Source organism: Pelobates fuscus, chromosome 6 (genome assembly GCF_036172605.1).
Source record: "Pelobates fuscus isolate aPelFus1 chromosome 6, aPelFus1.pri, whole genome shotgun sequence".
Lineage (NCBI taxonomy): Eukaryota > Metazoa > Chordata > Amphibia > Anura > Pelobatidae > Pelobates > Pelobates fuscus.
This window is the reverse complement of record NC_086322.1, coordinates 10,425,165-10,497,253: the sequence shown is the minus strand read 5'-3', so window position 1 is coordinate 10,497,253 and position 72,089 is coordinate 10,425,165.

Sequence of the window (72,089 nt, the reverse complement as noted above, 5' to 3'; positions counted from 1 at the left end):
CATTTTGTTTATTGGCACCCAAAGGGCTTTCTTTTATGCAGGTTTCCCTTAGATAGGACCACCCACAGGGTTTTACAGAACAGCCAATCATGCACGTACATTACAGAAAACACTCCCAGCAATTACACACAAAATCCTCCCCCTCTGCCTGTGATATAATTATGGTACACAATACTTAACATAATTATCACAGTCAGGAAAAATACAGTTTTTACACACACACACTGTAACTTTAAAACCATACATCCAATCTCTTTATAAAAAGAATCAGCATACTTTAAATATAAACATAACCAAAAATCCGACAAATCCATCCAGTAGATCAAAAGTTAGACGGAAGTCCTTTATGACCAACCACAAGCACATTTTCATGCCCAAAACAGTTCCATAGATTTGGGCTGTGTGGTCGGTCTATTTTATGCAGAAAAATGATTAAGTCCCATTCGATCGTGCGTTCGCATCTTCGAATAGGACTTAGTCTCTGCAGCTGAAAGTTCAGTGTAGGAGAAGGTAAGGGTCAGCGGTGTTCAGTGAAATGTGTAGCTGATTTCAGTTCCATGGATTTGGCTACCCATACCGCTGACCTCGTTCGAATGAACAAAGATGTTCGTTTGCATGAACTGCGGCCACCCAGCGGTCGGCAATTTACCTACAGCAGCCTCCCAGCCTGGGAGGTAAATTGCCTGCACGCTTTAACTTCTGGGTGGTCCGTCTGTGTGGTACTTGGTTCAGTAAGCCCCATTTACTAAACCAAGTGGGAGAAAGCCATGAACACAGTATATTAAAGGTTTGGGGACATAGTCTTAAAGGGGCATTGTTCAACAAAGTCACAATATGTCCCCAGACGGTTCTTAAAAGGCCATACACATCCAATAAAAGTCCATAAGATTTCCGGGGCACAATCTCCCAGGGGCCATAGTCATGAGGAAGGAGGCTGGCAAATAGGCTTCTCCACAATTCAGGGAAGCAGGGCAATTTGTAATTTAAAGGGCCAGTTACAAATGGCAGTTTGTAACACTTACTCTGGCGAGCATTGTGATATAGCAATCCCCGGAGAGTAGGCAATTCTCCAATCCCCCAAACATGAGCCAAGACCTTATGAAGGGGTAAGCAAGTCTGTTTAATGCACATATGTAACAGAGCTCCGTGCACTCCGACCGAGTACCCTCCGTTGATGGACGCTTCCTAGCTTGCGCCGAGGACTACAAGCACCGCACTGGACACCACAACCACCGCAGACTCCACAACCGCCGTAGCTTAACTGGAGCCGCGCCGTCTTCCTTCGACCCTGGATCGGTTTCTGTCATCCAGGACTGTGTGGAGAAGACCTCTCCTCCAGGAGAGCGTATCCGGAACAAGCTCTTAAAAGAGCTAAGTGATTAAGCTCAGGGGAATATGCAGAGCATAGCAATCCCCAGTGTAATACAGCAATTCCCTCCAATAACGAGACGAGGCTACGTTTTGAAGGGTCAAGAAGAACTGAGGACTGGGACACCCAGCCTGCTTTTTATTACAAAAAGGTACACACAGGACACTCCCAGGGGGAGGTTGAAATTAACCAATCACATACATGGTACCACCCCCACGTCTCCTCCCCTCAGATAAACATATAACATAATTATAGCATACAGTAAAAATACAGTTTTCACACATACACTGTAGCTTTAAAACTATACATGCAATCTCCATTAAAATTACATATTCAGACTCAGCATACATCAAACATAAACACTTCCAAAAATCAGGCAAATCCCTCCAGCGGATCAAAAGTTAGCTGGAGGTCCCTTTATGACCGACCGCAATCACAATTTCCTGCCCAAAACAGTTCCATAGATTTGGGCTGTGCGGTTGGTCAATTTCATGCAGAAAAAACGACTAAAGTCCCATTTTCGAACGGGACTTAGTCTCTGGAGCTGCAAGTTCAGTATGGAAGAAGGTAAGGGTCAGCGGTGTTCGGTAAAATGTGTAGCCGATTTCAGTTCCACAGAATCTTTAGCATACACCGCTGACCGCATTCGAATGAACCAAGATGGCCGCCGCCACGTGCAATTAACCTGCAGCAGCCTCACAGCCTGGGAGGTAAATTGCCTGCACACTTCCACTTCTGGGTGGTCCGCCTGTGTGGTACTTGGTTCAGTAAGCCCTATTTACTGAACCAAGTGGGAGAGAGCCAGGGGCAAGTTATTTTACAGGTCTGGGGACATCGTCTTAAAGGGGCATTGTTCAGCAAAGTCACAATATGTCCCCAGACGGTTCTTAAAGGGCCATACACACCCAATAAAAGTTAATAAGTTTTTAGGGGCACAAATCACAATATTCCAGGGGCCATAGTCATGAGGAAGGAGGCTGGCAAATAGGCTTCTCCACAATCCAGGGAAGCAGGGCAATTTTCCATTTAAAGGGCCAGTTACAAATAGCGATTTGTAACAACATAAAAGGACTTTCTTTTATACAAGTTTTCAGGCCAGAGGCACACCCCCTGGACCTGGTGGTAAACTGTGACAAAAGGGACACAAACCAATGGGAACATTAATTAACAAAATAATACTCCCACATACACAGTAAAATCCCTCCCCTCTATCCTGGAGATAATTGGCTGAAGGAACTGCAGTAAACTCAATTATCCCCAAAATATCTCCATTTTACACTAACAGTAAAAATACATAAAATTACATAATCCCACCGGTCACACAATTGATAGTACAGGTCTCGACACTCATGCAGAAATTCCAATATGAGCAATTATGTCACTTCTTGAATGCACAGGATCTATTAAAATGGACCCCACGAGATCAGACCAAATTTGAACAACTTTGCTCAGGAAATAAACCACCTTCTAAACCGACCTCACTGTGTTATAAACTACTATAGACCCAGACATATACACAGCTTCCATACTTAACCAAGACATGGAAGGGACTCTTAGACACTGACTTGGAGGAAGGGGATTGGATGACTATTTTTAAGAAAAAAAATAGAGTGTAGCGTATACTGCGCCTTAAAATTTATACATACATAAACCTTTGAGGAAATGTAGTAAACCTCAGGGAAAAAAGAAGAAAGACAAATAATAGTGCAATACAATATGGTACAATCAAAACAAGATAAGTAATTGCTATAAGAAAACTACTCACATATGCTAGAGCTAATTAGAGCTCTGCTGTATAGCGCATGGACGGTACAATCCCCGTCTAAGGATGTATGGTGGTTGAAGTGTTGATGGTCCTCCAGATGCCAATGAGATATATAGGAGGTAGAAGAACAAAAGAAAACTCCAATGGTGCAGTAAGTACTGGTATATAAAATAAATAACGAGAAGAAATGTACTTACATTCTTTAGAGCAAGACTTGGCTCAGCATGGGTGGTATAATCCCCACCTAAGGATGTAGATGGTATCAGGAATCAAGCCAAAAAAATGAATAAATAAATAAATATTACTATAAAAAAGTTACTATTTATTAGAAAAGGTATATTAACAATAAGGTAAATATAAGATAAAAAAATAAGTCCCAATGGACGCATTTCGCCCGTCCAAAGGGCTTTTTCAAAAGTGTGGGGGATGTCCTCTTCATATTCTGAATATATAGGGTAGGCTTGATTCATAATTACTTCCTGATTCATCCTATTTCCGGTTTTGCGAGCCGCACCGGAAGTGATGGAGTCGGTCAGAGTTCATATATATATATATAAACAGACTTGTGTGCCACTGTGGAACGCACGCGTCACACCAGGAAGTGACGCGGCACGATTAGGTTCCCAGTGGCTGAATGAACTCCATCTCTGAGATCAAAATAAATTAAAATTCTTTTTTAGATAAGGGAAAAGATATGGGCATTGTAACGGATCGCCTCGCACCCCGACTGGGTACCTCCGTTGAAAGATGCTCCTAGCATTTCCTGAGGACTCCAAGAACTGCAGCAGACACCATAACCACCGTAGACTCCTCCAGAGAGCAGAACAGGAACAAGCAGAACAAGAGCTTAGCAGTGATTTAGCAAGGGAATATGACAAGCATAGCAATCCCTTCTAGCAGATTCCCCCAATAAGAGACGGCACTACAAATTGAGGGTAAAGTAGAACTCAGGTTTAATTACACACACACTCTGCTTTTATGCAATTCTCCCATGCAAGGGAGATGCCCACATACAATTATACATTACCCAATCACACAATGGTTACATCCCACAGATTCCCTCCCCTTAGCCTGAGAGGTAACCCAATTATCTGTACAATTTAAAAACATACTTTTTACTCAACTTTCATAACTCTAAAACCATACATCCAATATTAATAAACAGTTACATATTATTAATCAGCACATACCAAATACAAACATACCCAAAAACCATACGAATCCGTTCAGCCGTTTGGGAGATAGTTATAAGTCACTTTTGACAGACCGCAAGCACATTTTCACACCCAAAACAGTTCCATGGATTTGGGCTGTGCGGTCCGTCTATTTCATGCAGAAAAATGACTAAGTCCCTGTAACAGAACTTCACCATCACCAAAGCCCTGTGGAATAAAACAGTGAAATGCCGGATAAAGCATCTGTTCGGTAATTTAATTCGTTACTTTTCGGCAGATTTCTACCGAACACCGGACTGATTTGATCTATTACAAAGCATGTTTTACCTTTCCAGCCTGTTTCCAGCCGTTCGCATCATTTTGCACGAACTCCGTGTATAACATATAGGTGGCCGCCATTTCGGGACTTTTGCACGTGTTCGCGGCCATCTTGCGTGCAAACAGCGGTGTTTGCCTGTGAACGCATGGAACTAAAAACGGATACACAAACAGGCGAACACCGTTGAGACCTCCATGCGCCCAGAAATTCGTGCTGGAACTACCGAACGACGGGACATTCGGTAGTTACACTTAATCAGCTATGGGGAATCCAGCGAACTCGGAGATAGTTGTGGATGATAAGAATTTCGTATAGTTCTAACAGGCGAACGGAGACCGACTGCAGGGCCAAAACTTGTGGAACTCTTTTCGGCTAGCAAATCCGTGCAGTCGGTCAAAACTTCAAACATCCATAACTCCCGAACCCCACAACCGAATGGGCTGAAATTTGGACAGATTGTTCCCCTAACCAAGACCTTTCAGCGGTGCTGGACTTAAAGGTGTACCCCCTGTTTTTGGGGTACATCCAGAACTGGGGTAAAATATTGTACGTTATAATTGTGTTATGTGTTTATCTGAGGGGAGGAGACGTGGGGGTGTTACCCTGTGTATAATTGGTTGTTTTCATCCTCCCCCTGGGAGTGTCCTGTGTGTGCCTTTTCCTAATAAAAAAGCAGGCTGGGTGTTTCAGTCCTCAGTTCATCTTGAACCTTCAAAACGTAGCCTCGTCTCGTTCTTGGAAGGGGATTATTTGGGGATGTTATTCTGCTCCTGTTACAGCTGAACCTGACTCTCGCTCTGGATATCGTGGATGGGATTACATCAGCTTACTTCTCCACAGCAGCTTGCAGGGAAAAAGGACGTCTTCAACGGCAGATACCCTCTCTCTACCTGGGTAGCCGTTACAGTCCCATTCGAACGTGCGTTCGAATCTTCGAACGGGACTTAGTCTCCAACCGTGGTGTCGAAGAAGGTACGTGTCAGCGGTGTTCGTGCATTTGGGTAGCCGCAAACAGTTCCGTAGATTTGGCTGCACCCACCGCTGACCGCGTTCTAGTAAGTTAAAATGGCCGCCACCACGTGTTTGTTTGTCGAATGGCGGCCACTTCGACGACTTCGTCACTTCGACGACTTCAGCACTTCGACTGCTTTCGAAGTGTCAGTTTAAAAGTTGTAACACTGCTCCCAAGTATTTAAAGGACCAGGAACAGCATACACAAATCCATTGTGCCCAAATACACTTCTTAAAGGGTTAATACACCCCAGGGCCATAGTCGCAGGGCAGGAGGCTAGCAACCAGGCTTCTCCAGTTCACAGTGGCGAGGTTGGTTCCGCCACAGGCATATTAGAAGAAAAATAATATAGGTATATCCATATAATACACCCTAAGATACCAGTGAAATACTTTTTACCACAAAAATATCAATAACCCTCCTGGACGCCCTATTGTGTCAGGCATAGGATCACCACTTTCCAATCTTTCTGAGTATATTGACATCATGTTACAGCCTTATGTTATTAAGACTAAATCATATGGATCGTGCGGTCTGGAGGGGGCATGACTGGGTGGGAAGCCTGGTGTCCTATGTCCGCTATATCTCTTGTGTGTCTGTGTATGTGTGTATACAGATCTCTGGTTGTGTGGAAAGGCCCTATCAAGACTTTATATCTCACAAGATATTATATCTTTTCTAAATAACTGTCACGGTGGCGGTCCGGAGACCGGGACCCCTGAGTCTGTCCAGGCCGCGAAGCGAGGACTGAGACCCAGTATGCCTGATGTTCAGAATAGGAGTCACAGTGTGGAGGTGTATTAGCAGGGTAACCGCACGCCCACTGGTGTTGAGCACCAGCGTTTGTGCAGCCACATACCAAGACCCTGATTCAGCTTATGCGGATACCAGGAACTAGGAGCATGGAAATTAGCAGACCTCCCAGGAGCTGAATAGGAAGGCTCTGCAGCAAGATTGTATCCAGTACTAGAAACAAGGCAAGACTAGAGCTAGACACCAAACATGAAAACAAGACAGAACTAGGAGAACCCAGAACCAGAGAAGGATAGTAAGCTAAACCCAGAACATATACACAAGACATGAGGAAAACATGAACATAACTTGGGCAAGACTGGACAGGACTGTAAATGGACTGGGTATACAAACTAAAACAAGACAAGATAACATAGGCAAAACAAGAGGAGAAATAACTAAGTACTACATATGGAAATCATGGGGATTTAGTCACACTATATGATCATACATTGCATAAGCCTGCCAACAACGCCAATGTACCCCATATCTGGCAGGTCCTATACTGCCTAATGTATGCTAAAACAACCACAGATTCAGAACACATATATAGCACTTACCTGCAAGAAAGGGCAGAAGCTTTGAGCAGCTGCCTGCAGGAACTCTGACAAATAATGAAAGCTGGAAACATACGGGTGTGGCAAATAAAACAAACATTTAAAGGAAACCTGGAGACTGGGAAATCCAGGGACGAACTATAGGAATGAACCCAGAAATCCCAGCATAAAGAAAACCAGACATAGAATAAAAAAACAAGAAAACTAAGCAAGAATAGCAAAAGGAGTACTGGATACCAGAAGCCATTGCCAGACATCTCCACAGAACAGAGCAGGACGTGACAATAACAATAATGAAGGCATAGTCTTAACAGTAAATGCTAGTGCCACGATGGTAACCTATTTAGATTTAGACATATACATTAAAGATAGAAAAATACACACAAGAACACACTTTAACCCCTTAAGGACCAAACTTTTGGAATAAAAGGGAATCATGACATGTCACACATGTCATGTGTCCTTAAGGGGTTAAAGACGTGCATGTAAATAACTATATCAACACCAATAGTTGTTACAATAAAGCATGGTTGGAGAGCATACCAAAAAGTCAAATGTTAAGACTAAGAAGGAACTGCTCCGAAACTCCAATTTTTAAAAAACAGGCACAAGAGTTAAAAAACAGATTCATCCAGAAAGGATATAAAACTACTAATGTAGAAAACACTATTAAACAAACTCTATCTCTAAATAGAAAAGACCTAATACAAAAAACAAAAATAGAACATAAACAAGATTTTACATTACCTATTGTGATAGATTTTAATAATACGAATAAACAACTTAGAAGCATTTTTAACCCCTTAACACCGCAGCCAAATGTGCAAGTTGTGAACGAAACAAAACGTAAACAAAACCTGGCATTTGCGCTATATGTCTGTCCAACCGTAATTCACCTCTTTCATATTAAATGCACCCCCCCTTATTATATATCATTTTATTCAGGGGAAACAGGGCTTTCATTTAATATCAAATATTTAGCTATGAAACATAATTTAATATGAAAAAAATGGGACAAAATAAGATTTTTTTTTATTTTTTTCGTTCTACATGACATTTTAACTGTCAATGTCATAATACTGTTTGCTTTTACTGCAATAAAATACACATATTTGTATTCAGAAAAGTCTCACGTGTAAAACAGTACCCCCTATGTACAGGTTTTATGGTGTTTTGGGAAGTTACAGGGTCAAATATAGCGTGTTACATTTGAAATTGAAATTCGCCAGATTGGTTACGTTGCCTTTGAGACTGTATAGTAGCCCAGGAAATAAATTTACACCCATAATGGCATACCATTTGCAATAGTAGACGACCCAAGGTATTGCAAATAAGTGATGTCCAGTCTTTTTTAGTAGCCATTTGGTCACAAACACTGGCCAAAGTTAGCATTCGTCTTTGTTTGTGTGTGAAAAATGCAAAAAACGGCAATTTTGGCCAGTGTTTGTGACTAAGTGGCTACTAAAAAAGACTGGACATACCCCATTTGCAATACCTTTGGTTGTCTACTATTGCAAATGGTATGCCATCATAGGGGTAATTTTCATTCTTGGGCTACCATAGGGTCATAAAGGCAACGTAAGCAATCTGGCGAATTTTAATGTGAAAAAAATTAAACACAAGCCTTATATTTGACGCTGTAATTTTTGAAAACACCATAAAACCTGTACATGAGGGGTACTGTTGTACTCAGGAGACTTCGCTGAACACAAATATTTGTGTTTCAAAACAGTAAAAAGTATTGCAGCAATAATATCGTCCCTGTAAGTGCTGTTTGTGCGTGAAAAATGCAAAAAACGTAACTTTTACTGGCGATATCATGGTTGTAATACATTTTACTGTTTTGAAACGCTAATATTTGTGTTCAGCGAAGTCTCCCTAGTAAAACAGTACCCCCCATGTACAGGTTTTATGGTGTCTTGGAAAGTTATAGGGTTAAATATAGTGCTAGCAAATTAAATTCCCTATACTTTCGGCATGGGTGGTCAGGCAGGTCCCGCTAATTGTAATTAATTAGGATACCTAATTATGTAAAATTATTACATAAATATATGTGTAGAATTAATATATGTATATATATACATATGTGTATATATACGTATATATATATATATATTTTTTTAATATTTTTATTTATATATAGGTATATATATAGTGATATATACGTACGTATATATTTATGTATATAGATATATATATATTATTTCGTTCTACGTGTATTTTGATAGAAATATATATATATATTAATATCACAATACAGTTAGAACGAAATAAAACACATCTATATATTTTTTAATATTTTATTTTTAATTATTTATTTTATTTTATTTTTTTACGTATTTACATATTTTTTTTTTTATATTATTTATAAATATATATATAACAATAATTATATATATTTAATCAGTATCAGTCTACGTGTAATTTTATATTAATATATATATATATAATTATATATATATTAATATTAAAATACACCTAGACGGTGTATGTGTGTGTATGTATATGTGTATATATATACTTAGATCATATATATATAATATATATATATATATGATCTAAGTATAAAAATTTTTTTTTACACTTTTAACATTATTTTTATTTTATTTTCAGCCAGCAGGGGGACCAACTGTCATTACAGTTGGTCCCCCTGCTGGCAATGCCTGAGCCAGCTATACCGGCCATGTGATTGTGAGGTCCTCGCAAGGACCTCACTCTCACATGACCGGGAGGCACCGGAGGAGGAAGATGTGCCGCGGGGGGGCTCCCTGGGAGTCCCCCCAACCGCGATCGCCGGCGTGGGACCGCCGGCGACCGGGTAAGTTACTAAAAACCGGAGGGCGTACTATTACGTCCGGCGGCGTTTAGAGCCGCTTTTAAAAGGACGTAATAGTACGCCCTCCGGACTTAAGGGGTTAATAAACATCTTTTAAAAGAATACAACATATTAGGCAAGCTCATACTAGACAAACCAAAAATAATATTTAGAGGAGCACCCAACTTAAAGATGCATGTTACAAAAAATTACACGAAGGTTATCCCTAATAAACTTGACAATTTCCTAACAAATAAAAAAGTTTTTTTTTTAAATGTAATTGTTGTATGGCATGCAAAAAGACGAAATCAACGTCTAAAGTAACTACTGCTTTTAAATCTAATAATACAGGTAAATCCTATGATATTAAAGATATCATCACATGTAACAGCAAAAAAATTATTTATTTATTGGAATGTCCATGTGGGCTCCAATACATTATCAAAACTATAAGATCATTGAAAGTGAGAATAGATGTACATTGTATGAACATAGAAAAAGGCTATGTTAATCACTGTTTCATCACACTTTTGTATACATGGAATAAATCCAAAACAACTCCTTTTCACGGGTATTGCCATTGTAAAAAAATCATTGGAGAGGAGGAGACATTGTTAAACAGATTGGAAAGACAGAGATGAAATGGGTGTACCATCTAGATACTCTACACCCCAAAGGTCTCAATGTGGATTTTGGTTTATTCATTTTTTTATAATTTGACGTATGCTTTATACATGAATACATTTTTTACTATTTATTATCATGAGGATTTTGTAGCATACGTATATTGTTATTATTATTTTTTATTTATATCCATATATTATCATATTTTATTTTATTCATTTTTTCCGTTGAGTCACAATAAGTATACGTCTCTATTCCCCGTTCTTTTTACTAGCCTCCCCTATCTATGTTTATGCTGTTCTTAGTGCACTGTTAATGCCAATGCACTTTCTATACTATGATATTAATTCACCACAGTTCACTATTAAAATTTTTGTTTTAGGTTTGTATTTATATCTGTTTTTATTTACGATGCTCTTCCTATACTGTTTTTATGTATATAAACCATCCCCCCCTTTTTTTTTTACTTATTTGCTTATTTGCCAGATTTCCAATATATACCGTATATACTCGAGTATAGGCCGACCCGAATATAAGGCCGAGGCCCCTTATTTTACCCCAAAAAACTGAGAAAACTTATTGACTTGACTATAAGACTAGGATGGGAAATGCAGCAGCTACTGGTAAATTTCTAAATAAAATTAGATCCTAAAAAAAATATATTAATTGAATATTTATTTACAGTGTGTGTATATAATGAATGCAGTGTGTATATGAGTGCAGTGTGTGTGTGTATGAATGCAATGTGTGTGTATGAATGCAGTGTGTGTGTGTATGAATGCAGTGTGTGTGTGTGTATGAATGCAGTGTGTGTGTGTGTGATGCAAAGCCTTGGTGGGGGGTGGGCACTTTTATTTTTAAATTCTTTATTTTCTATTTTGTAAGTCAAATAAAAATTAAAGAAAGAAGAAGGGGTTAGTGCACTTTTTGTATGGCAAATAATCATTACAGAAAAATAGGGGGTTGATGTACATTAGTCATGACACAGATTCACAAATCCCTACATAATGTTGATCTGTTCGTTTATGAACAGGGTGTCAATTTTAAAATAGTGATGGGGACACAATGATGTGATGTGTAGTTTTTTTTTTCTTTTTTGAGTTTTACTAGATCGTCTCCTTTCCTCTCCTTTGAGTATTCCATGGTGGGCATGTTTATTATTATTTTTTTAGATTATTATTTTAATATTTTTTTTATTATTATTATTTTTTATTTTATTATTTTTTAAATATTATTATTTATATTTTATTATTAATATTTGTTTTTGTCCCCCCTCCCTGCTTGATATATCGACTATATATGGTATACCTCTTTTGTATATATACACATATACTAATTTTTGTTAACCCCTTTTTGCCATGTTAATATATACTAAATTTTGTTTCTTATATATAAATATATAATATTGACAGGTTCACAATATATATATATCAATTTATCTTTTATTATTGATATTTTTGTATTTATCCATTTTAATGATTAAATTTTTATGGCTTGCCATTATGTTGTATTGGGCAAAGTATTCACTTAATAGTTTCACAAGCCATATATATCTTTTACTTCATATATAGACTTCTACATATGAATGATATTTGAAATGCATGCACGCCATTATTAACGTTACATGCGTTTCATACATATATCCCATGAGTTCATTCGGCTACTGGGAACCTAATCGCGCCGCGTCACATGTAACATGATGTCAATATACTCAGAAAGATTGGAAAGTGGTGATCCTATGCCTGACACAATAGGGCGTCCAGGAGGGTTATTGATATCTTTGTGGATTTTCGGTAAAAAGTATATCACTGGTATCTTAGGGTGTATTATATGGATATACCTATATTCTTTTTCTTCTAATATGCCCATATATTTTCCCTTATCTAAAAAGACTTTTAATTTATTTTGATCTCGGAGATGGAGTTAATTCGGCCAATGGGAACCTAAGCCCACCGCGTCACTTCCTGGTGTGACGCGTGCGTTCCACAGTGGCACACAAGTCTGTTTATATATATATTAACTCTGACCGACTGCATCACTTCCGGTGCGGCTCGCGAAACCGGAAATAGGATGAATCAGAAGTAATTATGAATCAAGCCTACCCTATATATTCAGAATATGAAGAGGACATCCCCCACACTTTTGAAAAAGCCCTTTGGACGGGCGAAACGCGTCAAGTGGGACTTCTTTTTTTATCTTATATTTACTTTATTGTTAATATACCTTTTCTAATAAATAGTTACTTTTTTATAGTTATATTTATTTATTTATTTATTCATTTTTTTGGCTTGATTCCTGATACCATCTGCATCCTTAGGTGGGGATTATACCACCCATGCTGAGCAAGTCTTGCTCTAAAGAATGTAAGTACATTTCTTCTCGTTATTTATTTTATATACCAGTACTTACTGCACCATTGGAGTTTTCTTTTGTTCTTCTACCTCCTATATATCTCATTGGCATCTGGAGGACCATCAACACTTCAACCACCATACATCCTTAGACGGGGATTGTACCGTCCATGCGCTATACAGCAGAGCTCTAATTAGCTCTAGCATATGTGAGTGGTTTTCTTATAGCGATTACTTACTTTTTTTGATTGTACCATATTGTATTGCACTATTATTTGTCTTTTTTTATTTTTTTTCCCTGAGGTTTACTACATTTCCTCGAAGGTTTATGTATGTATACATTTTAAGGTGCAGTATACGCTACACTCTATTTTTGTCTATTCACCACACAAGGTTTTTGGGAATCCTTGCATTGTATACCGCAGCCTGTACTATAATATAGTGAGCGCCTATACCTCTTGTTTTTTAGACTATTTTTAAGACAATCTTCCGTGCACACTCTAGTGTCCCTCTACAGGAAAGTAATTATACATTTGTCTCCAGGTGGTACATTACCCCAGTAGACATCATCAGATTTGATTTTGGTAAGCCCTCTGAATGTTGGAGGTGCAACACGGATAGAGGCACCTTCCATCCTGCTTCTGGAAAGAGGTTTGGAACACAGTCAATTCAGTGACAGGCTTGAACATCCCCTATAACCCAGAGGCCCTACTGCTACTCCACCTCAAACTTCCACACTGTCAATTTAGGTACTCTGTCATATACTTCATGCTGACAGCAGCAAAATGTGTTATAGTGAACAACTGGAAAGACAACACCCTTTAAGAAAGAATGGAATCAGAAAATAGAACATTTTCATGAGATGGAGGAACTAAGATGGGGGTCACAAGATAAATATCATAGATACACAGATATATGGCTACCATAGATACACTTCTCGAAAGGCTCATTGACTAACACTCAGATAGGTGGTTCCACGAGTAAGACGGAGGCATGAGGGAAGATGGAAGATGGAGGGAAACGATAAGTGACTACTGACTACATTTGGGATGGAATCAGGGCCAAACCATCCACCCACAAATATACACATAACAGGTTAAGGACACAATTTTATTCGGAACACATAACCCCGGATATAATTGCAACTACACACAAGAAATAAAGGAACAGGAGGTGTCGGTACCCAACTAAAAGATAAAAATCTCATACGGATTTAGGCCATACCTCAGTGTTACTGATACAATGAATATTCTGTAACAATATGTGAAAGTGCGATGATTTGTTTTTACATTATTGAATTACTATGTTTATATTCTATGTTATTTGATAAGAGAAAATATATGTTAGAAATCAAATGAAAAAACAATAAAAAAAATTAAAAAAAATACATAATTTCTATTATACTACACAGAACCCCCACATTTAACCTATCCCCAGATATCCCGGATCTGAGCGCTAGGTGAACAGCGCTCAGATCCCACAAACAGAGTAAATTTTCCATGGGGTTAAAGTTTTGCAAGGGCTGATGAGAGATTGAGGAGGGACAAAGCAGCCAGTTTAAACTGGTCTGGCAGTGTCCCTGGGACAATGCCCTGCTGGAGAACAATGGGACAGGAAACAGGGGGAGGGGAAAAGGCACATTCTCCCATGGAATCAAATGGGCAGAAAAAGTGTGTTACAATCCCATATTCCCAAATAATGTCTTTAAAGGGCCCTACAACCCAGGGCCATAGTCATGAGGCAGGAGGCTGGCAATAGTGATGTCGCGAACACGAAATTTTCGGTTCGCGAACGGCGAACAGGAACTTCCGCAAACGTTCGCGAACCGGCATTGACTTCAATGGGCAGGCGAATTTTAAAACCCACAGGGACTGTTTCTGGCCACAAAAGTGATGGAAAAGTTGTTTGAAGGGGACTAACACTTTGACTGTGGCAAGCCGGAGGGGATCCATGGCAAAACTACCATGGAAAATTACACAGTTGATGCAGAGTCTGGTTTTAATCCATAAAGGGCAGAAATTACCTAACATTCCTAAATCGCAATGAATATGGATTGACACCTGACATATGGATTGAGACCTGTCCTCGGAGCCCCTGATGCACACGGACACAGAGCAGAATAGGGACTGTTCCCCTTACATAGGGTCACTTGGCAGGTATGGATTAACACCTGTCCTCAAAGCCCCTGATACACACTGACACAGAGCAGAATAGAGACTGTTCCCCCTACATAGGGTCACTTGGCAGGTATGGATTGACACCTGTCCTCAAAGCCCCTGATACACACTGACAAAGAGCAGAATAGAGACTGTTCCCCGTCCTCAGAGACCATGATACACACTGACACAGAGCAGAATAGAGACCGGGAGTCTAGTAGCGTGGACACCCAGCACAGGTCGTTCTCCTTCAGCCTTTTTATACGAGGGTCCCTCAACAGGCACGACAGCATGAAAGACCACATTTGCACAAGGTTGGATGCCGAGCTACTCATTTCCCGTTCCTCCTCCTCACACAGAGTAGAATAGAGACTGTTCCACGTCCTCAGAGACCATGATACACACTGACACAGAGCAGAATAGAGACTGTTCCCCATCCTCAAAGCCCCTGCTACACACTGACAAAGAGCAGAATAGAGACTGTTCCCCCTACATAGGGTCACTTGGCAGATATGGATTGACACCTGTCCTCAAAGCCCTTGATACACACTGACACAGAGTAGAATAGAGACTGTTCCCTGTCCTCAGAGACCATGATACATATTGACACAGAGCAGAATAGAGACTGTTCCCCGTCCTCAAAGCCCCTGATACACACTGACACAGAGCAGAATAGAGACTGTTCACCCTACATAGGGTCACTTGGTAGGTATGGATTGACACCTGCCCTCAAAGCCCCTGATACACACTGACACAGAGCAGAATAGAGACTGTTCCCCCTACATAGGGTCACTTGGGAGATATGGATTGACACCTGTCCTCAAAGTCCCTGTTACACACTGACACAGAGTAGAATAGAGACTGTTCCCCGTCCTCAGAGACCATGATACACACTGACACAGAGCAGAATAGAGACTGTTCCCCGTCCTCAAAGCCCCTGATACACACTGACAAAGAGCAGAATAGAGACTGTTCCCCCTACATAGGGTCACTTGGCAGATATGGATTGACACCTGTCCTCAAAGCCCCTGATAGACACTGACCCAGAGCAGAATAGAGACTGTTCCCCCTACATAGGGTCACTTGGCAGGTATGGATTGACACCTGTCCTCAAAGCCCCTGATACACACTGACACAGAGCAGTATAGAGACTGTTCCCCATCCTCAAGGCCCTGATACACACTGACAAAGAGCAGAATAGAGACTGTTCCCCCTACATAGGGTCACTTGGCAGATATGGATTGACACCTGTCCTCAAAGCCCCTGATACACACTGACAAAGAGCAGACTAGAGACTGTTCCCCCTACATAGGGTCACTTGGCAGATATGGATTGACACCTGTCCTCAAAGCCCCTGATACACACTGACACAGAGCAGAATAGAGTCTGTTCCCCGTCCTCGGAGACCATGATACACACTGACAAAGAGCAGAATAGAGACTGTTCCCCGTCCTCAAAGCCCCTGATACACACTGACACAGAGCAGAATAGAGACTGTTCCCCGTCCTCAAAGCCCCTGATACACACTGACACAGAGCAGCATAGGGACTGTTCCCCCTACATAGGGTCACTTGGCAGATCTGGATTGACACCTGTCCTCAGAGACCCCGATACACACTGACACAGAGCAGAATGGGGAATATTCACTAAATGCCAAACATTGTTATACAGGGGAATATTCAGTAAATAAGGATAACGTGGGGGACCTACTGTCCTACCCCCCGGCCCCCACCCCTGCACGGTGGGTGGGGGGCATAAATCACAATGGGGGGGACCTACTGATAGGAGTGGTGTACTATTCTTATCAGTTTAATACCTGTTGCGTCTCCCATCAGTGGACGTGTATATGGCAGCGATTTTTGGAACAGAGAAATGGAAAAAGATGCTTGGTCGGTCCTCCTACTTCAAATTTGGGGCACTGCGCGTGCAATCTAATGTGCCACCAGATAGGAGTTGTGTGTTAAGTAGTACTATTCTTATCAGTTTAACACCTGTTGCGTCTCCTATCAGTGGACGTGTATATGACAGCGATTTTAGGAACCGCACACCTGGGACCCGAGCAAGGTCACCTCGTTCAACAGGCTACAACATTTGTCCCTGGAAACCTAGCCTGGACATCATGCATAACTTGAATGGAAAACGGGACTAACAGGTCAACCCTGCTTACGGAGACTCTCAGGTCATTGATCGTGTCAAGAGGAGGGGAACAACTTCAAAAAAAGATTACTGGCAAATTCTTAAAAAAAAAAGGGGAAACTGCTACTGCTGAAAATTCCAATACCTGACTAGAACGCTACACATCCCATTACCCAATGCGTACTTGCGACGTCTACAAAGGACTCTCACTAGCTTCGTGTGGGCACACAAAAAAATCAGGGTAGCCACTAGCATACTCACCAAACCCCTAGAGCAGGGAGGGTTAGGACTACCAGAGGTGAGAACCTACTATAGGGCAGCGCTGATGACCACCGCCCTGCAGGCACACACAGCCCACAACACACAACAATGGGTGGACATGGAATCAACGTGGGCTTGCCCCAAGGGCCTTAGGTACTTATTCTGGGTCCCACATAGACATCGCCCTAAACTACCAGACACACCGGCCACTACCGCAATCCTGCTGAAAACCTGGGATACGATTAAACCACAATTAGGTTATACAGATAAATGGGTGCTGGCCACACCACTATACTGCATACACAAGATGAATCCCACATTTGACCATCGACTATGGACCGAGCGACGATGCACGTTGGTTAGACACCTCTATAATCAAGGACAGCTGAGACAATTCCCCGACCTGCAACAGAGTTACGATTTGCCACAAAGAGCGATATTCTCCTACCTACAACTAAAGGGAGCACTGACAAACTCCACTATCCTGACAACCCCGACCCACACGCGTTGTATAGAGAAAGCATGCGAATCTAGAACAATGCCCAAGAAACCGTTTTCACTCATGTATGCAATTCTAAATAATCCTACCCAACAGCCACCACCACAGCTAGACAAATTCAGAGAGGCATGGCATAAGGATTTGAGTACAGTCTTCTCAGAGGAACAATGGAACCAAGCCTTCATAGCCCATAAAGGTAGATCCAGATGCGCATCCCACCTAGAGCTAATGCGCAAGATACAATATAGGTGGTACTTGGTACCGACTAGACTAGCGACCATATATCCCAACACCTCGAGACTTTGCCGGGGATGTTTAATAGAGTAGGGCACAATGCTCCACATCTGGTGGGCCTGCTCGGCCATCAGAGGCAGTTGAGGGGGTGATACAAGGGGCACTGGTCACGAGAACCAACCTGAGACCAGAAAATGCCCTACTCTTCATCTCGATTGACCCATTCCCAAAAGCACATGCCGACCTAACATATCATATTTTGATTGCTGCCAACTTATTAATAGCCAGAGGGTGGAAACAACAACAGCCACCGGAGAGATCTAGCCTTCTCCAACAGATCTCCCTAAACCTAGCATATGAAACAAAAACCTGTCAGCGGCTACACCCCCCACACCACATAGTGGAAGCCAGGAACATATGGGAGGCGTATCTGAGGAAGGAGGAGGAGGGGGTCGTGTTAGAACAATAACATATCACATATATATATATATATATATATATACACGAAGGATGAATAGTACCACTTCTAAGACCTAACTGCTCTGACGCAGAGAGACAACGACTCCAAACACCATGGTACAACAGCCAACATTGAGGTATACCAAGCTGAGGTTAAGCAATCTACAGGGCATAACGGAACAAACACCCACATTGTACATAGTTAAGTAGTTAGATAAGGAATATATGTGTGGATGAATCCCTGATGAAGTATAAGGGAAGGCTGGGATTCAAGCAGTATGTTCCTTCCAAGCGCTCTAGGTATGGTGTAAAGATGTATAAGCTCTGTGATAGCGAGACTGGGTATACTCAGGCCTTCCGGGTGTACGAGGGAAAGGATAGCCACCTTGACCCTCCAGGTTGCCCAGAACATATGGGATGGAGTAGGAGGAGTAGAGGAGGTGGCAGCAGGCCTGCCTGCAAGTCGTGGCGGTGTCACCAACTCCTCTGCAGAGCCACGCATTCCATGCTTGGCAGCCGTCAGCAGGTTTACCCAATGCGCAGTGTAGGTGATATACCTGCCCTGACCATGCTTTGCAGACCAGGTATCAGTGGTCAGATGGACCCTTGCCCCAACACTGTGTGCCAGACATGCCATTACTTCCTTTTGCACAATTGAGTACAGGTTGGGGATTGCCTTTTGTGAAAAGAAATTTCTGCCGGGTACCTTCCACTGCGGTGTCCCAATAGCTACAAATTTTTTGAACGCCTCAGACTCCACCAGCTTGTATGGTAAAAGCTGGCGGACTAATAGTACAGACAAGCCAGCTGTCAGACACCGGGCAAGGGGGTGACTTTCTGACATTGGCTCCTTACGCTCAAACATGTCCTTGACAGACACCTGACTGTGGGCAGATGAGCAGGCCTGACACACAGACGCTTGGAGACAACTAACTGCTATTCAATCTATAACAGTGAAAAACGTTTTTTGGTTTTTAAATGCATACTATTGGGACACCAGATATGAGTGGCAAAGTACACTGGCAGAGGTCTGCAGAGAACACGCTGAAGGCCTGACACACCCGCTTGAAGACAACTAACTGCTATTCAATCTATAACAGTGAAAAAGTTTTTGGGTTTTAAATGCACGCTATTGTGACACCAGATATGAGTGGCAAAGTACACTGGCAGAGGTCTGCAGAGCACACGCTGAAGGCCTGACACACCCGCTTGAAGACAACTAACTGCTATTTAATCTATAACAGTGAAAAAAGTTTTTTGGTTATAAATGCACGCTATTGTGACACCAGATGTGAGTGGCAAAGTACACTGGCAGAGGTCTGCAGAGCACACGCTGAAGGCCTGACACACCCGCTTGAAGACAACTAACTGCTATTCAATCTATAACAGTGAAAAAAGTTTTTGGGTTTTAAATGCACGCTATTGTGACACCAGATATGAGTGGCAAAGTACACTGGCAGAGGTCTGCAGAGCACACGCTGAATGCCTGACACACCCGCTTGAAGACAACTAACTGCTATTCAATCTATAACAGTGAAAAAAGTTTTTTTCTTTGTAAAAGCACGCTATACAGACACCAGATATGAGTGGCAAATTACACTTGCTGAGGTTGGCAGAGCACACGCTGAAGGCCTGACACCCAGACGCTTGCAGACAACTAACTGCTATTAGCTTACAGTGAAACCCTTTTGTTGTTTTTAAAGGCACGCTTTAGTTACACCAGATATGAGTGGTGGCACTGGGCAAATGGGCACAGTATCCACTGAGCCTGACACAGAAGCTGGCAGACAACTAACTGCTCTTCAATCTATTACAGTGAAAAAAGTTTTTTGGTTTTAAATGCACGCACTAGAGACACCAGATATGAGTGGCAAATTACACTTGCTGAGGTTGGCAGAGCACACACTGAAGGCCTGACACCCAGACGCTTGCAGACAACTAACTGCTATTAGCTTACAGTGAAACCCTTTTGTTGTTTTTAAAGGCACGCTTTAGTCACACCAGATATGAGTGGTGGCACTGGGCAAATGGGCACAGTATCCACTGAGCCTGACACAGAAGCTGGCAGACAACTAACTGCTCTTCAATCTATTACAGTGAAAAAAGTTTTTTGGTTTTAAATGCACGCAATAGAGACACCAGATATGAGTGGCAAATTACACTTGCTGAGGTTGGCAGAGCACACGCTGAAGGCCTGACACCCAGACGCTTGCAGACAACTAACTGCTATTAGCTTACAGTGAAACCCTTTTGTTGTTTTTAAAGGCACGCTTTAGTCACACCAGATATGAGTGGTGGCACTGGGCAAATGGGCACAGTATCCACTGAGCCTGACACAGAAGTTGGCAGACAACTAACTGCTCTTCAATCTATTACAGTGAAACAAGTTTTTTGGTTTTAAATGCACGCACTAGAGACACCAGATATGAGTGGCAAATTACACTTGCTGAGGTTGGCAGAGCACACACTGAAGGCCTGACACCCAGACGCTTGCAGACAACTAACTGCTATTAGCTTACAGTGAAACCCTTTTGTTGTTTTTAAAGGCACGCTTTAGTCACACCAGATATGAGTGGTGGCACTGGGCAAATGGGCACAGTATCCACTGAGCCTGACACAGAAGCTGGCAGACAACTAACTGCTCTTCAATCTATTACAGTGAAAAAAGTTTTTTGGTTTTAAATGCACGCAATAGAGACACCAGATATGAGTGGCAAATTACACTTGCTGAGGTTGGCAGAGCACACGCTGAAGGCCTGACACCCAGACGCTTGCAGACAACTAACTGCTATTAGCTTACAGTGAAACCCTTTTGTTGTTTTTAAAGGCACGCTTTAGTCACACCAGATATGAGTGGTGGCACTGGGCAAATGGGCACAGTATCCACTGAGCCTGACACAGAAGTTGGCAGACAACTAACTGCTCTTCAATCTATTACAGTGAAAAAAGTTTTTTGGTTTTAAATGCACGCAATAGAGACACCAAATATGAGTGGCAAATTACACTTGCTGAGGTTGGCAGAGCACACGCTGAAGGCCTGACACCCAGACGCTTGCAGACAACTAACTGCTATTAGCTTACAGTGAAACCCTTTTGTTGTTTTTAAAGGCACGCTTTAGTCACACCAGATATGAGCGGTGGCACTGGGCAAATGGGCACAGTATCCACTGAGCCTGACACAGAAGCTGGCAGACAACTAACTGCTCTTCAATCTATTACAGTGAAAAACGTTTTTTGGTTTTAAATGCACGCAATAGAGACACCAGATATGAGTGGCAAATTACACTTGCTGAGGTTGGCAGAGCACACGCTGAAGGCCTGACACCCAGACGCTTGCAGACAACTAACTGCTATTAGCTTACAGTGAAACCCTTTTGTTGTTTTTCAAGGCACGCTTTAGTCACACCAGATATGAGTGGTGACACTGGGCAAATGGGCACAGTATCCACTGAGCCTGACACAGAAGCTGGCAGGCAACTAACTGCTATTCAATCTATTACAGTGAAAAAAAAAGTTTTCTTTTTAAATGTCAAGCATAAGCTATTGTGAAAACAGATATGAGTGGTGGCACTGGGCAAATGGGCACAGTATCCACTGAGCCTGACACAGAAGCTGGTAGACAACTAACTTCTCTTCTTCAATCTATTACAGTGAAAAAATTGTTTTGGTTTTAAATGCAAGCTTAAGCTATTGTGACACCAGCAGTGAGTGAGTGGTGGCACTGGGCAAATGGGCACAGTATGCACTGTGAGCCTGACACAGAAGCTGGCAGGCAGGCAACTGCAATTACATTACACACAAAAAAAAAGCAGACTGATGTTCTAGCCCTAAAAAGGGCTTTTTGGGGTGCTGTTCCTACAGCAGAGATCAGATGAGTCCTTCAGGATTGTAGTGGACACTGAATACCCTAGCCTAGCTATCAATTTCCCTATCTAATCAGCAGCAGCTACACTTTCCCTCCTCTCATTAAGCATGCAGCTTCAGAATGAATCTAAAATGGATGCTGGGAGGGAGGAGGGAGGGTGTGGAAGGGAGGGTCTGCTGCTGATTTGCTGGAATGTGTCTGCTGACCGTGAGGCACAGGGTCAAAGTTTGCTCAATGATGACGAATAGGGGGCGGATCGAACCGCCCATGTGTTCGCCCGCGGCGGCGAACGCGAACGCGCTATGTTCGCCAGGAACTATTCGCCAGCGAACAATTCGGTACATCACTAGCTGGCAATCAGGCTTCTCCATAAGCCAGAAAACAGGGCAGTTTTTCACATTAAACCCAGTGACCAGGGCCGCCACCAGAAATTTTGGGGTCCCTAACTCAGCTCAGGGTCTGGGCCCCCTGGGGCCCACCTCCAATTCCGCCCACAGGGTCAGCCTCCAAATCCCACCCACAGATACACACACACACAGATACATACTAACAGACACACATACTGAATCAGACATACACGCATATAGGCATACATACTGACACACACATACTGAGACATACACACATATACAGACACACAGGCATACATAGTGACAGACAGACACATACTAACATACATACAGACACACATGCATGAGGACATACAGACACATACATACACACTGACATGCATATAGACTGACATACATACACACAGACATACATTCATAATGACATACAGACATACATACATTCATACTGGCATAACTTTAGAAAACAAATTTGCAAACCACCAGTGTTAAAGTGATCAGTGCAAAAAAAAATATTTTAAACAATTTAGCTTATAGGTACACAGCTTCCCACGGATACCTCCCAGTTAGTAACCATATAACATAGATATATACAGAATAGGGTGTTTAGGGATTTCACTGATGTGCCTAAAATAAAGGACAAAAATACGTAGTGCAATATTGTCTGGAATCAATTATAAAACAAAATATTCCATTACACTCACAAATTCCAAGTGTTAAAAGCGTGTTAGAGGTGCCTCCCCACGATGTAGATGGGGGTAATTGAGAATCCTCCTTCAATGATGATCACAGGGTGCCCCGGTAACTAGGATAATCCAATCATCCAGCCACACCAAACAGCTCCCATAAAACGGTTTAATTGTAAAAAAGAATGGAGGATTACAAAATTACATGAAAACATCAAATAAAACATAAGGTGTCCTGCTTTTCCCTTAACATCTTGCTACGCTCCTGTGGACTCAGCCACTCTCCCAGCTTAACTTCGGCTATGCCACTAGACAACTTTCCGTCCCCCAGCAGGTCTGGGAGAGAAGGTTGTCAAACTCTTCAGAGGGAAGTGCACAAATGGCTGTCACCTCTTCTGAGCATTCCCGGTAGGGCTTCATCATGTTCACATGGAGCATGCGTCGCCCCCCCGAGCCGGTACATGGACCAATTATATAGGTGGTGTCACATCGCTGCTCCAGCACATTATAAGGGCCCTGCCAGGCGGCCTGTAGCTTGTCATGCCGAACGGGTTTTGAAATTAAAACCTTCTGCCCAACCTGAAAGCTACGGTCCCTGGCACTCTGATCATACCAGGTGCGCTGGCGTTTCTGAGTCCCCTGAAGGTTCTCCTGTACCGCTCGGGTTAATTCCTCCAGTCGGTTCCGGAACTCCAGCATATAGGGTATGATGGGAGTACGGGCGGTGCTGTGGTCTCCCTCCCAGTGCTCCTTAATGAGGTCTAGGGGGCCTCGGACCCGCCTCACATACAACAATTCAAACGGGGAGAACCCTGTGGATTCCTGCGGCACCTCCCGATAGGCAAAGAGAAGGTGGGGTAGGTATCATTACCAGTCCCGATGGGTCTCAGCGAAGGTTCGGAGCATCTGTTTTAATGTCCCATTAAACAGTTCACAGAGCCCATTGGTCTGGGGATGATAAGGGGCACTGATGATTGGACTAATGCCACAGAATTTCCAGAGGTGCCGGGTGACTTCCGTGGTGAACTGAGTGCCCTGATCCGAGACAATCTCCTGGGGTAACCCTACCTCAGTCACCGTTTCTGCGTGTATGTTAGTCAGCGCCACCGCCTCTGGATATCTGGTAGCATAGTCCACGATGGTTAATATATATTTCTTGCCAGAGGGGCTAGCCTTCTTTAAGGGACCTACTATGTCCACCGCCATCTGGCTGAATGGTTTCTCCACTATGGGTAAGGAATGTAACTTGGCTTTCCTGCGATCCCCCCGATCCCCCCTTTTTCCCACCCTCTGGCAGGTGTCGCAGGTACTACAGTACCTCCTGACCTCCTGACTTATGCCCGGCCAGAAAAAATTCTGGGTCAATCGATACCGGGTGTGACTGACCTCCAGATGTCCGGATAGTGGAATATCATGCACTATCCGGAGTAACTCTGATCGGTACCGCTAGCGGCTGACGACTGGGTCTGACCCGTCTATCCTTTTCTCTGTTTCCCTGTACAAATGCTTGCCCTCCCATATAAATCTCTCCCCTTCTGCCCCTGCATGCCCTGAGGTGACCTTTTCCCTATACACCTGCAATGTGGGGTCGGTGGCTATCTCCGCTTCAAATTCACTAGGGGGCACCCAGGGGACACACACTATAGATGGGGAAGGGTCTCTTACCCGAACCTACGGGTGTGAGTTGTAGTCCTAGGTGCGGGCCTGCTGGCGTGTGACAACGGGGTGAACCTCTCCAGTAGCGGGTGCCTGAGGTTCATACACTGAGGTTAGTTTTCCCAAGTCATTCCCCAACAAAACTTCAGCAGGTAGTTGCGGCATCAACCCCACCTTCACATTCCCGTGCCCTGCTCCCCAATTCAAATACACTCGAGCTGTGGGCAACCGGTATACTGCTCCCGCGGCTACCCTTACGGCTACAGTTCTGCTGGTTCTTGCTTCTTTGGGAACCAGGTGGCTTTTTACCAAAGTGATGATGGCTCCAGAGTTGCAAAGTCCTTGTACTGCCTTTCCCTTCAGGTAGATTATCTGCCGGTGATGTTGGCGGTTGTCTGTGTTGGCCTGAAGGGGATCAGCCTCACGCAGCACTTCCCACTGTTCAACTGTAGTGGCTGGTACTGCGGTGTCATAGGGTACGGTGGTCTCTGCCTGGTAACAATGGGCTGCTGCTCTGGGTGGTGGTAGTGGACCCGGCCGGATCCAGGTTGTTCGATCCCGAAGTTGTGGACAGCCTCTTTTGTAGTGTCCCCAGCACTGACACTGATGACACTGAATGGTGTTAGGCTGTCTGAACCACTGTTGTGACGTTGCAGGTGGAGGAAGCTGTCGCAGTGGGGCCGTTGGACCTGAAGTGTAGGTGGTAGTTACATTTGGGCGTACCACTGTTTTGCCTGGTGCCGGTTTCTGTTGCCTCCGGGCATCCAGATAGTCGTCCACCCTCCGGGCTGCTTCGGTGAGGGTTGTAGGGTTGCAATCCCTTACCCACTCCTGTATTTCTGGTGCCAGCCCATCGTAGAACTGTTCCAAAAGCACCATCTGTAGTAAATCCTCCATGGATTGTGCTTTATTGGCCTGTATCCAGCCCAGGGCCGCTCGTTGTAGTCGACAGGCCCACTCAGCATGAGAATCTTACCCAGTCTTTTTAAGCTCCTGGAACCGCCTCCGATATGCTTCTGGTGTCATGGCATATCTGGCCAGTATGATTTCCTTAACCCGGTTGTAATCCCTTAATTCCTCATCTGGTACCATGCGGTACGCCTCTGCCGCTCTCCCCGTTAGACGACCTGCTAAAATGGGGACCCAATCCTCGATATTGATCTAATGTAGGTTACCAAGTCTCTCAAAGTCCTCGAAGAATGCATCAATATCTTCCTCTGCTTCCACATAGGTTTTAAATGCCTGATACGGTATCTTTGGCTTGCTCTCCTGTACCATGGGCACTGTCTGGTTCCTCTCTGGAGTTTGCTGGACCCTTTGTCTTAGCACAAACTACTGCACCTCTGTCATAGTTCTGGAGATAATATCCGCTGGTGGAGTTTCCCCATAGAATTATAGCCTGAATTGCAGTGCTCTCTGAAATTCCAACCGCTCCTTTTCCTCAGCTAGGTTGCTCTGTACCAGAGCCGAACTGCCCTCTGCTCTGTATTCAGCCATGACTTCCGCAACCAGAACTGCCCTAGTCTTATTGCTGGCGGAGATACCCCTTGTTTCCTTTAAAGTGGATCGCTTTAATGTGGTGTAATCGATCTCCATCCGTGACCCATTGGTGCTGTTGCCTTACCTGGTACTTGTTCCTCTGTGAGTCTGGATCCCGACGCTGCCAACCAATGTAGCGGAGAGCTAATTTCCCACAGCCTATTTCCGCTGGTATCCTAGAATGGCTCAGGAACAAGTAGTGAATCCAATAGGGTAACACGCACAATCAGCAAGGCAATCCATTAATATCCCACCACCTTTCCCAATAACTGGACGACACACAGTATCAGGAGTAGAACTTAACTAACTTTTAATCACACAACCCCTGCTTTTATGCAATGCTCCCTTGCAAGGGAGCCACCCACAATAATTAGTACATTAACCATTAAAGTACAAGGTACAACCCACACATCTCCTCCCATCAGCTTATCTGTTAACAGAATTCAAATGTACATATTTTTCCCCAAGATCTAGATGTACCCCAAATACATAGGGTACACCCCTAATATCCCCTGATAGCCCTGATCTGTGTGAATAACATATTCAAAATTCACCTAGATCGGAACAGGGGTTCGGGAGTTATGGGGGTTAAAAAGTTAGGTTGAGTTCCCTTTAGGACCACTGAAGTATGGCTTTCCAGCCCAAACTTTCCAGCCCAAACCAGTTCCAACTAGTCTGGCATTGTGCCTGGGACAACGCCCTGCTGGAGAACAATGGGACAGGAAATGGGGGAGGGGTACACCTTCCTATACACAATCTATACACAGTCTAATAGAAGTCCATACTAAAACCTTTTATGCTCAAATAAAAAACTATGAAGGAAATGTGTTGGACAGCCAGAGGGGTTCTGCTACATATATATACATACTGACATATATACTATACATACTGACAGTGACAAACATGCATACTGACATACAGACATACATTTATACTGGCATACATACAGACATTCATACAGGCATACATAATGACATACAGACATACATTTATACAGACAGACACAGCCGGGCCGTGACAACCGTCATGGTTGTCACCCCCTGATGACGGCCCTGCCAGTGACAAAAGGCATTTTGTCACATTCCCTAACACTACAATTTTTTTAACCTTCCTTACATTCTCATCTCCACCTGTACTAAAGGGATGGTTCTCCAGTACAACTACTCCTGAGCTGGTGCTCCAAACATATTCACTAAAATTGATTTATGAGGATACAGCTGTAGATCTACAAAGAATAAAATAAAACAATAGTGCAACACTGTATGATTAAAATATAAATGCGCTAAGTAGAATAGAACTCACAAGATTGTTGAATGGTTTGCGCCCAAGGGTGCCTCCCCTGTTATCATTGGGGGAGTGAACACTGCTCCTGCTCCAAGGAAGGTGAAGCACGACTCAGGAAGTGGAGTAAAACAGTATTTCTTCTTTATTTAAAAAGATTAAAAGTATAAGTATCCAAAATAAGCTGTTATAGTACCAGGTCCTACGCGTTTCGTCCAAATGGACTTCCTCAGGGTCCTCCAGGTATATAGATAGGTAACAGCAATAAAACAAATACAAATGAACAATAAAACCCTCCCCTCTGAGTCCTTTCTTTTATACTGAAGGTTGTTCCTCTTCATTGGTGCTTCACTGGGCGTCTGTGCTTTCATGCAGCTGTCTGTAGTTGAATTTCCCGGGTTTCATTAATTGTGTGATGCCAATTCCGTTTTTTGGCAGTGGCGCAACGTCACTTCCGTTTTTAAGGCAGGTGCGCAACGTCACTTCCGGTCCGGCAATCTTTTTCTTATGATTAAAGTAGAGGTATGTGTTTCACTACAGGGTAACATGCATTCCACCTGTAGCTTTCTGTGTTGGAAATATTAAGGATGGGAGCCCTTAGGGCTCAAAAAGTAAAAGAAATAAAAAATGCAAGCAAATAGAAAAATGAAACAATTATTTACAAAATGCAGGGTCTTTCTGCAGACCAAAAGAAACATATGTAGAGATCTACTTGTTGAGGTCTATAAGTATACATGGAAGGTTGAATGTTTTGCCTGTATGGCTAATTTATCCGTAGTTGTAATTTTTTAGGCACCTAAATAATTAGTGGCAATATTGCTATGTGTTGGGTGCTAGTCACTTCCATGTCAAAAATTATAGGATCTCTATGTCTTTTGAATGTTTTATGATACATATATTTTTAGTTTGAAATATGGAAATGCCACTTCCCAACATCTGAACTAATGAAGTAGAAAGAATATGAAAACATTTACTAAAAAAAATTAAAAAATAAATATATATATAGAAAAAATAATAAAAAAAATTCACTAAAATTGTCAAATCTGTTAGGTTGCACAAAGTCAGGACTAGCTAAACCTTTCCTCTTTCCTCCCCCCTGCTACTCCGCCCAACTATGTGACTGTTCCCCAGCTGTCTTATCTCCTCCTACTTAACTACCTGCCCCCAGGTTAAACAAAAAAATTGACCATACCAGAATTCGTGCTAGCTTTTGGGTTTTTAGAGATGTAATTTACCCTATTTTTGTTTTGCATTTGTACATGCACAAGTTGGTTAACCTAGGGCACAAATAAGGTGTGTTTGCATCACAAGTGTTTTTTAGCCAAAGTAGTGGCTATGCTGGTCCAGTTCAACATTAAAACCAATTGGAGCCAATTAGATACAGGGTTTTTCGTATACATTTTGCCAGGTTCAAGGTTCCAGCTTGTGCAATTTGTACTTCCTCTACCTATTTAACTAACCTATGCCCTAATGAAGCCAAAAGTCATACTCCAAAACATTCACCTCAACCCAGTTAGAGTTAAAGGATAAATAAGGCAGACTCATTTTTCTGCAGGTAAGCACAGTTGTGCAATAACTTCAATGCAGGGGTGTGGGTTCAGTGCCTGCAGACTAGTGTATGCTTTCTATTTATGTTTTAGAGCTCAGGCCAAAACTATGTGTCCTAAAGGCTTATTCCTGAAATAATGACTATCTAAAATAGAGATTGATGCTGTGACAAGACCAATCTCGCCACATTGCATTGGAGGAGCCTGGTTGCCCGCCTGCTGCCTTTGGACTATGGACCAGACTTTATGGGAATGTGATACCCCAGATAGCTATACCATGGAGCCTATTCATATAATGAAAGACTATGGGAAAGACTTTAGCTCCATGGCAATTGTACTGTGTGAATAGGATCTGCGCGCTATTCGGTAGTTTTGTGCGCTCAGATCCCAGCTATCTGGGGATATGTGAAATATCTGTGTGTTATGGATAAAAAGTAACTTTCTGTATTTTAAAGTGTTTTATGTCTTTCTGTAACCATGTGGTTAATGGAGTCTGCTTCTAGCCCTGGATAATTGGATTACTTTCCTCTTTGTCTCCAGGATAGAGGCCTATGTAAAACCTCTCTAAACTGGTTTGCCATGCGGCTAGTAAGGGACAAAAGATACTTTTAGTAACTTTTGAACCCCTGGTCGGATTCATGCCATTTTTTAATATGTTGTTCCCCTGAATGGATTGGTTGTGGATATGTATTTTTATGTGAATGTGATGTATGGTTTTAGAGTTATGAAAGTTGTGTAAAAGTATATTTTAAACTGTATGCATAATGGGATTATGTGTCACACTAAGGGGAGGGGATGTGTGGGAGGTAACATCTATGTCATTGGTTATTTTATGCCTCCCCCTGGGTGTGGCCTGTATGTGTACTCATATAATAAAAACCAGGCTGGGTGCCCCAGCACCTCAGACCACTGCTTGACCTTCAACACGGAGCCTTGTCTCGTTCTTGGGGGGATTCACTGTATGCTGTTGGAGATTGATTGCTAGGAGTGTAAGCTGATGTCTGCTTTTCCTGTTCGTCTGCTAGCAGCTATTTGTGAGGTTCCAGCTTAGAGTGCTATCTTATTCCCTGGTATACAGTTCGGGAGTTTGATGTATTCGCCTATATCCAATTCGTGAGTTTTGATGTTCTGCAGTAGCTGTGCCTTTCTGTAAAAAGGGGATTATCGCCTAAACTGATTTTATTCCCTTTTATGCTGAAACGGTCCGTTACAGATGCATTAAATCTTTGTTTGACAAATCATCCATCACCTCGCTTGGTGCAGTTTATAATTTCTGGGTTTTCATGTGGGTTTTACACATGCCCAATACCACTCACCAAAACCTCTTCAGCTTAGAACAAACACTCACTCTCTTAAATAGTTAAGGTTACCAATGTCAAAAGACAAAACAGAAGGTCCACATATTAGCATAATTTTCCAAGGTAGTTACATAGTTACATAGGCTGAAATAAGATATGTCCATCAAGCAGGGCCGGACTGGGAAAAAAATTAGGCCCGGGCATTTTTCAATCAGAGCGGCCCCCTAAGAAGGGGGTGGAGCCAGAGAGGGTGTGTTTTGTCATCACTAATGACAAGCACGCCCCCTCTCAAAGTGAGCATGTTGGTTCAATGTGCAGAGCCCCGCTGAAGAGCTCTGGCATTAGAAAAAGGCCCTGTATTTGTTCTGCGCAGCGCAAGCAAATTTATTAACATGCTTGCGCTGTGTTTGCTTTTAAATTGTCTCTGGTGTCTCCAGAAGTGGGATACCAGAGGACAAAAGGGCCAGGAAAGTGTTGTGCATGTGTTTGGAGCCTGCTTGTGGGATTGCGTGTGTGTAGAGTGTGGTGTGGTATTGTGTAAATAGGTCAATTTAATTTGTCTTTGTGGTGTAATATGTGTGACTAGGGGCTGTAGAGAGTGTGTATAGGTGATGTAGTGTGTGTAAGGGTTGTAGAGAGGGTGTGTTTAGAGAATGTTGTATGTGTTTGCTGACAATGAATGCAGTGTTTGTGTGTAGGTGGTACAGTGTGTGTGTGTAGGAGATCTATTGTGTAAAGGACCCAGAGTGTGTATATGAGATTGTATGTGTGTGTGTGTGTGTGTAGAGGATTAAGAGTGCATATAGGGTAAGGGATCTAGCGTGTATCTGGAGCGTAATGTGTGTAGTGGTGCAGTGTGAGGGGTGCTGTAGTGTGTGTGTATATATATATTTGGATGTCTTGTATGTGTGAGGGGCGCAGTGTGTGTGTATGTAAGAGGGGTGCTGTGTGTGAGGGTGTTTTTATCTGCCGTCACATTCAAGGTTTCTAATTTTCTTTGTCTGTTAACTCACTGAGGGTTATTTTATATATCATATATATATATATATATATATATATATATATATATATATATGTGTGTGTGTGTGTGCTGTATATGTGTGGGAGTGTGCTGTGTGTGTGAACGAGGGTGCTGTGTGTCTGTGGGTGCTCTGTGTGTCTGGGGGTGCTGTGTGTGTCTGGGGGTGCTGTGTGTGTCTGGGTGCGCTGTGTGACTGGGTGCTGTGTGTGTTTTGGTGCTGTGTGTGTTTTGGTGCTGTGTGTGTCTGGGTGCTGTGTGTGTCTGGGGGTGCTGTGTGTGTCTGGGGGTGCTGTGTGTGTCTGGGGGGTGCTGTGTGTGAGGGTACTGTGTGTGTCTAGGGGTGCTGTGTGTGTCTGAGGGTGCTGTGTGTGAGGGTGCTGTGTGTGTGTGAGGGTGCTGTGTGTGAGGGTGCTGTGTGTGAGGGTGCTGTGTGTCTGACGGTGCTGTGTGTGTCTGGGTGCGCTGTGTGTCTGGGGGTGCTGTGTGTGTGAGGGGGCTGTTAGTGTGAGTGTGAATGTATTTTTTATTTAAATGTAAATATTTTTTTTATTAATAAATAAAAAAAAAAGTTATATCCCCCCTCCCTTCTTACCTTTAGCCTGGGAGGGGGGGATATATCCTGTGATTTCCCCTGCCGGCCTCGGCCCACAGCTATTGCGGCCCACCGGGCATTTGCCCAGTATGCCCGATGGCTAGTCCGGACCTGCCATCAATTTAAGCTTTCTTCACATTTGTTTTTTGCTGTTGATCCAAAAGAAGGCAAAAAAAACCAGTTTGAAGCACTTCCAATTTTGCAACAAACTAGGAAAAAAGTTCCCTCTTGATGCCAGAATGGCAGTCAGATTTATCCTTGGATCAAGCAGTTATTACCCTACATTGAAAAATTACATCCTTGAATATTCTGTTTTTGTAAATATGCATCTAGTAGCTGTTTGAACATCTGCATGGACTCTGATAAAACTACTTCTTCAGGCAGTGAATTCCATATCCTTATTGTTCTTATGGTAAAAAAAAACCCTTTCCTTTGCCGTAGACTAATTCTTCTTTCTTTCAGTCTAAATGCATGACCTTGTGTCCTATGTAAAGTCCGGTTTGTGAATAGATTTCCACACAATGGTTTGTATATGAATATATTTGTATAATGTTATCAAATCCCCTCTCAGGCGACGTTTTTCTAAACTAAAGAGGTTTAAATTTGTTAACCTTTCTTCATAGCTAAAATGTTCAATTCCTTTTATTAATTTTGGTAGTCAATTGTAGTTATACAAACTTTAGTGTAACTATAATCTTAATTTTAATAATGACAGGAGGCAAATGTTTGCTTTAGTCTCTCTTAACTAGAACTCCACAGCAGCACATTAACACATCAATCAAAAAAAACCAATCAATCAGAAAAAAATAAGGAAACTATAAAAGGCCCCTCCTACCCAACTATTTCCTCTTTCAAGCTGCGACAAAACAAAGTATATGAGCAAAAGCACAATAGTATCATCATAAGAATTCAAACAAAGTCAGCTGACAGTCCTCCAACTCGAAATGAACGTGGGACAGTAGATAAATCATTGACCTCCATCCTGAAGAAAGTCTTGAACCTGGATCTGTAGACGACCATAAAACTGAAATGAGATAAGCAGAGTCAATCACCGATAAGCGAATGAAATGTACTGTGAAAAACATGAATACCCATAATTGATTACAGACAGTAAGGCTAAATTGACTTACCTAAACACAGTCCTGGAGAACAGACTATCAACTAGAGCTGGTCAAGTAAACCAACAAGAAAACCAAGGTAGGGTGAAACTGGGAGGGAAATATTCGCCTCCTGTCATTAATAAAATTAAGATAATAGTTTCACTAAAGCTAGTATAATCTAAATTTTTATATCATGACAGGAGGCTTCATATTTGCTGTTTTAATGCTCAGACCGCAAAGCAGAAGAAACATGATCCGCCGAAATAAAATAAATTGCTCGGAACCAAATGGCTGAACACATGATGTCCTGAAAAGATATGTCCGCCTAGAAGGCATCCGAGGTCACCGTGCCCCTAACCAAATGCGTAACGAAGGTCGAAAACCACCTCCACTAGCGCCAACAACCATCGCATCCATCGTGTCCGAGAATGAGACGAGACTGGTATGTGAGGTCTGACCGAAAAAAACAAAACAGCCCGGAATGAGAAAGGCGAAGAGGAGGGGAACCGCCGCATAACAAGACCGTGCCGTCGCTACACAGAGTAAGGCGATTCGCGTAAATAGGGGAACCTACAGCCAAACTCCGACTAGTATGTCTAGACCCCTAAATGGAACCCCGTCCGGAGAGAAGGAAAACATTTCTACGTCGAAACCGTACGTCTGACACACGTCTAAATTAAATATATAGGGAATAGCAAGAGGGAAAGTAAGCCAAAGGTTGACCTAGGAAGGATCATGACAATCCGGTCAATCCTGGAGACCACGACAAAGACCGTGTGTATGCCCCTGAGTGAGGAATACCAGGTATCGAAGGTCGTAACCTCCTATTCCTTAGAGAAAAGTCAGCAAAACCGCGGGCCCAGATCGGTGGGAAGACATCTAAGCGGTACATGCGCCACGGAGGTAGCCGATCTAACTACCTGAACCGAACGGTACAAGTGTCCCCAGCCAATCATGCTTGACAGAAATTCCGTACGCTGGTCCCGGGACCGATCCAGGAGCTCCGGGAGTCAGGTTGGACCCTGCCATAGCATACACCCCGGCTCCCCGTGATTGTCACACTGGCAGAAAAACATCCACCGCCAAGCGAGCCGGATCCAGGAACCATCTGAAGTAGGTCGGGGATTGAAAGTTCGTCCAGGAAGTGAAAACATCCATCGTAAACGGAACCTTCTGGACTTTAACTCGAGGACGACGGGATGAAAGAGCCCCCAATCTCTGGCATCCACTGAATGCGTGGAGAAGACAATCCGCCGTCCTGTTCGACTCCTCTGGTAGATACTCCGCCTGGATGGTGATGTTGCATTGGAAACCGAAGCTGTTCGTCACTACTGAGAAGCTCCATGAGCTGGTCTTCCCCGACGGCCAACGTCTAACACCGTTGGGACACCAACTGAAGGGGATGTAACAATCTGAATGATCCTCACGTCAGCAGAGAGAGGAAATCACCTGGCCATAGGGAGGTCTCCTGCGTATAAATTGGGCTTTCGTACACTGCATGGCCCCGAAAAGAAGGGGTCCGGGCAGCTTGTCTGGATCGAGGCAGACGGGAGACCCAAGCATGAGCCAACCTGTAGTGGGAACTGTTCTTGAAGTAGAATCCCCATTTTCGAATGGTCGCTGTAACAGAGCTCCTCGTACTGGACGCTTCCTAGCTTGTGCCGAGGACCACAAGCACCGCACCAGACACCACAACCACCGCAGACTCCGCAACCGCCGTAGCTTGACTGGCGTCTCGCCGTCTTCCTTTCACCCTGGATCAGCTTCTGTCCTCCAGGACCGTGTGGGAAAGACCTCTTCCTTCCACCCTGTATGAACCTCCAGCATCCAGGACTGTGGGGGGAAGACCTCTCCTCCAAAGAGAGGGTAACAGGAACAGCTCTTAAAAGAGCTAATGCCTCGTTTCCACTGAGCGGATCGGTTCGGTTTGGTACGGTTTGCTATTTTGGGTGTTTCCATTATGAAAGTGGTCCATACAAGCGAACCGTACCGATCCATTCAGGGTCCTGCTTCAGATGTAGGGCCATAGGAAATGGAACGGTTTGGTTAGGGCGGACCTACTATACAATACATTTATTGGTGGACAGGAAGAGCATTTTTTCAAAACCCAGCATGGCCCTGAAGGTCTGACTTGCAGTGGAAACGCTCACCAGTATGGGCCGGTCCATTCTAACCCTTCCAAACTGTACCGACCCGAACCGATCCGCTCAGTGGAAACGAGGCATAAGTGATTCAAACTCAGGGGAGTATGCAGAGCATAGCAATCCCCAGTGTGATTGTAACAGCTCTCTCCAATAACAAGACAAGGCTATGTTTTGAGGGATCAAGAAGAACTGTCTAAAACTTTATTTTACTTGGGACTAGCCCATAAGGTCATTACATTAACATTACTGTGAAAACTCAATAAAATTACCAACAGTCAAATCATAGCAGGCAACAGACAGTGACTTATTATAACACAATGGCATATTTTTTTAAAGTGGTGGGGGATACAATATTTAACAGAAAATATCTCACGTGCCTGCAGAATTAGCAATATGCAAATCTACCCGAATATGCAAATGTACCAGTCTTGCTATTCAGGTAGTGCGTATTGCTGTTGCTACCAACAGAGGGCACTAGACAAGCTCTATAGCCAAATCCACCTAGTTGGTAGCAAACCTCAGCAGTACAAGAGAGCAGGCAATACATTTCACAGTACTCACACACACACTATAAACAATTACATTACACACACCCTGCACCTATAATGGGTACAGGGTGACTAAAACATAAGAGAAATAAAGCAACTTACATAAATAGTCTGTCTGAAGGTAGAATAGGGGCTTTAAAGCCAAATACATTGAAGAGTCATAGTCACAGGGGAGGAGGCTGGCAAGCAGGACTCTCCAGGACCAAGTGGCGAAGGGCACTTCGTCACAGTCACTATCGCAGATAGAGGGAGGCTTAGGACACCTTCCCTCGCTTTCATTTAGAAAAATTAGGAACTCCTCTGCCCGGGAGGGGGAGAGATCCTACTTCAACTAGTTGACCTCGCAACCCCAGAACTCGAACCAGGGAATCGTAGATACCTTTGACACTTCTGTCTGAAGATCCGCAGATTGTCCCGGCAGATGATACCACCGACTCCCTCTGACCAGGGTTGTGCAATCACTGATATCCATAGCATGGTGACGCATCACGGAGCCGGGCTGAGGCCGAATGGGAGACAGCTTAACTGGCAAGGCCTGCCTTTCCAGAGGAAAATGAGGAATCGACGGTACTCGGTGACACGGGACTGAGGAGAAAACATCCTTCAGATCCAAACTTGCACCGAGGGTCAAACAGAGGTACGCTGGTAGTGCCCAGGAAATCGTCCTCATCCACTATGACCGTCGTTGCCCCTGGTGCGGGCATGACCCCAGCCTCCCAGTGCCACCTGGGGACTTCATAATAATCCTCCTCACAATCGACCTCCCTCTCTTAGGGGGACTGGTCCGTCCGTCATATGTCTATGATGGCCATGGGTGGGAGGGGCATGGAAAATCGAGGTCGGTGAGGCCGAGAGTCCCGGACCTCGATGTTACGTCGGAGCCTCACCCTACTGGGAGCATGGTTTAGGGCCTTCACCCTTCCAATAGCGCTTCTGTACCCTTGCCTGCTCTCGTCTAGGAGAGTCTGACTCAGCTGAGTCGTCTGCCATTTTATAAGCCCTCTAGCGCTCCACTCAGATTTAGATTAAAGGGTGGGTACTAGCCAGGGCCTTTTCCCGGAGGTGGCTGCTACCGCATTAAACACTGTCTGTAAATCGCAAACGGTGTGTACTATAGCCTTAATCCAAAATAGGAATAAAGAGTGTGCTATCACCAAGAGTGTACCTCACTCACTCAAAACAGTAGTACCAAAACAAAAATAGCAAATATGGCTGAACAAGCAATATACGCTAAAAAGAGGGATAGCACATCAAAATAGAAGATACTGTCAGGGTACCTGTGGTCTCTACCTCCAAAAGAGGTAGAGACTTAGCTGTTCCACCATCCAGACGGTCTGATGACTCCCTTCCCAGCGGTCTATCCGGTCATGCAAGGCCGGCCGCGAGGGAGTGACTGCCTTTTACACCATCTAGGCAGGAAGTCATCATCAGGACACTCCCCCGGATCGACCTGTCAGTCAATTGCTGCAGGACCAATCAGGACGTCTCGGAGGTGTGGTTACTGCTCTGAACAGGGTATTTAACAGAGCTTCCTTCATTAGCTCATTGCCCTGTCGTGGTTCTAGCTTGTTCTAGTCACTCAGTGCTTGTGTATTCTATTATCCCTTTTGGTTTTGACCCGGCTTGTTTACCTTACTCTGCTTATCTCTGTTACCCTTGATTCGGCTTGTCTCTCGCTTACCTGTCTTCTGTTACCCTCGACCTCGGCTTGTCTTTGACCATTCTATACGGTACTACTTACGTTAGTCCGGCCATTCTAAGGTCCGGTATACGTATCTGGCTACTGTTTGTACTCTGCGTGTTGGATCCCTGTCCCGATCCTGACATTACGACAGGGCCAATGGATCCTGCAAGTACAAACAGTCAGCTGGCTTCTCCTGATCCTAGGTTTGAAGCCATGGATCACAGAATGGATCAGATGGCGCTTGCGCTACAGGCTCTATTATCTCATGCCAATAACCCACCAGAGGAGATACGTAATACCCCTGTTTCTCCTGTCAGTTTAGGTCTAGAGGTAGCCACAGTGGGTGCTTCTTCTCGCATTACCCCCCCAGTACGCTATGGTGGGGCTCCTGAGAAGTGTCGTGGTTTTTTAAACCAAATTAGTATCCACTTTGAATTGCAACCCCGCTCTTATCCTACAGATAGGGCAAAGGTAGGATTTATTATCACCCTACTTATTGAGAAAGCTCTGAGATGGGCCAACCCACTATGGGAGAACGATAACCCATTAGTGTATAACTATAACGCATTTGTAGCTGCTTTTAGAAGAACATTTGATCCTCCAGGTAGAAAGGTTAATGCAGCCAGATTACTGTTGCGCCTGAGACAGGAGAACCGAACACTGGTGGATTATGCACTAGAGTTCAGGTCTCTGGCGTCAGAAGTCAAGTGGAATGAGCAGGCGTATATGGATGTATTTTTGAATGGCCTATCTGAAGTAATCCTTGATGAGGTTGCTACCAGAGAACTCCCTGAGAATTTAGAAGATTTAATTTCGTTCATCTCTCGTATAGATGAACGTTTAAGAGAGAGACAGAACACTCGAGAGAGGAACCGGAGACCTTCTTTTAGGTTAGCCCCAGCTTTTCCAAGTCCTGACTCCACGGTATCTTTGCTTCCTGAACCTATGCAGATAGGTTATACCCGCCTCTCTGAGGAGGAAAGACAGTACAGGAGAAGAGAGGGTTTGTGTATGTATTGTGGAGTCAAGGGTCATTTACTCTCGAACTGTCCTAACCGTCCGGGAAACGCTCGCACCTAAGTCTCTCTAGAGGACAAGCCTTGGGTGTTTCTATTTTGTCCTCTACTCCTAATTATAAAGATCACAGGCTTCTGCTACCAGTTTCCTTTACTTGGGAGAAGGAAGTAGTAAGGGCTATGGCATTGATAGATTCCGGTGCTGCTGAGAATTTTATCGACCAAGCCTTTGCTATTAAGAACAATTTCCCATCCCAGCTAAGGGAGACACCCTTGGCCGTTGAGGCCATAGATGGTAGACCACTACTAGACCCTGTTATCTTTCGTGAAACCATACCCATTAGTTTAAATGTTGGTATCCTACACGTGGAGAATTTATCTCTTTTGCTCATTTCATCCCCTTCCGTTCCCATAGTTCTGGGGTACCCATGGTTGAAGAAACATAACCCTATTATCGATTGGGAGTTAGGGGAGATACTCTCGTGGGGCCAGGGTTGCCAGGATAGGTGTTTATGCAAGGTTTCTCCATTAGCTAATGTTAACATACCTGAGACTCCTATTCAGTCCACAGAAAGACAGATACCAGACCTTTACCTAGACTTAAAGGCAGTATTTGACAAGAAGAATGCCGATTCTTTGCCGCCACACAGGCCATTTGATTGTAAAATTAAGCTTCTACCTGGGACTATGCCTCCGAGGGGCCATGTATATCCTTTGTCTGTTCAGGAAAACTTGGTTCTAGAGGAGTATATTCGGGAGAATTTAGAAAAGGGATTCATTAGGAGGTCTTCTTCCCCGGCCGGGGCTGGGTTCTTTTTCGTTAAGAAAAAGGATGGCACGCTGAGACCTTGTATCGATTACCGAGGCTTGAATAAAATAACTGTCAGAAATGCCTATCCTATTCCACTCATTACCGAGTTATTTGATCGTCTTAAGGGCTCCAAAATCTTCACCAAGTTAGATCTCAGAGGGGCATATAATTTGGTGAGAGTCCAGCAGGGACACGAGTGGATGACGGCGTTCAATACTCGGTACGGTCACTATGAATACACAGTTATGCCGTTTGGACTTTGCAATGCTCCTGCAGTATTTCAGGATCTGATTAATGAGGTACTTAGGGAGTTTCAACATGATTGTGTCATTGTCTACCTAGACGACATACTGATACACTCTAGGGAGATTGAAACTCACCATAGACAGGTCAGAGCGGTATTACAGAAACTTCTGCAACATGGTCTATACTGTAAATTGGAAAAATGCAGCTTTGATCAGTTTCAGATAGATTTTCTTGGTTACGTGATTTCTGGGGAAGGTTTTAAGATGGACCCTGACAAACTCCAGTCTATTTTAGATTGGCCATTACCTAAGGGACTCAAGGCTATTCAGAGGTTTATTGGTTTCTCCAATTATTATAGGCGCTTCATTAAGGGTTACTCGTCTATTATTGCGCCCATAACCAATATGACCAAACAGGGGGCAGAAACTAAGACGTGGTCTCCTGAAGCTCTCGCTGCTTTCAAGAGGCTCAAAGAACTTTTTGCTTCTGCTCCAATATTAGTCCATCCTGATACGACTTTGCCGTTTCTACTCGAGGTCGATGCCTCTGAGACAGGAGTAGGTGCGGTTCTGTCACAAAGATTAGCGGTAGATAAACCATTACACCCGTGTGGTTTTTTTTCCAGGAAACTTTCTGGGGCTGAGAGCAGATATGACATCGGAGACAGGGAACTGTTAGCAGTCATTAAAGCCTTAAAGGAGTGGAGACATTTGTTGGAGGGGACCCTACACCCTATTACGATTTTGACAGACCACAAAAACTTGTCATATATTGGGGAGGCTAAGCGCTTATCCTCTAGACAAGCTCGTTGGTCCTTATTCCTGACTCACTTCAATTATGTACTGACTTACAGACCTGGTTCTAAAAACTCTAAAGCCGATGCATTATCTCGCCAATATGAACCTTCTACTGTACCTGAACCAGTTCTTTCTTCTATAGTTCCGAAGTGCAATATCATTGCTAATACGAATCTCAGGATTCATTCTCCATTACTGGCCGAGATCATTAAGTTGCAACATCTCGCACCTAAACAGACCCCTGCGGGTCGTCATTTCGTTCCTCCTGCTTTTCAACTGGAACTTTTACAGTGTTTACATAATAGCAAGATGGCGGGACATCCTGGTATTCGCAAAACTTACGCCTTGATCTCTAAGGACTTCTGGTGGTCTACTTTACGGAGGGATATTGAGGAGTTCATCGCTGCATGTGAAGTTTGTACTAAAACCAAACAACCCCATACGCTTCCATGTGGACTCCTGCAACCCTTGGAGGTTCCAGAGAAACCATGGTCCTGTTTGGCCATGGACTTTATTGTCGATCTACCTATCTCTAAAAGACAGACTGTTATCCTCACCGTGGTTGACAGGTTTACTAGGATGGCACACTTCATTCCCCTGCCTAAACTTCCGTCTTCTCCCGAATTGGCAGAGATATTCGCCAAGGAGATTTTTCGCCTACATGGGATACCCTCTCAAATTGTATCGGACAGAGGCTCCCAATTTGTTTCCCGCTTTTGGAGGTCCTTCTGCTCTCAACTTGGTATTAAATTAAACTTTTCTTCTGCCTATCATCCTCAGTCTAACGGAGCTGCTGAACGTACCAACCAGAAAATTGAACAATATTTACGATGCTTTGTTTCTGAACACCAGGATGATTGGGTCGGTTTGATTCCTTGGGCGGAGTTTGCACACAACAATCTCGTTTGCGATTCTACTCATTCAAGCCCCTTCTTCATGAATTATGGTTTTCATCCGTCTATTCTTCCTTCGGATTCTCCTTCCCAGGGGGTGCCGTCGGTTGATGTTCATGTTGCCAATTTGAGGAAGTTGTGGGATCAAACTCGACAAATCCTTGTGCACAACTCTATGTTGGTCAAGAAACACGCTGATAAACGTAGAAGGGCGGCTCCGGTCTTTGTTCCAGGTGATAGGGTATGGCTGAGCACGAGGAACATCCGTTTAAAAGTGCCCTCCATGAAGTTCGCTCCTCGTTATATTGGACCCTACAGGGTGCTGACCCGTATCAATCCGGTTGCGTATCGTTTAGCTCTTCCTAATACCTTACGTATTCCGAACTCGTTTCATGTTTCATTGCTGAAACCACTCATATGTAACAGATTTTCCTCCACAATAGCTCCTCCTCGCTCCGTTCAGGTGGAGGGTCAGGAGGAGTATGAGGTCAACTCTATTATTGATTCTCGAATCTCCCGGGGGAGAGTACAATATCTGGTTGATTGGAAGGGATATGGTCCTGAGGAGAGGAGTTGGGTACCTCAGGAGGATGTTCATGCTCCCCGTCTCCGCAGGGCGTATCACTCTCGCTTCCCATCTCGTCCCGGTTCATTCCGCTCGGTGGGCGTATCTGAGAGGGGGGGTACTGTCAGGGTACCTGTGGTCTCTACCTCCAAAAGAGGTAGAGACTTAGCTGTTCCACCATCCAGACGGTCTGATGACTCCCTTCCCAGCGGTCTATCCGGTCATGCAAGGCCGGCCGCGAGGGAGTGACTGCCTTTTACACCATCTAGGCAGGAAGTCATCATCAGGACACTCCCCCGGATCGACCTGTCAGTCAATTGCTGCAGGACCAATCAGGACGTCTCGGAGGTGTGGTTACTGCTCTGAACAGGGTATTTAACAGAGCTTCCTTCATTAGCTCATTGCCCTGTCGTGGTTCTAGCTTGTTCTAGTCACTCAGTGCTTGTGTATTCTATTATCCCTTTTGGTTTTGACCCGGCTTGTTTACCTTACTCTGCTTATCTCTGTTACCCTTGATTCGGCTTGTCTCTCGCTTACCTGTCTTCTGTTACCCTCGACCTCGGCTTGTCTTTGACCATTCTATACGGTACTACTTACGTTAGTCCGGCCATTCTAAGGTCCGGTATACGTATCTGGCTACTGTTTGTACTCTGCGTGTTGGATCCCTGTCCCGATCCTGACAGATACAACCTTAAGATAGGGCGGGATCTTGCAACAGATCTAGAATAAAATGGAACAATATGGTGAAGTATGAAAGGGCAAGAAGTTTGATATCCAGGAGGTAGAAAACTTACAAAAAGTATAGCCGTTCTGCGCTTGTCTCCCTTAAAGGGTGTCTGTAGCAATTCAATGTCTGGCTTGCATGGTGAAATTCCTCCAGATATTAAATCCTCAAAAGGGATAAAAAAGGAATATACATAGAGTAGTACTGTACAAAATTATCAAAAGTTTATTTCACTGATTGTACTTACATCAAGGTAACAATCAGCGAGCATATCTCCACTAGCAAGTGGACCAGGATGATAAATGGATAAGTATGCAGATGGTATATCGGCTGAAGTACCGTGTAAAATACAGGAACAAATATGAATAAAAACAAATACAATAAAATAATATAATATTGATACTCAATCCAACGCGTTTCGTCTTGGGAGACTTCTTCAGGGATGTGAGTGCTGTTCCGAAAAGTTCTTACTTTTGTATCCATGGATCCAGGTGATTTCTATTTTGTCTTCCGAAAAACCGGCGGGATCGGGCACTTCCGGGTTTTTTTCATTCGCTTTCTCATTGGGCAATCTCGAATTGACGTCGTGCGTCCTTACTGGCGTGTACATACTTCCGCGTTTCAGCAGTGGAACGCATGTCATCATATTGATTCCTGCGTTTCAACTGTGGAACGCATATAGTGAAACAAGCTCAAAGGTCATGACAGCAGTGGGCGTAGGAAAAACGCTCACTGACAGCCAAAACCCTCATGTAGAATGTACATCAAATCCAAAGATAAAACAGAACATATACGATAAAACTATATAATATAAAATAATAGGAATATAAACATAATAAAATAGTATCTATGCGAATCTAAAAGAGACCATTAGCATCTATTAAGATATGTGACTACTGGGTACTCTAATGGAAGTGAAAAGATATACATATAGAGAAAAATTTCTCAAAAAAAAAAAAAAAAACTATTAAAAAAAAATATATCAAAAATATATAAAGAATATATATATAAAAAAAAATATATATAATATGTATAAAAGATAAGATGAGGTGTCATGTAGATCCGCATATATGTACATTCCAAAAATAAACCAATGAAATCAGGATAAAACCCCAGATATGTATACTCAAATACAAATTAATACGGTGGTATTTTCAACTTATACACATATATAAAAGTAGCAATATTAGAGGCGCACCCTTCTTAGATATTCTCCTGGATATCAAACTTCTTGCCCTTTCATACTTCACCATATTGTTCCATTTTATTCTAGATCTGTTGCAAGATCCCGCCCTATCTTAAGGTTGTATCTTCTATTTTGATGTGCTATCCCTCTTTTTAGCGTATATTGCTTGTTCAGCCATATTTGCTATTTTTGTTTTGGTACTACTGTCTGTAAATCCTTCTCCTGTGTATGAGGTTCCCTAGTCAGGGAGTCGTAGGCAATGAGGTAACTGGGGATCTAGAGGGCAAGTGTCACCAACAGAATAATAGGGGCAGCACCCCATATAATGGCAGAGGCAAAGTGGGCAGCGCCTGTCAGGCACAAGCATGAGTAGCATGTAGCAGTAGGCTTGGCGTTCAGAAGTAATGGCACAGACAAAGCAGGCCAATCAGTGGGGCCCAGTCAAAGCAGGCCATTCTGTGAGGCACTGCCAACACAGGCCAATCAGTAATGCACAGCTGAAACAGGCCAATCAATGTGGCATGGCCAAAGCCGGCCCAACAGCGTGTGCAAGTAAAAAGGCTTGATGGTAGTCCAGGAGCCATGATGGCATGGGAAAACAAATAATCCACCTTAACTGTAGGGTACCATGGTGTGATATACTGGCAGGCAAAGCAAGAGCCAAATAGTAGTGGAAACGAGCACCCCTAGGTGGGCTCTCCACTATCTGCCATCTAGGCACCCCAGAAAGGGGGGGGGGGGGCATAATTCTAAACAGGTACTATATAGATGTGTGCCTGGCAGACCTTATGCGTCCTGCAAATCTTATCCGGAAAATATATCCTGCACCAGCCTGATCGAAGAAACCTATATAGAGAACTCAAGTGCACACTTGGTCCAGATATTAGTAGACCAGACCAATAATTGCAAAACTAAAAAAGGCGCGCTGTGTCTTTAAAACCAAAACTGAAAGGGCAAGTGCAAGTATATATTCCTGCAAATACAGTGCAGACATCTAAAACAAATCAAATTGTCTTATGAAATTGCAGTGCCAAAGGAGGCAGTGCATTCATGCCAAAAGGGGGTGTAAAAAGGATAGAAATGTCCAATAAACACCTGCAAGACCTAATTTGCATAGTCTACATTATATGCCTATAGAACATTAACTCATTGGTCAAATATATAGTTTAAGAAAAATCTGTGTTGGCTACAATATTAGGCAATCACAGTAAAAAACACAAAAATCTCTCTCTATATACTAATACTGTGTGTGCTCCAAGTAAGGAGCAGAGCCTGGGTAGTGTGTTCCTACCCAGGACAAATATCACTCGCGTTCACCCCCACGGGGAGCAAGAGGAGGAGCACAGCGGGGTCGGGAGCCGTCGCTCCCACATATCTATCTAAATTACCACCAGAAAGAATCTCCCCTGTGTGTGCCCTGACAGAAGCCCACATTCCCCGCGGTCACGAGCGAACGAGCGCTCCAGCGGCAAGGGGAGCGTGTGCGAGAGGGAGGCAGGCAGAGTAGCTCCACCTTTTGCATGGACTTCCCAACAACAGTAAAATCACTATTGACAAACAAGCTAGAACAGATATAACTATGTAACAACTTTTTCTGAACACATGGAATGGTAGATTCATGTTCATACCCCCTATTTCACACAACTCACCTTTCGTGTGGATAGATGTGGCAGGCTCATTAGGTTACACTGCCATATTCGGTAATGAGTGTGTCCCAGCCTGCTGGCTCCCTGAAACTACAGAATCGCTAAATTTTTAGAATTTGTTCACCATATTTACATTTTCCCTATAGTGCTGGTGGCACATGTTTGGTGTAAGTTGTTAACTTGACTAGACTAGTGGCTACTTACCAATTTTATACAGAATATACACACACAGCAGGTATTCACAAAACCATGGCTGATGCTTTGCCGCATTTGAAATGTCAAGAATTCTTCAATGTGCATCCCACGGCGAACCTATATATGTTACTAAAACCCTGGACGTTCGGGATTTGATCACAGGGCTGAATGTACTCTTGTCTCACAGTAAAACTTTGGTCTATCATACAATACTAAAATAATTGTTCAATAGAGCATTTAAGATATTTAACAAATGTGTGTCAGAGTTTCATATAATAAACACATTTCTGTTGACACATAGGTCACATTCACCACTATTTGCCACATTTCACAAAAATTAGCACATAATACTATTAAACTCTATCTTACTGGCATACAATACCACATGCTCACATTGTTTCCACACTAAACCCTTCCTTTCTTCTTATCTCATAAAGTTTGTGTTGAAAGGAATCCAAAAATGCTATGTTACAAACACACCAAAAAGATAGCTCATTCTGTACCAAATTCTGTGCAATTTCTGATCAGTTGGACACTGCCCCTTTTCAAGTCAGACAATTAAGTTTTGAGGACACTTTTTTCAAGTAAGTCGACGTTATTAGTTTCTTTGACCTGGCTAGCTGTCACTACCCACCGTGGCTAAAAAATACCCCGAAGGGGCAATATATTAGAATGCTATGCAATTGTAGTGACATACAACAATATAATACCTAGGCAAATATTTTACAAACATTACAGATAAAAGATATTTTAATTTACAAGAAAGATAAACAAGCAAATTTAGACGTAGAGACTGAAAATATAGATATCCCCATCATTTTAGATTATAATGTGGACGCCAAGAATATTAAAAACATCCTCAAAAAATAATGGCATATTTTAAAGACAGATAAAAACTTAAACAGCATATTGGGCGATAGACCAAATGTTATTTACAGAGGTGGAAAAAAAAAATTGGTAAAAAGTTTTTAAAAGACCCCCCTACAGAAAACATGTTTAAACTGATTTTATCCACGTAAAATATGCACCGCATGTAAGATAATTAATTGAAAAAGATTACCCAAACATTATTTAAGTTTAAAGTTATACTGATAGAACACAAAATAAGGGTATTTTGTCTTGCCACTCCAAAAATGAATCTCCTCTGGTCCTCTGGTGTCCCTGTCGTTTACAGTATGTTGGGATGACTACTAGAAGTCTCAAAACCTGCATGCTTGAACACATAGGAAATATCCAGGAGATACGCTAAACATAGAGTTTTGGCACATTTTTGCAAAATGCACAATGAGGATCCAACCTGTCTGAGTTTTAAATTGGCAGGGGGAAGATAACTCTAAGGAACCCAGCAAAATGAAGAGTAGGTGGTCTTGAGCTATATACTTAAAGCCCGAATGACTTAAATTTAGATTTTGAGTTAGTCCATTTTTTATAAGTCCATATTCCAGTTCATAGGTCTGCAATTATTTTCTATTTTTTGTTAAATTCTTTACAAGCCTGGGGTTATTTATATTTTTTTAAAGTAAATAGATCAGAAATGGATCTTTTTTTTACAAAAGGAAAAAAAGTTAAAACATTTTTTAAAATATTTTTTATATACTCTCCACACCATCTCCCCAATTTGCTGGGTTAACCTACTATATCTCCTTACAAGACATTTATGTTTATTGTAAAAGTTCTTTAACATCATTCATTGTCTCATATCTAATACATATGTTTTCTTTTTTTAGATGATATTATTTTACACCAAACTATTATTGTACGTTTTGTTAAGGTGGTGTAAATTGGGTTATGGGCATATTGCCTTTCTTAAATTTTGACTTATAATTTCCTCCGGTCCGCATGTGAACTGTAAAAGGCAGACTGGAAATGACGCCACTGGAGTGCCGAGAGTGGCATCAAACAAGTGCGACCTAGAAGTGACTTATCGCCTTTTGGGCGCGTTGTGGAAGAGAGACGGCGGAACATCAGGAGGAAAAACGTATCCAATTTTGAGTGGAATATATAATGGACAATTACCCGTCAGAAGTTAGGCACTGAAAAAGACTGTAAATCAGTCAAAATGTGTTTGCTGCATAATTTTTACTGAAGGACTTATTATGGTGGCAGTAGTGTATATAATTACCGTATATACTCGAGTATAAGCCGACCCAAATATAAGCCGAGGCCCCTAATTTTACCCCAAAAAACTGGGAAAACTCATTGACTCGAGTATAAGACTAGGGTGGGAAATGCAGCAGCTACTGGTAAATTTCTAAATAAAATTAGATCCTAAAAAAATTATATTAATTGAATATGTATTTACAGTGTGTGTATATAATGAATGCAGTGTGTGTGTATATGAATGCAGTGTGTGTGTATAGGAGTGCAGTGTGTGTATGAGTGCAGTGTGTGTATGAGTGCAGTGTGTGTGTATGAATGCAGTGTGTGTGTGTATAAGTGCAGTGTGTATGAGTGCAGCATGTATGACTGCAGTGTGTGTGTGTATGAGTGCAGTGTGTGTGAGTGCAGTGTGTATGTATGAATGCAGTGTGTGTATGAGTGCAGTGTGTGTGTGTATGAGTGCAGTGAGTGTATGACTGCAGTGTGTGTATGAGTGCAGTGTGTATGTATGAATGCAGTGTGTGTGTATGAGTGCAGTGTTTGTATGAGTGCAGTGTGTGCAGTGTGTATGTACGAGTGCAGTGTGTGTGTGTATGAGTGCAGTGTGTGTGTATGAGTGCAGTGTGTGTGTGTGAATGCAGTGTGTGTGTGTGTGTGATGCAGAGTGTGATGCAGAGTGTGATGCAGAACCTTGGTGGGGGGTGGGCATTTTTAATATTTTTTTTTTTATTATTAATATTATTATTTTAATTTTTTTTGTTATATTATTTTGTATTTATTTGTATTATTATTTTTATTATTATTATTATTAAAAAAAAAATCGTCCCCCCTCCCTGCTTGATACATGGCAGGGAGGGGGGCTCTCCTTCCCTGGTGGTCCAGTGGCATTGGCAGTTCAGTGGGGGCAGAAGGGGGGCTGGCAGAGAGCACTTACCTCTCCTGTAGCTCCTGTCAGCTCCTTTCTCCTCCGCGCCGGTCCGTGCAGCTCTTCTGTCAGCTCACACTGTAAGTCTCGCGAGAGCCACACTATGACCCCGCGGCTCTCGCGAGACTTACACTGGGAGCTGACAGAGGTGGTGAACGGACCGCCGCGGAGGAGGAGAGAGCTGACCGGAGCTGCAGGAGAGGCAAGTAACCGCACACAGCCCCCAGTCTGTATTATGGCAATGTAAAGTGCCATACTACAGACACTGACTCGAGTATAAGCCGAGTTGGGGTTTTACAGCACAAAAAATGTGCTGAAAAACTCGGCTTATACTCGAGTATATACGGTAAGTGTTCTTGCATGCCAAGACCACTTACTATTATCTCACATATATATTATTCTTATTATTATAGTCAAATTTACCACCCTAATTCCTCCCACAGCTTTTACACTACATAGAAAGTAATATACCGAAACGTGCGGATTGTTCCCGATCGGTGTGCTATTACTTTGTGGAACGTTTCTCCGAATGGTTTACGAAATATCGCCGTTTTTGTGGCAAAATTGGTCCCATAGGAATGAATGGCGGAATGTTCAAAACTAGAGTGGGAGCTGAAAAATCATGACATTATTTCTAAACTGCCACCACTCCCTCATTTTCAAGCCCACCTACACAAATCTTATATCAAAACGTTCAGCTATCCCTGCTGCCACTAGAAATGTCCACAGCTATGCCATAGTCCTGATAGTTTTCACAATATGACCATTTGTTTTCAACTCACATCGTCCATTGACATTCATTGAAACTCCACTCTAGCCACCTCAAATTTGAAGGGCAATTTCTAAACTGCGACTGTGCCTTCATTTTTAATATTTCAGAGACATACTATGCATCAAAATGTAGGTCTGGGTCTTCTGATTCTCACAATATAATCGCTGTAGGATTTATAGTTTTTAAAATTACGACCGTTTAAAGATGGCAACCGGCAGGGAAGTGAGCAATTTGGAGCAGTTTGTTTTTAACCGCTCTTCTCTGCCCTTGCTGTAGAGTAAGTGGCCATAGGAACCCAGGTGTGTGAGCAGCCAACAGAGCCACTCCAAATAGTTACTTTACTCACTCCAAACACTCCACACAGTTACTCTGCCCATTCCATAAAGTTACTCTGCCCAATCCAACATTTCCACAGTTACTCCAGCCACTCCAACCACACAACAGGTACTCAAGCCACTCCACCCAGTTACTCCTCCCACTCCAGTTGTAGACTACTGGTGGAGGCAAGAACACTTCACACAATTTCCCCAGAAATTGTAGCTTTTCTAGTTTTTTTGTTGTTATTTTACACTGCTTTTAAAATTCCTATTTTGTATATTTCTCAATACCAAATAAAACTTTGCAAAGCATCAAGCCAATGTTGGTGTATATCCTTAGGCAGAATTAAAACCCTGAAGACCTCTATATAGAGCCTGGGATGGCTCTGCATTTGTGAATGTTACCCATATCGAGTGTGTTCTCTCTCTCTCTCTCTCTCTACACACATATATATATATATATATTTATTTGAAGGCTTGGCCTGTAGTTGTGGGAGGGGCTTGAATCCCCTTTAAAAGGGCTGCCAATCCACTCTCACTTTACCGTTGCTGGTGTGGCGAGTCTTAAACGTTTACTTCCGGTTCAGATCGCCATTTTGGATTCCTTACCTGTATTCCTCGTGGTCTCCTGATCCTGCTTCTGCCACCCGTTGCTGGCGTCCGTTCAGCCCGTTCTCAGCTCCAACACTGGGCTTAACCGTAAGTCTGACCCTGCCATAAAGCAACAGCCGCAACATTGCTACCTTTGCAGTGTGTGCTCCTGCTACAGATGACCCTGAGAATCTACCCCTTCCTGATTTGCTAAAAAGGGGCCCCCAGACTGACCTTACTAGCCTTGTACAGCTAGGGGACAGGTTAAACCCTACAGAAATGTTACAGGCGAAGCAGCTGCTGTGGGAGAAGCAGGCGACGTTCTCCCAGGAGCCAGGTTACACTACCCTAGCTGTACATAAGGTAGAGACCCCTGGACAGACCCCCCTGCGATAGCCCCCCTGTCGTATCCCTGAAGCAGTCCGAGAAGGAATGCGGAAGGAGATACAGGAGATGACCCAGTTTGGGGTCATCGAACACTCCGAAAGCCCTTGGGCCTCGCCTGTAGTTCTGGTGCCCAAGAAAGATAGGACCAGCCAGTTCTGTGTAGACTACAGGTGACTCAACGAGCGGACCACCACTGACGCCTACCCGATGCCCCGGGTAGACGAATTATTAGATCGTATTGCCAGGGGGCACTATCTGACCACCATAGACCTGTGTAAGGGCTACTGGCAGATCCCCCTGGCTGAGGATGCTATCCCCAAGTCTGCATTCGTCACCCCGTTTGGCCTGTACCAATTTAAGGTCATGCCTTTCGGGATGAAGAATGCCCCGGCTACCTTCCAGCGGATGGGGGATAGGCTCCTTGATGGCTTCCAGGAATTTGCCTGTGCATACCTGGATGACATTGCGATCTACAGTGGGTCCTGGGAAGAACACCTGGTTCACTTAGGGGTAGTGCTGGATAAGATTTGGGCCACTGGCCTGACATTGAAGCCAGAGAAGTGTCATCTAGGTATGGCAGAGGTGCAGTACCTGGGTCACCGAGTGGGGTGTGGAAGCCAGAGACCGGAGCCAGCTAAGGTAGAGGCAGTGGCTAAATGGACCACACCTATCACTAAGACCCAGGTGCTAGCCTTCTTGGGAACGGCAGGGTATTACAGACGTTTTGTCCCCGACAAGAGCACTATTGCCAAGCCCCTGACTGACCTGACTAAGAAGAACCTCCCTAAGCAGGTCCTGTGGTCTCCAGCTTGTGAAGCCGCATTTCAGGCACTGAAGCAGGCTCTTGTGAATGCCCCTATCTTGGCTGCCCCAGTTCCTAACAAACACTTTCTCGTCCATACAGATGCTTCCATGTATGGACTGGGGGCTGTGCTAAGCCAAGTCGGGGAAGATGGAGGAGACCACCCTGTCGCATACCTCAGCCGAAAGTTACTACTCCGGGAAGTGAGTTATGCGGCAGTAGAAAAAGAATGTTTGGCCCTTGTCTGGGCACTGAAAAAGTTGAGCCCCTACCTATACGGACAGGAATTTTCCCTTGTAACGGACCACAATCCCCTTGTCTGGCTTAACCGGGTCTCAGGAGACAACGGTGGACTGCTGCGGTGGAGTTTAGCCTTACAACCTTACAACTTCACCATCAGCTACCGACCCGGTAAGCAGAACGGGAATGCAGATGGATTGTCCCGGCAAACTGACATCCCTACCACCTCCTAGTCCAGTCATCCCCAAGTTGACCCACCAAAGGGTCAAGCCGGGTTTGCCGGAGTGTCCCACAAGGAGGGAGCCGTGTGACAGACCCATCTGTATAGCCTAAGATTGCTGGTTCGTCTGTTTGCCCCTTTTCATCTATTTGCCTGTCCGTATACCCCTGTTCGTTTATTTCCTGAAAGAACCGATTAAAACTACCGAACGGACGGCCACCCGGGAGAGAAGTGTGCTGCTGGTTAACCTCTTGGCCCCAATTAGAACATTGTGGTTAACCGCAGACACCTCTCCATTCCAACCGTATTCAGGGTGGTCGTCGTTCGTATGCCGACCACGAGGCGGCGGCCATTTTACACCATGCGAAAGACCAGCGGTGTTCGGCACAGATTCTATGGAACTAAAAACGGACACAGTCTTTCTGCCGAACACCGCTCAAATTACCGACTGCCCTTCTCAGTCGACAAGGCATACAAACACCGGCTGTTCGGGAGTTTGGATTGCACGGATGGACTTAACCCAGATAGCTGTCCCATGGAGTCAATCGCATACCGAAAGACTGTAAGAGACTGTGACTCCATGTCGATTGAACTGTACGTATGGGATCTGAGCGCTATTCGCTAAGAATATGCACTCAGATCCAGGCTATCTGGGGATACGTTGCACGAATGTAATATGTTCGGTATTTATAAACATTCATTTTTACATGTTTTTTATGTATAATTTAAAATGGCGATTTGCCTCTGTCCTGGAGATAATTTAATTACTTCTTGATTATCTCCAGGGCAGAGGGGAGGAAACCGGAATGCATTGTTGGAATATTTTGTGCCTGTATGTCTAAAAGTGCCATATGTCTGTCTGCCATTACAGTCTCCCATTTGATCCCCTAGGGGAGTGTCCACCAAGTGGGAGACCTGCATAAATACGGGTGGGTAGCACACAGTAAAGCCAGTTCTTGTTTTACCCTTAATGCGGAGCATGGTCTCGTTATTGGAGGGGATATTTACTACACGGCTAGAGACTGATTATTGGGAACGTAAGCCGCTTGGATGTTATATTTGATCGGCTGTTAGCCGTGGTTTGAGCATTTCGTATTCGTGTATTTTGGGATCCATACGGGTCCCGGTCGGGAGACTGGTACATTCCCCTGGTTGCAGTTCGTACAGTTGGAGGATACGAATGGAGATTGCATTATTGGCAGAGGGGAAGTCCACAGCAGTGCCGAGCGTGCATTCAAAGTGTCTATATGAAAGCATTTATCAATGCATTCCTATGGACACCCTGCATGATGGAGGCGGAATATGCCTCCAGCCATAGGCGTGCGCACGGGGTGTGCCGGGTGTGCCTGGGCACACCCTAATCCCCGCGGCACGCGCTATGTATTGAGACCGGCAGGGGAGATCTCAGGATCTCCCCTGCCGGCTCATGCAGAGCCGGCGCTCGGATAGCGCCGGCTCTGCTCTCAGCCTCCCCTCCCCGGCTCACAGGCAGTGAGGGAGGCAGGAGAGGACCGGCGGAGCTCTTGCCAGCAGCTCCGCCGGGTTCCTCTCGCGAGATCTCAGCGTTGCCGCGGCAACGCTCAGATCTCGCGTGAGTGAACTCTAGCCCTGTCCCATGGAGTCAATCGCATACCGAAAGACTGTAAGAGACTGTGACTCCATGTCGATTGAACTGTACGTATGGGATCTGAGCGCTATTCGCTAAGAATATGCACTCAGATCCAGGCTATCTGGGGATACGTTGCACGAATGTAATATGTTCGGTATTTATAAACATTCATTTTTACATGTTTTTTATGTATAATTTAAAATGGCGATTTGCCTCTGTCCTGGAGATAATTTAATTACTTCTTGATTATCTCCAGGGCAGAGGGGAGGAAACCGGAATGCATTGTTGGAATATTTTGTGCCTGTATGTCTAAAAGTGCCATATGTCTGTCTGCCATTACAGTCTCCCATTTGATCCCCTAGGGGAGTGTCCACCAAGTGGGAGACCTGCATAAATACGGGTGGGTAGCACACAGTAAAGCCAGTTCTTGTTTTACCCTTAATGCGGAGCATGGTCTCGTTATTGGAGGGGATATTTACTACACGGCTAGAGACTGATTATTGGGAACGTAAGCCGCTTGGATGTTATATTTGATCGGCTGTTAGCCGTGGTTTGAGCATTTCGTATTCGTGTATTTTGGGATCCATACGGGTCCCGGTCGGGAGACTGGTACATTCCCCTGGTTGCAGTTCGTACAGTTGGAGGATACGAATGGAGATTGCATTATTGGCAGAGGGGAAGTCCACAGCAGTGCCGAGCGTGCATTCAAAGTGTCTATATGAAAGCATTTATCAATGCATTCCTATGGACACCCTGCATGATGGAGGCGGAATATGCCTCCAGCCATAGGCGTGCGCACGGGGTGTGCCGGGTGTGCCTGGGCACACCCTAATCCCCGCGGCACGCGCTATGTATTGAGACCGGCAGGGGAGATCTCAGGATCTCCCCTGCCGGCTCATGCAGAGCCGGCGCTCGGATAGCGCCGGCTCTGCTCTCAGCCTCCCCTCCCCGGCTCACAGGCAGTGAGGGAGGCAGGAGAGGACCGGCGGAGCTCTTGCCAGCAGCTCCGCCGGGTTCCTCTCGCGAGATCTCAGCGTTGCCGCGGCAATGCTCAGATCTCGCGTGAGTGAACTCTAGCCCTGCGGGGCTAGAGTTCACTCTCCACTGGACCACCAGGGCTGGAAGGCAGCCGCAGGATCCCCCCTCCCAGGCATAAGGTAAGAAGGGAGGGGGGATAACTGATCTGCCCCCACCTCCACTGGACCACCAGGGAAAGCAGCAAGGAAAGATCCCCCCTCCCTACATAAAGTAAGAAGGGAGGGGGGATATTAAGTAATGTACCCCCACCTCCACCCCCCACAATCACCCACACACACACATACACAGCACCCATAGACATACACAGCACACACACACATACACAGCACACACACACATACACAGCACACACACACATGCACAGCACCCACAGACATACAGCACCCACACACATACAGCACCCACACACATACAGCACCCACACACATACACAGCACCTATACAAATACACAGCACCAAAACACATACACAGCACCTACACACATACAGCACCTACACACATACAGCACCCACACACATACAGCACCCACACACACAGCACTCACAGACATACACATCACCCACACACATACACAGCACCAACACACATACACAGCACCAACACACACAGCAGCCTCACAAACACAAAGCACTCTCACACTCATTACACAAACAGCACCCTCACAAACACAAACAGGACCCTAACAAACACACACACAGCACACTACCAGTACCCTCACACACAAACAGCACCCTCACACACAGTACATTTACAGCACCCTCACAAGTGCACACACACACACAAACAGCACCCTGACACACAGTACATTCACAGCACCCTCACAAGCACGCACACACAAACACCCTCACCCACATAGTACACTACCAGCACCCTCACACACACATCGCACTAACAGCACCCTCACACAGCACACACACAGCTGTGTGTGTGTGTGTGTGTGTGTGTATATATATATATATATATATATATACACGCCGCGTGTGCTTGTGCTTTAGGGTGCACACCCTAATGCAATGGGCTGCGCACGCCTATGCCTCCAGCGTGGCAGATGCTCCTCTAGTGGCTGCCCGGAAGACAGCCACTAGAGGCTGGATTAACCCCAAATGTAAACATAGCAGTTTTAAGGGTTAAAACCTTAGGGGCCTGGCACAACTTCATTGAGCTGAAGGGGTCTGGGTGACTATTGTGTCCCTTTAAATGTTTCTATCATATCACCCCTGTCTCGTCTTTCTTCCAAGCTATACTTGTTAAGTTCCTTTAACCTTTCCTTGTAAGTTTTATCCTGCAATCCATGAACCAATTTAGTAGCCCTTCTCTGAAATCTCTCTAAAGCATTGGTCGTCAACCTGGTCCCTACCGCCCACTAGTGGGCGTTTCAGGATTCCAGGTGGGCGGTAGGGATTTCCTCATTTGGAGAGATTGGGTGGGCGGGTGCGAGCCGGTGGTACCCCTGCGACCGGGTACCACCATCACCATTTGCGGCCCCCGCCCGGGCAGCAAACCGCCGGGGCCACCGTCCAAGGGGTCCATCGGGTGGCCCATGCTGTCAGGGCCACCCGATGGATGTGGATTGTGAGGGACCCGGTCAGCGCTGGGAGCATTAACAGTGCGACCGGGCCCCCTGTGATTACATCACAGAGCTGGGAGGAATTGACTGCACATCAATCCTCCCAGCTAACACTGAGATCCGCGCGGGAGGAAGACCAGGGAGTCAGAGTTTGAACTCTGACTCCCATCCACCTGAGCCACCACTGGACCCCAGGGAAAGTCACCCTCCTGCACCTTAAAGGCAGGGTGACTTAAATATAATGTGTGTGTTTGTTTGTGTGTGTGTCTTTGTATGTATGCCTTGTGTGTGTGTGTGTGTGTCTTTGTATGTACAGTTGCAAGAAAAAGTATGTGAGCCCTTTGGAATGATATGGATTTCTGCACAAATTGGTCATAAAATGTGATCTGATCATCATCTAAGTCAACAATAGACAATCACAGTCTGCTTAAACTAATAACACACAAAGAATGAAATGTTGCCATGTTTTTATTGAACACACCATGTAAACATTCACAGTGCAGGTGGAAAAAGTATGTGAACCCTTGGATTTAATAACTGGTTGAACCTCCTTTGGCAGCAATAACTTCAACCAAACGTTTCCTGTAGTTGCAGATAAGACGTGCAGTCTGCGCTGTGCTCTTGCAGTCATCTTTACAGGACGGCAACTCCTAGGGAGAGTAGCAGCAGTGCTGAACTTTCTCCATTTAAAGACAATTTGTCTTACCGTGGACTGATGAACAGCAAGGCTTTTGGAGATACTTTTATAACCCTTTCCAGCGTTATGCAAGTCAACAATTCTTAATCGTAGGTCTTCTGAGAGCTCTTTTGTGCGAGGCATCATTCACATCAGGCAATGCTTCTTGTGAAAAGCAAACCCAGAACTGGTGTGTGTTTTTTATAGGGCAGGGCAGCTGTAACCAACACCTCCAATCTCTTCTCATTGATTGGATTCCAGTTGGCTGACATCTCACTCCAATTAGCTCTTGGAGATGTCATTAGTCTAAGGGTTCACATACTTTTTCCACCTGCATTGTGAATGTTTACATGTGTTCAATAAAAACAAGGCAACATTTTATGCTTTGTGTGTTATTAGTTTAAGCAGACTTTGATTGTCTATTGTTGTGACTTAGATGATGATCAGATCACATTTTATGACCAATTTGTGCAGAAATCCATATCATTCCAAAAGGTTCACATACTTTTTCTTTCAACTGTATATATATATATATATATATAAAAAAAAAAACATAAGTAGGGGGGCACAAGTAAAGAATTTATGCTTACTTGTCAGACACTGAAGTTAGACTAAAAGTTTAAAGCATTATTATTATTATGATATTTATAGAGCGCCGTCAAATTCCACAGCACTTTACAATGGGTGGACGAACAGACATGTAGTTGTGACCAGACAAGTTGGACACACAGGAACAGAGGGGTTGAGGGCCCTGCTCAATGAGCTTACATGCTAGAGGGAGTGGGGTAAAATGACACAAAAAGGTAAAGATAGTATTAGACTAGTGACAGTTGCAGAAGAGGAATCAGTTGGGAGCTATTAACAGTTTAATTGATACGCTTTTATGAAGAAGTGTTTTTTTAACGATTTTTTGAAGGAGTGGAGACTGGGTGAGCATCTAACGGAGGAGGGAAGTGAGTTCCACAGGAACGGTGCAGCTCTCGAGAAATCTTCAGAGGTGGGAGTACGGACAGAAGATAGACGTAAGTCTTCAGCAGATCGTAAGGGCCTAAACGGGACATACTTGTGTATAAGGGAGGATAGATAGGTGGGAGCAGCATTATGTAGAGATTTGAAAGCAAGAACCAGAATTTTAAATTGGGCTCTATATTTTATAGGAAGCCAATGTAGGGACTGACAGAAGGGTGAGGCATGGGAGGTGTGGGCGGACAGGAAGATGAGCCTCGCTGCCATTATGGACTGTAACGGCACAAGTTGGGAGCACGTAAGACCACTGAGAAGCAGATTACAGTAGTCAAGGCGAGAAAGGACAGTGGAATAGACCAACACCTTAGTCACATCTGGCGTTAAGTAGGGGCGGATGCGCGCAATGTTTTTGAGATGGAATTGACAGGATTTGGTGATAGATTGAACATGAGGCTTGAAGGAGAGTTCGGAGTCAAAGAGAACACCTAGGCAGCGAGCCTGCGTGGTGGAGCTGATGGCAGCACCATTGACTTGGAGGGAGACAGACACAGGAGTAACAACACTTGAGGGAGGAAAGACCATAATTTCAGTTTTGGTCAAGTTTACTTTAAGGAAGTGGGCAGCTATCCAGTTAGAAACAGCAGTGAGGCAGTCAAAGACACTAGTCAAGAGGGACAGGTAGATTTGTGTGTCATCTGCATAGAAATGATATTGGAAGCCAAAGGAGCTAATGAGTTTACCAAGGGAGGCAGTATAGATGGAGAATAGTAGGGGACCAAGGACTGAACCTTGGGGGACACCATCAGAGAGGAGTTGGGGAGAAGAAGCAGAGCCAGAGAAAGAAACACTGAAAGAGCGCTGGGAGAGGTAGGAGGAGCACCAGGAGAGAGCAATTTCTTGTAGACCGATATTGCGGAGGATGAGAAGAAGCTGTTGATGATCAACAGTGTCAAAAGCCGCAGACAGGTCAAGGAGAATTAGGCTAGAGTAGTGACCACGAGATTTTGCAGTGAGTAGATCATTGGATACTTTGGTCAGTGCCGTTTCCACAGAGTGCTTAACATGAAAGTAAAAACAGATTGGACATCCAGTCATCTGTAGCTTGAGCCTTGGGTCAAGGTGCCTTCTATCACAACTGTGAGTGGAAGTTGGCAGTTTGTAAAGCACACAGAGTGCCAGGCTCATACAGAACAACAGCAATATTATTTTCCTGATCAATCATAGCAGCATTTACTCATGGGTTAGCTCCTCCCCTCACAGCAGAAAGGACAGGAAACAGAACTCTGAAACTGGTATAAATTGATCCTCCCCCTTCCCATAAGGCAGTCTTTTTTCCTGTCCTTCACAGCAGTTTGGAAGGAGTCTGCTTATGCAGGCCTAGATTTTTTCTTTTATGCTCACCAGGCAATATTTTTGTAGCCATGCTGGGGTTCAGCCTCTAAGCCCTGAAGACCCAGCAATGCACTATTGTAAAATTGGCTAGCCTGGGTACCCCGTTAGTGACTGGGGGTCGGACCCAACCTCTCCCTCAGGGGATGAAAATGGTCCACTGCATGCCAGGGTTCAGCCTCTTATCCCTGAAGACCCAGCAACAGGCCAGCCTGGGTACCCCCTCCGAGGATGAATGTGATCTATTGCCTACATGAACCCAGGCTACATGAAGCCAGAGTAATAAAGTACCATAACAGGGTGCTCATCCCATAAAATCTGCCTCAGCAAAACATATGTATGATAAACTATGGGCTTACCCAAGGTGGAGTGCCTTGTGTAGCAGAGGACACTCACTATGGTAATAGTAACATTTGGTTCAATATCTCTGAATTCAATGGTCTTTAGTGGTGAAAGCACATCATATGGTATCTGGGGGCACACTCCAGGTGGTGTGTCTCATGTAACAAAGGACACCCACAATGGTAACAGTAACATTTGGCACAATATATCGTAATTCAATGGTCTTCAGTGGTGAGAGCTAGGGATCGACCGATTATCGGTTTTACCGATATAATCGGCCGATATTCGGTATTTTCGGCAATATCGGTATCGCCCAATAGGGATACCGATATTGCCGATAATACCTCCCAGGACCGCCAGGCTCATTATAAGCTGACGGCCGCGAGTCTCGCAAGATTTACACTGGGGAGCTGGAGGAGCTGCTGGGAGGTGAGTAAACGCTTGCTGCCCGCCCGCCCCTCCCCCCCCCCCACAGCTAAGCCAATGCCACTGACTGCCACTGACCCCCCTCCCTGGAAAGGCAACAAACAGGGAGGGGGGACAACAAAAAATAAATAATAATTAAACATATAAAAAAAATATTAATTTAATATAAAAAAATTAATAAAAAATGCCCCCTCACACACATACTCTATTATTATACACATACACTACACAAACACACTGTGTATATAATTCAGTGTGTTTGAATAGTGTGTGTGTATAATAATGCAGTGTGTGTTTGTATAGTGTGTGTATATATAATGCAGTGTGTGTTTGTATAGTGTGTGTATATAATGCAGTGTGTGTTTGTATAGTGTGTGTGTATAATGCAGTGTGTGTTTGTATAGTGTGTGTGTATAATGCAGTGTGTTTGTATAGTGTGTGTGTATAATGCAGTGTGTGTATAATGCAGTGTGTTTGTATTGTGTGTGTATATAATGCAGTGTGTTTGTATAGACACACACACTATACAACACACACTGCATTATATACACACACACTATACAAACACACACTGCATTATATATATACACACACTATACAAACACACTGCATTATACACACACTATACAAACACACACTGCATTATATACACACACACTATACAAACACACACTGCATTATATACACACACACTATACAAACACACACTGCATTATATACACACACACTATACAAACACACACTATACAAACACACACTGCATTATATATACACACACACTATACAAACACACTGCATTATACACACACTATACAAACACACACTGCATTATACACACACTATACAAACACACTGCATTATATACACAGTGTGTTTGTGTAGTGTGTTTATATAATTCAGTGTGTGTTTGTGTAGTGTGTTTATATAATTCAGTGTGTGTTTGTGTAGTGTGTTTATATAATGCACACTACACACACACTCTGCATTATATACATACACTATACAAACACACACACACTCTGCATTATAAAAACACACTATGTTCACTATACACACACTACACAAATACACACACTCTGCATTCCTTATATACACACACTACACAAACACACACACTTTGCATTTAGTATATACAGCATTCACTTTACACACACACTGCATTCACTTTACGCACACTACCCACACACTAGACAAATACACACTGCATCCACTACACAAACACACACTGCATCCACAACACAAACACACACTGCATCCACAACACAAACACACTACACAAACACACACTGCATCCACTACACACACACTGCATCCACTACACACACACTCACACAAACATACACACACAGCTCCCCTGTCTAAACACACTGCATCCACCACACGTGGCATGTATATTTTGTGCATTTACCTTTAGAAATAGTTTTTATTTTCCAAAATGGTAAATGTACAGAATATCGGCAAATTATATCGGCTATCGGCCTCAAAGTTCACAGAATATCGGTATCGGTATCGGCTCTAAAAAATCAATATCGGTCGATCCCTAGTGAGAGCATATCATATGCTACCTGGGGGTAACCCCAGGTGGTGTGTGTTGTGCAACAGAGGAAACCCACTATGGTAACAGTATAATTTGGCACAATATGTCTGAATTTGATGGTCTTCAGTTGTGAGAGCACATCAAAAGGTATCTGGAGGCTCACCCAAGGTGCTGTGTCTTGTGTACCCACTATGGTAACAGTTTGATGTGGCACTATATGTCTGAATTAAATTGTCTTCAGTGAATTATTAACTATATTAGATAGTTATGGTACCATGACAAAAAGAGGGGGTCATCTCTGCACGGTCTGCTTAAGCAGAGCACTTCATATACAGTAGTAGCTGGGGGCTCACCCTAGGTGGTGTGTCTTGTGTAACAGAAGACGCCCACTATGGTAATAGAACAATTTGGCAACATATGTCTATATTCAATAAGCACTCTCTTTTACAAGCACAATTCAGATTTGTATTATAATTATAAATGGAGCTTATCCATTGCTGTAATATTCCTCTTTGTGGCAGAAAATAGCAAGTGAAATACTGATCCTGAGGCACCTGTACACATGTAGAAGCTGAAATGGGCACAAAAAAAATTAGTTTAGTAGTTAAACAAGAAAAACCTAGAGATAATGAGAACCCCAGACCCTGATAATATGAGGAAAGTGCAGTACTGCTGTTTTAGCCATAGCAACACTGCGCCCACAGAAAGAAGTCACAAGGAAAACAAAACTCTTACCAAGGAACAGCAAAGAAAGAGGGGGAGCCTAGACTGACATTTGTGGAATGTATAGTTGTATTTTGATTGGTTGTTCGGTTTTTGATCTGTGCTGCTAGAGTTTTCAGTAAAGAGAGTTATGTAAAGTATGAAGCCTCCTGTTATGTAGAAAACATAATATGGCAATTAACAAATCATGTACAATTGTATTTCCCAAGTTCCCAACCACTAAAATAATGAAAACTCTGGTGTTTCATGGGGCTTTTCTTTTATTGCTGTCATCTTAGATAGATCAGGATTAATCTCACCTTCATTGTTCACTATGTAGCTGCAGCACACCTCACCCACCAAATCACCAAATCCACCCTTGGCGGCAGGGAGATAATCTAGGGCTAGGCAAATAATAGGGCTAGGCTGACGCCTTATCTGTATCTGCTCACCTTTTCTTCATTGCGTACTGTGTGGTGTCCAAAGCAGTTTGAAAAATATGCTGAAGGGTCTCAATTCTACCATAGGCCTCGTATACACACCAGTATGGAAATATTACCACAGGGTTGCCTTTATCAATCCCAATTATGTTTCCCTACTCCTTGCTTCTGATTTTAACACTTGGAAACTCAGTGGTTGTATGAATGGCAGGTATGACAGTTCCAATTAAATGAAACACTCATATTCCCAATTTCATGTTAACCACTTATATGTCCAATTCCCACAAAAAAAGTATGCATTATTTGGCAAAACATTGAATTGTCCATCTGTGTGATTGTTAAAGCAAGCTTCAAGTAATCGTATAACAAATAGGTAGTTTAGCCTTTCCCCTGCATAGCAAGGGGATACATTGACACACTTTATTATTGGGGAGGACTCAACTATGCGTATGCCCCAAGAATCAAGGATTCACCCAACGTGATGGTATTGTAGCCATCACCTTTTGTTGTCTTGTTGACTTACTTCATCTCATGTTCCAATAGATAACCTCCTTTGTTATTCACAGGAATAACATTGCATGATAGGCTTTGGTTATCTCTGCGTAGAGAGCTAGGGTGCTCATTAATGAGTTGGTGGCCTATGAGTTTAGCAGGGCTACACTGCTACTTATCTGCTGGAGAGAAAATAAACAGGTTTAGGGTTACATTTCAACAATACAATTTTAGTATCACCAAGCCCTTCAGAGATTACCTCTCCCTCCTGCCTGTGCTGATTAGTGGTCCTTGGTGTAACAGAGCTCCCTGTCCCCCGACTGGGTACTTCCACCAAAGGACTGCTTCTTAGCTGGAACAGGGGGCAAACCGCAGCCCTCCTGCCCACAGTCGACGTGGCTTGACTGGGGCCTTGGAACCGCTCCTTCCTGAAGCCGAATGGGGAATTAGCTCTAGACACCCCCAGGCACTGGACGACACTCCTGCGTTGAATCTCCTGCAAACTGGAATAGCAGACACAGTAGTAAATCTTCTTTCCCTCCAATAACAGGATGACACACAGTTTTGGAGTGTAAGCTGGCATAGATTTTAATGGTGCCACACTTGGCCTTATATGACAATCCCCATGCAAGGGGTACGCCCATGTGGACCTTGTTGGGGACAGGGACACAAACTTGTAAACCAATAATAACACATTTACAATGTAAGGAACTCCCACACACAGCACACAATCCCTCCCATCTGCCTGTGAGATAATTAAGTGAGATACTGCATGAACACAATTATCTCCAAGCATAAAAGACACACATTTCTAAAAAGTCCCAAAAGGCCCCCAAAACATATGATATCCCTGCAAATGTCACATCCCCTGATAACACTGATCTAGGTGACCAACATATCCAAAAATCCCCCAGATCAGTTTAGGGGTTCAGAAATTTTGGGCTTGTGGTCGGTCTAGTTCGTTAGTTTGAAAATGAGCAAAGTACCGAACAGAGTCAATAGTCTTATTGGAGCTTGTTCCCTTCATCCAGAGGAATGCTTTCACCGAACAGTGCCCTTCTAAATTGAATAGAACTGAACGCAGGCGATGATGGAAATCCAGCAGTGTTCAGGAGTTTCTGTATCTGATTTCAGTTCCATAAGATTCATTCCCAAACACAGCTGCCTGCGTTCATGCAAACAAGATGGCCGTCACCTTGTGGTTGTCCATAGGAATTGTGGCCACCCAGAAGAAACACTTAGACCACTGCGGTGCAAATTGCAACAATGTATCAATTAAGCTTAACAAGCTCCAGGGTGGTCTACAGTTCGTGCTGCTGCTCAGTTACCGAACCATATAATCCCAGTAGAGAAACTGAGACTTTTATATCACAGTTTACAGGGTTAATAGTCTGTGGGCAGGAGGCTGGCAAGCAGGCCCCTCCAAGAACTCATGGCAAACTCACTTGACACCTAAGACCCTACTAGGCCCTGGGGAGATAGCGCAGCTAAGCGGACAAGGGCACATGTAGGAGTGTGGGGATAGATGCATGGGATTGGTTGGGAAGAGTCTGTGGGTGTGATTATGTTCTGTGTAAGACAGTGTGGGGGAGGTCTTACCTCAGTGCCACTTGGGATTCGGGCCAGCAAACAGCTTCCCTCCCGCCCACCCTATAGTATATTTCGTCGCAGCTAGCCGGGGGTATGTCCTTGCCAATTGAGTTTGAGGTTACGTTTAAGTATATGGAATGAGATGAACAAGTTTTTAAGGCCTCAAACCTCCCCTGCTCCAAAGGTTAAACTTTAGGTTGCCTGAGGTCTCGTGCCCATCGAGCGTGGATAAGGTTGGCTGATGGCAGGCATTGGAAGGATTTTTTATGACGAGGGGGGAGGTGAGAGGGAGTGGTGATTAGGAACCACTCCATGTTTTTATTGGCAAGGACGGTTGGGTCACTGTATAACACTATGGGTGGAGTTATATATGTATATATGTTAATTTATGCTTATTTATGTCTAATATTTTGGTTACAGAAAAGAAGAGATTTAATAAATAAAGTTATGGATGTGTTGTGCAGTAATTTAGTTGTGATAATAAATGCTGTGGCCTGTTTCATCCATACTAAGTGGTCTGTCGTTACTGGGGGGTTTAATGGGGTTAGATTTTGTTCTAGGCTGCATCGCGATTCCCCACTACGTACATACATGTAATTCTGGACTTTTATCCCAAGAAATAACAATTTTGTGGGGAAATCCCAGATTGCAACCTCATCTATAATGGTACCAGCAGTCATCCTACTTTCATCAGTTCTAGTCAGAGTTACACTCCACTCTAGTTCAACAAATCTCACATTTCCCAGTTGTATTCCAATCCTTGCTCACTAATTCGTGAGTGTTATCTCTGTCCCTCTAGGCATTTTGCCCCTGTTGGAAGCATGAACTTTTGCCAATCCTACATAGCACCAGAAAAATCTAAATAGTTAGTTAATTTGACCAGGAATTTATTTTCCCCACTGATTCTGGGAGGCAACCTGTAAATGTCAAACTTAAACAAAAGATTGTCAGTTTTACATGTAAGCATCTCAAATGCATATGCATGTCCTAGTGGCCTGTTGTTAAGAACCCGTACAGCCTGCATAACAACCTTATCCGACCAGACCCATGGACTACAGACCCATGGACTACAGTGCTCTAAAGCGGCCTACGCGCCAGGACTTGTGTGGAGCCAGAGGAATAACGCCTGGTGGGCGTAATAAGGCTGAATTGACTGTTGTGCTCATGGAGGACGACCAGGCATGCAGTGAGGCAACGAACCCCAGCCAGGGGCCGAAGATGAGGAGGAAGTGCGCAAGTAGGTGTAACGGCGTCTGGCATATTACCAAAAGACACCCTCAGAGGAGATTGCCAGCAGGACCTTTTTAGAGGTGCAAGCCTATGTCCTTGCCAATAGACAGAGGGCGACCTCAATGAACCCAGATGAAGGAAGAAGGGAGCTGAGGGCGCCGGGAAGCACAACCATCCTGGCCCACAAGCTACCATACAATGCCTTCAAAGTCTTCAAGGAAGCAGAAGAAGGCATCGATGACTTTCTACAAGACTTTGAGCGCCAGTGCCTACTCCAGTGACTGGGTCACCATCCTGGCCAGCAAACTAGTGGGGAAGGCAGCGGATATTTACCGGGCTGTACCAGAAGAGCAGATTGGAGACTATCCCTTTATAACCCAATTCCTCCTGGCCCGGAATGGGGTCACCCCTGAGCACTACCGCCGAAAGTTTAGGGAGATCCGGAAAGGGGAGAAGGGCTCCCATGTGGAGTGGGCATGCGGCATCACAAGGGCCACCCAGAACTGGCTCAACTCCCATCAAGCCAAGTTCCTGGAGGAGCTCACCCAGCTCGTCATGCTAGAGCACTTTTTCAATGGGCTCCCCAACGACAAGGCGACGACGCATTAGTATGTCATCCATATAAACTTTCGATGCCACTTTCTGCACCTACCATGGTGACCACGGGTAACGGGGAATCAGGGTTCGATTCCGGAGAGGGAGCCTGAGAAATGGCTACCACATGCAAGGAAGGCAGCTGGTGCGCAAATGACCCACTTCCGATGCGGGAAGGTAGTGACGGCAAATAACAATACAGGACTCTTTAGAGGCCCTGTAATTGTAATGAGTCCACTTGAAATCCTTTAACTCTCATCAATTGAAGGGCAAGTCTGGTGAAGAGCGACTGACCCATGTGTGCTGCAGCTAAAAACTCCACTATCGCCTGCTGCTGCTCGCATAGTTTCTCCAGCATGAGAAAGGTGGAGTTCCACCTTATGGGCACATTGCATATGAGGCGGTGAGCAGGAAGGCCGAAGTTACGCTGCAGCACAGACAGGCGAGCAGCAGCAGGGTGAGAACACCGAAACCGCGCACAGCCGCTACAGTGAATGTCACATCCTGTTCAAAGTTGCGGATCAGTCTGGTGATGGCTTCTGGTATCCAGTACTCTACATCAGGGTTACCCTGCACCAGACCCTGCTAATCCATTCCACACTGTGACTCCTAACTTCAACATCAGGCATACTGGGTCCTGGTCGTCCGACCGCTGCCCAGACAGTGTCCAGGTCCCGGTCACAGGACTGCAAAACTGCGAATGGCTTGTTAAATCTGTTATGGTTCTTTGTATTACTCCATCTGTTACTTGGATAACTGTGGTAATTCTAGAGAAAATACATGCCGACGAGCGCTAGGGGTTGGCAGCTCTGCTTTTGCACCATGCTCCCTCTTATGCTGTGCTGGTGCCTCTGTGCGACCAGCGCCTCTTCCTCCAAACTGCACACGTCACTCGCATGACCTTGATTCCATGTGGGGTCTAGGACCTCATCAACCTCCGCATCATCTTCCACCCACTCCTCAACCCTGCCCTCCTTGCCGGTCTGCACACTGCAGAAAGCCACTGCAGTTGGCACCTGTGTTTTTCCAGCATGTAAAGTCTGCAAAGGACATATGGGAATTGTTTTGGAATTGTATCCAGGCACAGTTTTCCCTATAAACTGACCTCTCAGTTTGACTTGTGAGGGTATTGCCCCCGAATTACAATATTGGTATTTGACGGTTAGTGATGTACCGAACTGTTCGCTGGCGAATAGTTCCCGGCGAACATAGTGTGTTCGCATTCGCCACGGCGGGCGAACACATGCGGGGTTCGATCCGCCCCAATTCGTCATTATTGAGCAAACTTTGACCCTGTGCCTCAGGGTCAGCAGACACATTCCAGCAAATTAGCTGCAGACCCTCCCTTCCAGACCCTCCCACCTCCTGTACAGCATCCATTTTAGATTCATTCTGAAGCTGCATTCTTAGATAGAGGAGGGAAAGTGTAGTTGCTGTTCAATAGATAGGGAAATTGATAGCTAGGCTAGGGTATTCAGTGTCCACTACAGTCCTGAAGGACTCATCTGATCTCTGCTGTAAGAACAGCACCCCAAAAAGCCCTTTTTGGGGCTAGAACATCAGTCTGCTTTTTTTTTTTTTCTGTGTAATGTTGTTGTACAATTATTAGGCCTCATATAAAAATTGTCTTTAGGCCTCATAAAGTTGTCTCAAAGAACGCTTTGTCCTTTGTTAGAAGAAAGTATGCGTCAGTGGAACCTTAGATTCCTGTCGAATGAAACATTGTAACAGCTAGCCTACATGTTGATCTTAATAAAATGTGAAGTTACTAAAAGCCTTGAAAAACTAACCTTGAAACTAACAGTGTCAAACTACTCAAAATGGCTGCCAAAGCACCCCTCCCATCGACTGAGCACCTCGTGCTAACAAGATGGCGCCTGCATCTTGTGCCCACTCCCGTGTCCAGGATGTCACCACCTTTGTTGTTATCTTGAATTCTCCAGTGATGTAATAATGCCTTTATAAGGGTCTGCGCACCCATTTTCTGTGCTCTTGCCATTAAATTTCCTGAAGTTCTTTTATTAACCTGAACCCTGTGTCTCAGTGTGAATTTACTTCTGCGTGCACGCAACTTTATTATTTCTAATTTGGACAGGAACAGATAGTCATTCAAACGTATTGGTTTGCATAAAAGAATCTATTACAATGTAATTGCAGTTGCCTGCCTGCCAGCTTCTGTGTCAGGCTCACAGTGCATAATGTGCCCACTTGCCCAGTGCCACCTTTCATATCTGGTGTCATAATAGCTTAAGCTTGACATTTAAAAAGAACATTTTTTTTCACTGTAACAGATTGAAGAGCAGTTAGTTGTCTGCCAGCATCTGTGTCAGGCTCAGTGGATACTGTGCCCATTTGCCCAGTGCCACCACTCATAGCTGGTGTCACAATAGCTTAAGCTTGACATTTAAAAAGAAAACTTTTTTTCACTGTAATAGATTGAAGAGCAGTTAGTTGTCTGACAGCTTCCATGTCAGGTTCAGTGGATACTGAGCCCATTTGCCCAGTGCCACCACTCATATCTGGTGTAACAGTAGCTTAAGCTTGACATTTGAAAAGAAAAATATTTTTTTCACTGAAATAGATTGAAGAGTAGTTAGTTGTCTGCCAGCTTCTGTGTCAGGCTCAGTGGATACTGTGCCCATTTGCCCAGTGCCACCACTCATATCTGGTGTGACTATAGCGTGCCTTTAAAAACAAAAAAAGTGTTTCACTGTAAGCAAATAGCAGTTAGTTGTCTGCAAGCGTCTGGGTGTCAGGCCTTCAGCGTGTGCTCTGCCAACCTCTGCAAGTGTAATTTGCCACTCATATCTGGTGTCTGTATAGCGTGCTTTTACAAAGAAACTAAGTTTTTCAGTGTAAGCTAATAGCAGTCAGTGTCCTTAAAGCGGGTGTCAGGCCTTCAGCGTGTGCTCTGCCAACCTCTGCAAGTGTACTTTGCCACTCATATCTGGTGTCTCTATAGCATGCCTTTACAAAGAAAGAAAGTTTTTCAGTGTAAGCTAATAGCAGTCAGTGTCCTTAAAGCGGGTGTCAGGCCTTCAGCGTGTGCTCTGCCAACCTCAGCAAGTGTAAATTGCCACTCATATCTGGTGTCTGTATAGCGTGCTTTTACAAAGAAAAAACGTTTTTTCACTGTACCATATATAAACTACAAGCAGCGTGAAAACTTTAAAAACTCAAGTGGCCATGCTGATCAAATTAAATAGTATGCTTTACACAGCGTATAAGGGTGATGTCACAGCACAATGGGAATCTAACAGGGGAAGAGGTGAAAGTCATCCTCCTCCTCCCACAACCACGCCATATCTGCCAAGTGACCCTATGTAGGGGGAACAGTCTCTATTCTGCTCTGTGTCAGTGTGTATCAGGGTCCCTGAGGACAAGTGTCAATCCATATCTGCCAAGTGACCCTATGTAGGGGGAACAGTCCCTATTCTTCTCTTTGTCAGTGTGTATCAGTGTCCCTGAGGACAGGTGTCAATCCATATCTGCCAAGTGACCCTATGTAGGGGGAACAGTCCCTATTCTTCTCTTTGTCAGTGTGTATCAGTGTCCCTGAGGACAGGTGTCAATCCATATCTGCCAAGTGACCCTATGTAGGGGGAACAGTCTCTATTTTGCTCTGTGTCAGCGTGTATCATGGTCTCTGAGGACAGGTGTCAATCCATATCTGCCAAATGACCCTATTCTGCTCTGTGTGAGGAGGAGGAACGGGAAATGAGTAGCTCGGCATCCAACCTTGTGCAAATGGGGTCTTTCATGCTGTCGTGCCTGTTGAGGGACCCTCGTATAAAAAGGCTGAAGGAGAACGACCTGTACTGGGTGTCCATGCTACTAGACCCCCGGTATAAGCAGACAGTGGCGGAAATGTTACCGAATTACAAGTCGGAAAGGATGCAGCATTTGCAAAATAAATTGAAAAGTATGCTTTACACAGCGTATAAGGGTGATGTCACAGCACAACGGGAATCTAACAGGGGAAGAGGTGAAAGTCATCCTCCTCCTCCCACGACCACACCATATCTGCCAAGTGACCCTATGAAGGGGGAACAGTCTCTATTCTGCTCTGTGTCAGTGTGTATCATGGTCTCTGAGGACAGGTGTCAATCCATATCTGCCAAGTGACCCTATGTAGGGGTAACAGTCTCTATTCTGCTCTGTGTCAGTGTGTATCATGGTCTCTGAGGACAGGTGTCAATCCATACCTGCCAAGTGACCCTATGTAGGGGGAACAGTCTCTATCCCGCTCTTTGTCAGTGTGTATCAGGGATCCTTAGGATAGGTGTCAATCCATATCTGCCAAGTGACCCTATGTAGCGGGAACAGTCTCTATTCTGTTCTGTGTCAGTGTGTATCAGGGGCTTTGAGGACAGGTGTCAATCCATATCTGCCAGGTGACCCTATGTAGGGGTAACAGTCTCTATTCTGCTCTGTCAGTGTGTATCATGGTCTCTGAGGACAGGTGTCAATCAATACCTGCCAAGTGACCCTATGTAGCGGGAACAGTCCCTATTCTGCTCTGTGTCAGTGTGTTTCTTGGTCTCTGAGAACAGGTGTCAATCCATACCTGCCAAGTGACCCTATGTAGCGGGAACAGTCCCTATTCTGCTCTGTGTCAGTGTGTATCAGGGGCTTTGAGGACAGGTGTCAATCCATATCTGCCAAGTGACCCTAAGTAGGGGGAACAGTACCTATTCTGCTCTGTGTCAGTGTGTATCAGGGGCTTTGAGGACAGGTGTCAATCCATATCTGCCAAGTGACCCTATGTAGGGGGAACAGTCTCTATTCTGCTCTTTGTCAGTGTGTATCAGGGATCCTTAGGATAGGTGTCAATCCATATCTGCCAAGTGACCCTATGTAGGGGGAACAGTCTCTATTTTGCTCTGTGTCAGTGTGTATCATGGTCTCTGAGGACAGGTGTCAATCCATACCTGCCAAGTGACCCGATGTAGGGGGAACAGTCCCTATTCTGCTCTGTGTGAGGAGGAGGAATGGGAAATGAGTAGCTCGGCATCCAACTTTGTGCAAATGGGGTCTTTCATGCTGTCGTGCCTGTTGAGGGACCCTCGTATAAAAAGGCTGAAGGAGAACGACCTGTACTGGGTGTCCACGCTACTAGACCCCCGGTATAAGCAGACAGTGGCGGAAATGTTACCGAATTACAAGTCGGAAAGGATGCAGCATTTGCAAAATAAATTAAAAAGTATGCTTTACACAGCGTA